Below are 72,089 nucleotides of genomic sequence, written 5' to 3'. Positions count from 1 at the left end.
TGAGATCTGAGCTGTACATACCTAGGGTATGGAGTCATGTAACTAACTGTAAAAATAGTTACTGTATAGCTGGATATAGAATCTGGACAGACATATACATGTACTCTGGGATAACTCTATTTGGTCTACAGCAGGGGCAGATTGCTAAGCCTCCAGCTTTCAAAGGCAGTGACATTATTAAGATGACATTTGATAAGGCTTGAATGATATAACTAGACAAGATGTGACAAACCTTTGGCAGTCCAGATACTTTTGACTATAACTCCCATAACTACTTAATCATTGGCAGTATAGGCTGGGGACTCTGGGATTTGTAGTCCCAAGCATCTGGAGCGTCAAAGGTTCACCTGTATACTTACGACACATAAGGATGGATTCAAAAGGCACAAACACAATTGTGGTTGTAACTTCTCCCACAACTTCCATTAGAGATTGCTCATTCATAGGGTCACCATACATTGGAGGCAACTTCGTGGAGCAGAACAACAACAATAATAATTTCCATTACATTTTTTAAAAATAAAACAAGCCATTCATGGATCTTCTCATACTATATGCTTTTTCTCTCTGTGTACACTCATAGAATCATAGAACAATGGGGAGGGGTTTATAAGGGCATAAAGTCCAACGTCCTGCTCAATTCAAGAATCCAAATCAAAATATATCTAACAGATGATTGTCTAATTATTCTCCTGAACACCTCCAGAATTGGAGCACTCATCACCTCCCACCTGCATCATGGAAATACTAATTAAGACTTTGGTGTATGGGAGGCCACCTTTGTAAGAGACAAAACAAATGGAGTGGGAATTGTGAAGAAAAAAATTGAGTAGCTTCAAGCTCACATTTTGAAAGTGGTAAGACTAGAATACTGCAAATAATGCCTTGCATAAATATTGGACTCTTTAGTAAGACTTTGCAACACACCGCTTGTTCCGAAAGGTTTTCAGTTTTCCAAGGGACGAAGGATGAAGGACTGGCTGTTCTTAAAAAGAAAAAAAAAAGACTTGTCTGGCTCCTTCATCTCTTCATTATCATTCAAGCCTCTTGTCCTTTTATTACATTTCAATGTTCTACAATGCTTTTACAAGCACAGTGTGAGGAAAGAAGATTAGATAAAAGCACACACAGATCACAGCTCCTCTTGTTACCAAGTTTAGTGCTAAAAATGCTTATTTTTCCTCCACTGGGAAAGGGGCTTGAGTGCTTTTCACACACAGCTTTCTGACCTCTCTCAGACCACTTTGCTTCTACAGCATGAAGTTGCAAAAATGGTAACAGCAGGCTCTAACTATGGTCTAAGGCTATCAGGTAGACTTCCTTCTCTGCTTGCTTGTTGGCGCTAAGACAATACTTGGCATTTAAAATGTCGACACAATGGAGGGCATGTGATTGTTACCACACATCCTTCATTGTACATGCTGAATATTTAGCCTGTGAAATTGTGCATGGCTCCTCTCACTGGATCATCACATGGAAAGCCTCGCTTTTCACAGGCAAAAGGTCAAAGCAAAGCAAAGCAAAGGAAAACACATAGAATTCAAACCAGATTTTTTGCCCAGCTGGGCACTGGGTGGTACCTCTTAAATCCATATTTTCCAGGAACAACCCATTGATGATACATTGATACTAGTCTTGAGGGTGGAGAGACCAATGGATATTATTTTGGGATCCCTCAAGAAAAAAGCAAGATGAATAACTGAGAGCCTGAAGAATGTATTTTTCATGAACTCCTTCTACATTGAGGAAATAAAAGATCTGAAGAGAGACGATGACATCTAGAGAAGCCAGGTGGAGCGAGATCTACTTTTTAAAATGTATAATTTTGTAAATTAAAAGAGGGAGAGAAGATCTCACTTCCTCTTGCTGCTTGACTAAGAGGAAAGACTGATCCCTGTTACATTGTGAGGTATTTCCCTAAAATCCTTTGCCCCAAACACCTCCTGGTTACTTTTTGTGTTTGTTGGAGTTATATTTGATACTTCCTCCCATGAAATGATGGCTCTTCTCCTCCCAATTTTATCCTCACAAAAAGTATGCATGGAGGAAGGTCATGCTGAAGAGGAGTAACTGTTCCAAGGTCATCCAAGTGGGCTTCAAAACAGCTAATAATAATAAAAAAATAATAGTGTGCCATCAAGCAAATTTTGGCTTATGGTGACCCTTTTCAGGGTTTTCTAAGTAGAGAATACTTCATCATCCCCTTCTTCTGGGCCATCCTGGGACTTATCCAAGGCTACACAGACTGACTCTTCTCCAAGAAGGCACAATGGGAAATAGAACTCCCAGCTTCTGGCTCTGCATCCAGATACTTAACCCACTAAGCTATTGAGCCAGTTCATAGAGGCTAGAACCTGAATTTCCAGAGTCCCAATACAGTCACACTAGGAGCTTCTAGTGTGCTGGAAAAGTTGACCATGTATTCTAGCCAAAAGTCAGTGCTGCTTACAGGCTTCCTCCCTGGTAGTTTTGAACCAAATTCAGCAATAAATGACAGATATTCCAATGATGTATGCGTTATCACCAAAATCCCAGAACAGCTGTTCAGCTGGCTCTCCAGCTTTATCTGAATGGACTGGTAGGAGACAGGCCTTTGTCAGTTTGCATCATGTAGAGAGCAACAGTGCTATGAGCAAAAAAATTAAGAATCAGCCAAAAGTAGCTTGAAAGGAGATACAGCCTCTTAGGCAGAGGAAGGTGTCCATGCCTGAGGCAGGTCATAATACTTCAGCACTTGGTTTTCCAAGTGATTGTAGTAATTAACACTAAGCAAGAAAACATGATAAAGTACGACTATAAGTGGGTGACATCAGACGTTCCATAGACCCAAAACTACAAAGTGTTACACTGGAGCATTTGTGTTGTAGGGAAATGGTCAAAGACAAGCATGTGTTGACAATCTTAAGGAGGATGCTTGAAAAAAAAAGCATGAACTCTCTTAGTACTTCAAACTGTCATCCAGTGTTCAGCTTCAACAAAATGATAATGGAGAGGTCTTGGAAAAGAATGCTAAAAATGAACGATGCATAAACTCAGTGGCTAGTCCTTACTAGAACTGAGTCATTTTGATCAATGTACATCAACAACTATGTAAATCCCGCTGACTCAATGCATCTCCTCTGGTTGGAAGTAATAATTGAACTCAGGCCATTATATTCAGAGAATCATAGAACTGAGTTAGGAGGGGCCTGTAAGGCTATTGCGTCCAACCCTCTGCTCAATGCAGGAATCCAAATCAAAGCAGATCTGACAGACGGTTGTCTAATTTTCTCTTGAATGCCTCTAGCATTGGAGTTTTTATCTTTATTTTGTTAAAAAACAAATTCTTGAGTTATTGAAAAAGTTAAAATGAGTAATACTCTTGATAAAAGATGCTGATACAATATTATAACAATTTAATACAAACCAGAACTTGGTGGTGGTTCATTCAAACTAACTAGTTCCTTGTGATTAATTCCCTTGTTCCATTAATGATGGTATGACTACACTGCATTATATTGGCTGGAATCCTGTTGTACAAGTTATGCACTTCAACACTGAGGATGTCATCAAGCCATGGGCCCATGGGGGAAATTAAAAGCTTCCCTTCTCCTAGCAAGGTTTCAGAGAACCTTAAGGATCCCCTTTATCCTAGGAATCATTCATGAGCCACAGAATGAGGCAGGGAATAATTTAAAGCCAGAAAAATAATTGATGATGATTCATATTCTGCTGTCAGGATGATGGAAATTGGCCCTGGACCTAGTGGTCTGGCCCATCTATGCTTTAGTGACAGAGCAGACATGCATAATCAAAAAGGAGGGCAAAAGAGAGCATTGATTTAGATAAAGTATCTGTTAATTTAGGCATAGAGATCAATAATTACAGATGATTTTGATAGTCTAAGCAGAATCACACTGTACAGCTTCCCTGAATGAGAAGATTCTGACCTGGGGATCTGTTTGCCTGTATAGGCTCCTAGTATTGAAGGGCATCTTCAAGGTCACTGACTTCCCTCTAACATTATTTAACTTTAAATCACATCTGGAGTTGAGAGCTTTTCAAAGGGAGGACTGTCCCACCCTAGCTTGGCATGGACCACACCTCAAACAGACACTTTCAACTAGAGGAGCCCTTAGACGACTCCCTGGAGACATTTCCTGCCAAAATACAAACCAAGCCAGGCTTCTACTTCAGTTAAAAATAGAGATGAGCATGAACTGCTCGCTCAGAGTTTATGTTGGTTCATCCTTCGGACAAACAGGTGTTCAGCAGTTCTCACTTCCTCCAGCAGGTGCCCACTCAAGAGACAGTGCCCAAAAGAGGCAAGGCAGAAAAACTGGGGCACGGCCTCTGAGTGGAGGGGGGGCTGAGAACTGCTGTAATCTATTTGTGCAAAGGACAAACCAGCACAATCCACCATATAGGCAGCTTGTGCTCATCTCTAGTTAAAACTAAACCAGTGTTGCCATCTTAATAATAATAAGGTGCCCTTGAGCCATTTTTGACTTATGATGACCATTTTCAGGGTTTTCTAGGTAGAAAGCACTCAAAGTGGTCCACCAGTTTCTTTTTGCTGAGGTCTCCCTGGGAGTGTGCAGCTTGCCCAAGAACACACAGGTTGGCATTCCTGGGATGCACATTGGGAACGGAACTCCAAACCTCTGGTTCTGAAGCCATGTATGTATGTATGTATGTATGTATGTATGTATGTATGTATGTATGTATGTATGTATGTATGTATGTATCTATCTATCTATCTATCTATCTATCTATCTATCTATCTATCTATCTATCTATCTATCTATCTATCTATCTATCTATCTATCTATCTATCTATCTATCTATCTATCTATCTATCTATCTATTTGATTTATATCCTACCCATCTGGTCTATATGACCACTCTGGGCAGCTAACTCACTGATCTATCCAGCCAGCCATGTTGTCACCTTAGGTGCACTGATTAAGAGAGAAAATCCAGTTCATCGAACATGGATTTACCTGTGAGAAAATAATTCCTTAAGTGTTTGCATCTCAGTTTCATGGCATTCAGCTAGTTCAGGGAATGTAACCATTGTTTTAATGCTGTCAAAGCTGAGGGGAAGTTACGGATGTAATTAGGTTTTCCTGGTCACGAGGCTGGTTTCCTTAGCCATTGTTTATAGTTAAACAGGAAACCTCATGACATTCGTTGGCAAAAAGGCCATCAGGTAATTGTCTTAGCTTTATCACTTCCTGAGCGAATGCTAGTAGAATGTGGGTGGACAAACAATAACATTTTCAGTTAAGCCCTCTTTCAAAACAGAAGACTAATGAGAGTTTAACATTTTGACTGCTGCCTCAATGTAATTAGCGAGCTGGAAATCATCCAGAAGAAGAGCTAATGGACAACAAAATGGATTGACTGAACATACTGTTTGTTTAGTACATTTCTCATTTGTATGTGTGTCTGTGAGTATCACTCAGTATTGCCAAATATCTAATTTTCAGCTACTAAACAGTTGGACACAGATAACAAGGACTGATTTACGCTTTAAAAAGACACACAACTAAATCTGTGTCCAAACATCATGGAGATCTTGATTCCCTCAAATGAGCAAACAGAAGCTATATCTAATGCCCTTTTAGACTGTGAATCACTGAAGTTTGTATGAATATCAACATATGACATTACAGGAAAAAAAATATAGTCATGGGCATCTGTAAAGTAAAGCATTGTCTTAGTGAGCAAGGTCAGTTTAATCCGTATTGTACATCCAACAGTGGGGAACAAAGCTCAGCATTATGAATGATATGTCAACATATTATTTGTCCCAGAATTCAGTATGCAGAAATAACCTGCTTCCCTACCAATGCCTGGAAAAATTACTTACGAGATTACTGTTTCTTGAATCCTCTGCTAGCAGTGACTATGCTGGTAAGGTGATTCTAGGTATTCTTGTTAAAGATTTACACTGACAGCCATCTTGTTGATTTCCTCCTCCAGCAAAATATTTGAGATAGCTCACAGGCCTGGTGGAAAGTGGCCTATCCTGTTCTTGTCAATAACTAACTAACTAACTAACTAACTAACTAACTAACTAACTAACTAACTAACTAACTAACCAAATAAATAAATAAATAAATAAATAAATAAATAAGACAACTGCTCCAATTGTCCCAGTGTGATCTAGTGGATAAAGTGAGAGACTAAGACTTCGGAGACCAGTGTTTGAATCTTCACTTGGCCATGGATACTCACGGGGGAATGGAACTGGTAAAACTGCTCTTTAAATAACTTAAAATGCTGGGTAAGGTAAAGGTAAAGGTTCCCCTTGACATTTTCAGTCCAGTCGTGTCCGACTTTAGGGGCAGTGTTCATCCCGTTTTCAAGCCGTGGAGCCAACGCTTGTCCAAAGACAGTTTCCGCTGCCACGTGGCCAGCATGACTAGGGAACGCCGTTTTACCTTCCCACTGAGGTGGTACCTATTTATCTACTCACATTTGCATGCTTTTGAACTGCTAGGTTGGCGAGGAGCTGGGACAAAGTGACGGGAGCTCACTCCGTTGTGTGGATTCAATCTTACGACTGCCTGGTCTTCTGATCCTGCAGCACAGGCTTCTGCAGTTTAGCCCACAGGTAGCTCAGTGATTTATGTATCTGGCTGTAGAGCCAGAGGTTGGGAGTTTGACTCCACACTGGGCCTCCTTGGCAGGGGTTAGACTTGATCATCCACAGGGTCCCCTCCACCTCTTCAGTTGTAAGATGATGGTGGTGGTGGTGGTGGTGGTGGTGGTAGTTATATTAGGTAGCCTTAAGTCAATTTTGACTTAATGGAACATAATAAGTACTGCTCCAATATATTCATCGGGGTCCTAATCTAAATGAGTTACCCCATCCAGCATCTAGCTTTGTTTCTTATTTTTTTCCTTTACACAGAATGCATGTTGTCTAGTTTGGCCTGAATATGGTTGTAAACATATTCTAAGTGTGTTTACAAAGGGACAGTTTTCCAGTGGATCAACTCCTTAATGTAGTTAATTTTTCAAAATCACATTCAGTGCTGGGGACCTGCCCAAGTCCATCACCTGGTCCCCTTATTCCCCCTAGAGAAAGAGAGGGAATGCTGACACTGAATGGGATCCATTACTTTATGTTTGCTCATGGAACCTCAGGCACACATAATTTTATCCTCCTCCAAATGTTATCAAAATAAACCTGTCAAAATGTTCCTTCTTGTCTCCCACCCTACTTGACTGCCATTCCTTCCCATCACTCCAATAGAAATAGGAGACTGGCTCTTATAGGAAAGGGAGGGTGACAGGAAGAGGGGGAAACCCTCAATTAAGGAGAACAAGATTGAGATGGAATTTTATATTTAGATGGTATTTTAAGTTGGATGTTGTTATTAAGTCCTGCATTCAATTACACTTCAGCTGTGCTGTTAATGATCTCCTATATAAATATACTATATCATACCATGGACCAAGTGTAAGGTAGTTGTCAAGAGGTCATACTGTTTATAAAAACAGATAAGACATAGCTTTGGCTCTAGCTTTCTGCCCTGTTTGATTTAAGAAAAGTAGTTTGATTTTAACCTTTTTAAAATTCACTATACAGTCTGCCATACATTTCAGTAAAAAGGAATGCTTTTATTGTTGGCTAAAGCGTCTATAGCTATATACGGTAGTTGTATAAGTTCTAAGTTCTCATGCTGTGTCTCCTGCATTGTTTTCTTTGCTTTGCCCCAATGCTGGCTGACTGTCCAAATGAAAAAGAATAATTATAATAACTATACTTTCCTGCACAATATAACTGCAGGTGGTATTATAATGATATCGGAAAGTATGGATATCCTCTTCTTTCTTTTACTGAGAAATTTTGCTAGACTAATGAAAATTCCACTGTGTTCCTTCAAAACTTCTCAGATTGCCAGAGAAGGAATCTCCAGATTCATTTTAAGGTTATTAATTTTTTTGGGGGGGGAGGGGGAAACTATCGATGTGAGGAGATAGCACATCCAGAGATATCTCCCTAGTTGTAGAGAAAGGGAGATGCCTCAGCCAAATTTACTTTTTTATTTGTTTGTTTCTTTGTTTCATCTGAAAGTGATCTCCAATATTCACTTCACATTTTATTTTGAAAAATGTTTTCGTAAAGATCTCAAAGAAGGGCACAACTAAGTAAAGTAATTCGTTTCAACAAAAGTCCCAAGATCCTAGAAGTAGTGGTTTACAGTTATTGTTCCATTTTAAAATATAATTCCTTGGCTTTCCATTTCTCCAAAATAATTACGGCCATTCCCAGTCATTTTTAAAATCACCACAACAATGTGCGACCCTATGTTGCAAAACACAGACCTAAGTAGAGAGGTGATGTTGTTGTATAGTCATTAAGTCGTGTCCAAATGCTCGTCATGTATGCCTGCTATAACTGAGTGAGTCAATATCCCATTTCTTTTCGAAGAAAAAAACTTTTAAATCCTATGTATATTGGCTATTACACTCTTGCTTCATTTTGGGCAAGAATAGCGCTTCCAGGACAACTCTGCTGTTGGATGAATTTTAACAATTTAGATTAGTGCCAGTTTAGTTCTGGATATTTTTTTTTTTGGACTGCAGGTGTTTTGGTTATCTGTTCCTGGCTGACATTTTCCACTGATGCAGAAGCAAAGACCTTGTGAGTCTGTTGATTCTGTTGACATTTATGTTCAACGTGAACAGGTTTTCAGCCTAAGTTTCCTTTGGTTTTTATTTTCCTTGCTTTTGTTATTTGAAACGGAATGGGCCATTTGCTTTTCAAGGAAGCAGACATCTACTCACGATAAAAGAGGCATTCACTGTCATATTGCTGACCAGGCTAATCAGCCTCACAAAAATGAGCGATCATAACCCAAGAAAGAATCAGTGGGCAGACTGAGTGGAATCCATTGTGTTCCGGATGAATCAAGCAGTGAACAGAAGAATGGGGAGGAATGATCCAATAGCACTGGCATGAGGACTCCTTAAAGTTATGCTCAGCCATTAAGTTCCATGACTCATATGAAGTTGATTCGTTTCGTTTATTCGTTTAGTCGTGTCCAACTCTTCGTGACCCCATGGACCAGAGCACGCCAGGCCCTCCTGTCTTCCACTGCCTCCCAGAGTTGTGTCAATTTCATGTTGGTTGCTTCGCAGACACTGTCCAGCCATCTCATCCTCGGTCGTCCCCTTCTCCTCTTGCCATCACACCTTCCTAACATCAAGGTTTTTTCCAATGACTCTTTTCTTCTCATGAGATGGCCAAAGTACTGGAGCCTCAGCTTCAGGATCTGTCCTTCCAGTGAGCACTCAGGGTTGATTTCCTTTAGAACTGACAGGTTTGTTCTCCTTGCAGTCCAGGGGATTCTCAAGAGCCTCCTCCAGCACCACAATTCAAAGGCATCAATTCTTCGGCGGTCTGCTTTCTTTATGGTCCAGCTCTCACTTCCATACATCACGACAGGAAAAACCATAGCTTTGACTATTCGGACTTTTGTTGGCAAGGTGATGTCTCTGCTTTTCAAGATGCTGTCAAGATTTGTCATCGCTTTCCTCCCAAGAAGAAGGCGTCTTTTAATTTCAGGGCTGCTGTCTCCATCTGCAGTGATCATGGAGCCCAGGAAGATAAAATTTGACACTGCCTCCATATCTTCCCCTTCTATTTCCCAGGAGGTGATGGGACCAGTGGCCATGATCTTAGTTTTTTTGATGTTGAGTTTCAGACCGGTTTTTTCACTCTCCTCTTTCACTCTCATTACAAGGTTCTTTAATTCCTTCTCACTTTCTGCCATCAGGGTGGTATCATCTGCATATCGGAGGTTGTTGATATTTCTTCCTGCAATCTTAATTCCAGTTTGGGATTCCTCCAGTCCAGCCTTCCGACACCCTGAAGTTGATAGCCTCAAGTAAAATAGGCTGATTAAATCAAAAGGACTTGCCTAGATGTTGAGTTACTATTCAGCAAATGACTGATTGTCCCAAACCTTATTGCCTAGTTATGTTGGTGTGGCTCATTAAGTGGCATAGTGTTGGAGATTAATTGGCCCAAATTTAAAAAAAAATCACTGTAGACCTCATCTGTAGCCGCTCAGAGTGGTCGGAAGACCAGATGAGTGGGGTATAAATCAAATAAATAATAATAATAATAATATCAATTGTCTGTATTTGTGTAAATTGTATTTTTTATATTTGTTTCCTTTTTTGATTTTCATTTTCTTTTGTATGAATGTTAGACCTGTATCTATGAACCACCATATAGAATGCATCGTTATATGGGATCTTGTGGGGTTTTCATTTTAATCTGTAAACCACTCAGAGTAGCACTAGCACTCAAGGGGTGGTATATAAATCAAATAAAGCAAAGAAACAAATAAATGTCTATGACGATTTCTTAACTTTGGGCAACTTTCTTTCAAATGTTACACTGCTTGCATAGCTAGGCAACAGGATGTTGGTAATTTGCTCTGTTCTAGTTGAAACTAGCAACAGGATTTTGGCCCATTTTTAATCATACTGAAGAATTTTTTAAAAGGAAGGGCTAATTTGAAAGCATGAGCAAGGAGAGAGTTCTAGCCCCACCTCACCTGACTTTTTCTCCTCATTAATAATAATAATAATAATAATAATAATAATAATAATAATAATAATAATAATAATAATAATAATAATAATAAAAAATCTGAAGGATACGGATGAAGCCTCTCCATGTGATTAGAAGTATTGATTTTTGAGGATTACAAATCCTACAGTGAGACTCGCTATGTAGCATAAGGTTTCTTCTTCAGACTGTCCTTTTTCCTATAAAGACAGTGCCAGGCAGGGTACAAGGCTAGGACACCCTGTCTGGTCATCATATTAAATTAATCTTCTTGTCTTCCAGGCTTCACAGCTTCGGCTTTCAGAGATTGACTTTTGGTTTCTTATTTGGAAAGTAGAGAAGCAGCTGGGTTTTCGAGTGTGTGTTGACTTTATGGTGTTTTAAAAATGTTAAGAGTTTAGCTTGACATTTTTGTGGCTTTGCAAGGCAGGATAAATAGAATTCATATTCCACAATAGAAAGGTCACACATTCATCTGTTTGCTTACAACAGCAGTGTAATTGAGAGTGGGTGGGGTATCATATAATCCACTGATCCTCATAAAGGAAGTGCTTTTAGAGACTGATGTTTGACTGAATGTCCAAATTCTGCTCATTTTGTTCTCAGAATCAGCCAGAGATTTTGACATCTACCATATTTTCAAGAACAGAGACCATGACTTAAACACCACAATCTAGGCTAAAGCATTCCTGGAGCAAAAATGTATTTTCATTCATGGATTTATCCTCAAACTTCAACCCAGAAAATTGCATTGGAGCAGAACTAGCCCAATATGTTTTGCAGCTTAAGGTGTAGGATGAAGTGACATCTCTTTCTATCTCCATGTAAGGAAGAAACCTGGATTTAAAGTTGAATCTTGTTTCATTATGAACAAAGAGGCAACATGTGATGGCCATAGGCAGGCCACATGACGCACTGGTAAAAGCAAATATACGGAGATTTACATTCCTACTTATAGCTCTAGAAGCACCTTCAAAAATTATTGTTACACTGCAAATAATCTATTTATTTAAAATATTTGCATCCCACCTTTCTCCTCAAAAAGGACTCAAGGCAATTTACAACAATTAAAAGAGAGTATTTAAGCTAACCATAGTAAGTATACAATACTAAAAGGATCAAATAAATACAATACTTAAGAAAACATAAGCAACACCAAAAATGCATTGAAAGCAGTAAGGCACAACCATCCATTTAAAACTCACACTTAGGTAGCCGATCGTTAAGGGAAAGCTTCCCTGAAGAGAAAGGTCTTTGCCTGGTTGCGGAAGGACAGTAAAGTCTAGCCTCCTGTGGGAGGGAGTTCCAGAGTCCAGGAGCAGCAATGGAAAAGGCCGTTTCTTGTATTCCCACGAAACACACCTGTGAAGCTGGTGAGACCAAGAGGAAGACCTCTCCTAATGTGAACAATGCGACCTCAACCCTTGTTAAATTACAGTTGCAATGTAACTTGTTTATAACATTTTTTTGGGGGGAAAGGGACAAACTGTAAGTGGTTCATTACGTACCCAGTTACTTACAGCCTCTGTTTCTTCTGTTCCCAAATCAGCAACAAATCCAGGTTCTTCACAAGAACTGGAAAGAACTTCAAGAACTTTGTGCTACACAGAAAACCACTAATCTTCAGAGCAGATTATCCTTGTACACCTCCTTTCTTTCAGTCTATATTTTTAAAAGCAATGTAGCTATTTGCTCAGTAGAAACAGACTGACCTTTCTCCTGCACAAAGGAACAGTAGAATAAATGTCAAACTGAGTGACAGAAATGTGGAGAAAGAAGCTTGTGACACACAAAATTATATCTTTGTCATTGATTTGAACAGACCAGTTAGATTCAGAAATAAAATAATTTAAAAATACTTTCCCTGAAATTGGTTCCATCACAATGATTAGATGAGTGTAGGGACAGATTGTGATACTGTAATTAAATCATCACCGTCATCATCATCTTAGAATTGCAGAGCTAGAAGGGACCCTATAGATCATCAAGTCCAGCCAAGGATGCAGAGTGGGGAATTAAACTCCCAACATCTGGTTCCACAGCCAGATGGCTAAACCACTGAACTATCCAGCTTGTATGTAGGTTCCTCAGAAATGGTTCCTAGCTTCTTCTTTTTTTAAAAAAATGGCTTTCCATAAAATTGTTCAGAATGTAGCTGTTACTCTTTAGCCTGACCAAAATAAATAAATCAATAAGAATATTTAACCCATTGGTTTCAATCCAAAAATATGTTTGTGTGCCCCCCCTGCTTCCCATTTCATTTTTTACCAGAGAAGACAGGATCCAGATCAGACTTCTGGATACGGCAGGTGTGAAAAAATGATATCCTACTGCATTTATATAATCTTCCAAGCTTCCCCCCCCGCCCGCCAATAATTTCTCATTAACAAGATTGGCTGAAATCTTGTTGTTTTGCGTAGTAAGTCACAACTACGGTTGGCCCATTTGATTAAATAGAATCTACAGGATAATTTGTTAGAGTTTATGCAATTTGGCATGCTGCCTGCAGTTTGTGTGGATGGGAAAGACCTTTATAGGCTGTTCAGCTCTAGCCAATTGTTCCTTCTCACCTCTTAATTCAAAGAGATTCCCACTTCTCTCTAGAGTGTTCCCTTCTCTCTCTTTAGTCTAATGGAGCAGTCTGTCTGTTATTGTGCTGTTGATCTATTCACAACTGTAAATAATGAAACTTTTTATTCTTTCTCCTACAAATGTCTCAGAGTGAGTCATGAAGTGCCAGTTAATGAGAAAGGAGTGGACTGTCTGGGGAACATGAAGCTATTCTCCTCCTTGAATCTCTGTACTTCTGCTGTGGAGCAAAACAGATTTTAAAAAGAAATTCAAAAGTCTGCACCAGAGTTGACTCATCAAATCCTCATGGATTCAAAGGGCCTACTCTAGTGTGACTCATTACACTAAGCAACAGGATTTCAGACATTGACTCAAGGAAGAACATGGTGACTTGCAAAAGATTCCAGTGACAGAAAGAGGGAGAGGGAAAGGAGCCCAGTGGGCTTGATGGTAGGGCAGATGTAAGTGGTCTATAGTGGATTGAGGTAAGGTGTTATATTGGTTTGAGTGCTGGTTTGGGATTTTGGAGATTGAAGTCTCCATTTAACATCAGACTCAGTGGGCAACCTTGGGCCAATCACTGATATTCTCTTAACCTAAGCTACTTTACATTGTTGTTTCAAGAATAAAATCCGGCGGAGTAGAGCCATATAAGTCAGTTCTGTTGAAAACACAAGAAAAACAGGAATGATGTAATAGTAATCAATCTGTAGTTCCTCAGTCTGGCCCTAGGACAATTTCTGTGTTGCTTGCTATCCAAGAATGAACTGGGCATGGGGTGTGGAGTAAAACAACTAAAACCACTCCTTAAACATCACACTTACCTTGAAAGGCCTATTAGTGACCAGAAGTCACTTCCAACTGGATGACACATAGCACAAACAAAAACACAGTGCTTTCTAGACCCATGTGTGGTGCAATATACTATGTTACTCAGCTTCTGTTTTTCAGACAGAGTCCAGCAGTAATAGTTTGTAGCAATGGAGTTTGTCCTGAATCTTGAATCCAGGACCACACAGATGCACACATATTTTCATGTTAATAAATGTAAGGTTAAGCTTTACTCATGTGTGCGTTTGTGTGCGTATGCATGCATGCACAGACCACACAGACAGAGAGACTGACAGCTACTGCTGCTGCTTCCTATGCATAGATTTCCTGTATCCATGCTACAGTGTATCAGTATTAAACACTGGCCTGTTTATCAAACACAAGAATTTTTCCACCTCACTCGTTGTGGCCGGCTGCCACATAGCTCGTGATCGGCGCCTATGACTCGGCAAGTGTGAGAAAGAAACCAACGGGAGCATAAGAAACAAGGCTTGCATTGATCCAAGCAGACAAAAGCAGAACTGTATGAAATCACATGCACACACACAAAAATCAATAGCCTCTCCTACCCAGCTGCCCAGCTCACAGACACCAGCAAGTCAGACCAGACATACTCTGTTTATTTTTCTGATAGATTCCTGCCATAATCTGTTTCAGATTATATTGGCTCATAAAAATATTTGGACAAAGAATAAGGACCACCACTGATACCCACGCGAGCACACTGGTGCACATGCATACAGAAAATGTTTATACATGTATCTTTTTCACTCAATGGGTGTCACTTTATAAACGTTCACTGCTGTGAGGGTTTCCCTTTTCACTTGCCAGCCTCCAAAGTAAACCATTCTTGGAATTTCTCTGGCCTGTGCAAATGTAATTTTAACAAATTAAGACATCATCACAACTACCTTAAGAGAGGTTTGTGCTGTGCTCAATGCTTTTTCTCCACTTCCTTTTGCAGTTCTAGATCTCATTACACATTACCCAGGTTCTCTTAAACTGAGTAAGAAACACCTGAACTTTGTCTTCTAGTGGTTTATTCACAGTTTGGGCACAGTCAGATAATTTTGCCCATAACAAAACCTACTGAAACCAACCAACCTAACCATAGTTAATTTTCCATCCTTGTTTTGTTTCTTTATTTTGGTTTATAGCTCCTATTTTTCAAGTCCACAGAATAAAAACTGCCTTCTGCCGATCCAGACCATTCACCCATTTAACACTCTTCTGGTTGTTTAAATTTGGTCCTTTTGAACTGAAGATCTCAGAGACTGAATCTGGATATATATGCACACAAAGTGTATGATGAACCACTGAATGGTGTTCCTTCTCTCCTGTGCACTGTGAGTTCATGTGACATCACTAGCAGTAGTCTACAAGCAGACGTGCAGACTTGAATGAAGCTTAACTGCAGCTCCTTCTGTTGCAAGTACACTTAAACCCTGATTGGTTGCTGAAAGCACATTCGGTGGACGCCTATAGTGTGGAGACAGCATTTCAGAACAGACTCCTTTGGAGATGTGTGCTTCAACAAAAAGACTCGAATAAAATGTAACAAATAGAGGTAAAGAACATCACTTGCAATGACAAACAGATGTCTTTCAACACTTGAGGGAGCAGCTCTTCCAAATATTCTAAACACATTAACCTTGAATAAGCTTTGAATACCAACATCTATCTTCACTTTCAAAACACCAAGTTGGTTGATGTGCAAAACATTTATTGTGAGGCACAACTCTCAGAAAGTGGAATCAGGGTCCGCTTTGTGTGGGAAAATGTCTATATGTAACAACTGGTTGGACTTTTGTGAATGTTATAATTTTCTTCTTGGAATGTTGCTGTTCTGATTTCTGCTTGAAGATGTTTTATCTTTTCTGAACTAACAAAATACATCCATAATTTCTCTCTGTCTTTATCTTATACTTTAATATATGTTCCCATTAATTGTATCTCTAGGCATCCTTCAGTCTCGAGAGACTATGGTAACGTGTTCTCAATAGAGGACGTGGAACAGTGTCTAGTGTGGCTGAGGAGGCCAATTCAAGAGTGACAATCCCTTCCACACTGAAGACAAGTTCAAGCTGTCTCCTGTCCAGCTCCCTGATGAGTGTAGGGGCAGATTGTGATACTGTAATTAAATCATCACCGTCATCATCATCTCCCTGATGTTGGTGGCTTCAGGACTGCCTCTTTGCCTCGGCCTGCTGTACAAGTGTCTCTTCAAATTAGGAGAGGCCATGATGCACCACCTATCTCCAGGCTGAACGCTCAGATGTCAAGGTTTCCCATTTGTTGGGGTCCATTCCTAAGGCCTTCAGGTCCCGCTTGCAGATATCTTTGTATCGCAGCTGTGGTCTCCCTCTGGAGAGATTTCCCTGCACTAATTCTCCATACAGGAGATCTTTTGGAATCTGACCATCAGCCATTCTCATGACATGCCCTAAACAACATAGACATCGCTGTTTCAGTAATTTATGTATGATAAAAGTTCCAGCTCATTCTAGGACTACTCTATTTGGAACTTTGTCCTGCCAGGTGATACCAAAAATCCGTCGGAGGCAACGCATATGGAAGGTGTTCAGCTTCCTCTCCTGCCATGCACTCAAGACACACTCTATAGACCTGAATCTTGGTATATGCTATCAGCTTCTTATTAAGCCATACTCTCTTTGTGAGTCTAGAGAACATGGTAGCTGCTTTGCCAATGCATTTATCCAGCTTGACATCTAGGGAGAGAGTGTCAGAGATCCTTGAGCCAAGGTACACAACATCATGAACAACCGCCAATTCTTGTGTGGAGATGGTAATCGAGGGAGGTGAATCCACGCCCTGGCCCATGACTTGTGTTTTCTTCAGGCTGGTTGTTAATCCAAAGTTTTGGCAGGACTTGCTAAAACGATTCATGAGTTGTTGGCAGTCTTCTGCAGAATGGGCAACAGCAGCTGCATCATCGACAAAGAGGAAGTCCTGCATGCATTTCAGTTGGACTTTGGTTTTTGCTCTCAATCTAGAGAGATTAAAGAGTTTTCCATCTGATCTAATCCGAAGATAGACACCTTCTGTTGCAGTTTCAAAGGTGTGCTTCAGCATGACAGCAAAAAAGATCCCAAACAGGGTCTGTGTGACGACACAGCCCTGTTTTACTCCGCTTTGGATGTCAAAGGGATCTGACGTTGAGCCATCAAAAACTACAGTGCCCTTCATTTCCTCATGAAAGGACCTGATGACATTAAGGAGCCGAGGTAGACATCCAAGTATTTTAAAAAGGTTGTCCCTTTATAAAATAGATTACACTAAAAATGAGAATGCTTTAAGCACTAACCAGACTTCTCCAACTTTTCCCATATAGACATGCCCTCCTCTGAGCAGCTAAGCCTTGTACATATGAATTGGAACAGGGTGTAGATGGTTACATATACAGAATTTTTCTTTGGGCGAAAAGTATACTTTTTGGAAAATGAAGGGGCCTGACTCAGATCCACCCGAAGTCAGCCAGAATACAAGGCAGTTGCTTCTTGCTACAGAGAACAACATCAACAAGGAAACGGTCAGTTCTTTTGTTCATTTTCTTGAAAGTGCCCTGACCCTACCCTCCAGCATAAAAGCAGAGGAGGGAGAACAACCTGACTCTGTATTTTATGATTTCCCATGGTGAAATGTTCTGCTTCCCCACTGTAAAGGATGCATTACTATAGTTCTGAGTTTAAAAAAGGAAAGAAAAGGAATGGTTTGAGAGATTTCTGAAGCATGGGAAATTGTTAGTGCCACAAAGGCAAAATTTCTTTTGCTTTTATTTCATTTTCTTAAAATTTACTCTGGCACACTCTGTTCAGAAAGAAAACTTGAAATGGATTTTATAAGCACTTTGTACTGAGCTATAATTACAAGCTGAGATTAATCCTACCCTACCCACACTGCAGGGCTGATTCAAGCTCTTTGCCATAGAAGAGGGCAATATGTACATATATTTTTTAGAAAAATCTATAAAGATTTGAACTTGACAACTTTTTAAAGTAAAAGGAAAGGAAAACAGAAGATCAAAAAGAAGGGAAGATACACGGATGAGACCTTTTATTTTTCTGATAAGCAGCAAATGCTGATTCCCTCCCCACCCCCACCAGATGAAATTAGAAGTTTAAGTTCCATCTGTTACATACAGCACTGATGTTACCTGTCTGTCATGGGTTTGGAGGGAAAGTTCCATCCTATGGGGAGTGGAAGGCGGGACATCAGGAGGAGGGGCTGTACTGTATATATATGTGAAGCCTGTGTGGTGAAGGGAGACACTGGGATGTGACGAAGCAGCAGCTGGGAAGAAGAAGCTGGTGTGGGAGTCTGTGTGTCAGACAGGGTACTACTGTGTGTCAGAGTACCAACCTGATAGGTTCAGGTGTCTGTTGGTTAGCCAGAACTGATAGGTTCAGGGTCTGTGCTTCAAGTTAAGGGTTCTGTGTGAACCAAACTGTATGCATGTATGAATGAGAATAAGCCACGTTACTTTATCTTATTCACCTGATCAGTTTATTTTCCCAGTGTGTGTATTTAAATAAACCTTATTCTTTTATTTGTTAAAAATCCATCCCTGGTCTGTGTGACTTCTTATAGGGAATGGTTGGTGGCAGCTTAGTTAACGTGTGGCAGATCCCAGTAGGTCTGGGTATGTCACATTGATTGGTGTCCAGCGTGTGGGATACGACTGGTCCAGTTGTCCAGCGGTCCAGCAAAGCCTTGGCAAGTGTGCCCAGAGCAAGGGGGGTCTAGTCAGGGACAATCTGAGGCGCGTAGGTAATCTTCTAGGTGTACCTCACGGGGAGGTGCGCTAGTAGAAGAACGTGCCAACTGGGGAGACTAGATTAGGAGCTCTGAGGCAGCCTGTTTTGGCGGGAAAAAAGCTGAGGCAAAACTGTATAGTAACAGTGATCTAGCCTGCCTGCTGAGAGGCCCAGCAGAGGGGGGTAGGCTCTGGCTCGCAACTGTTGCAAGTTAAGTGCTGAAGAACAGCAGCAATCTATAGAAAGCTGGTTCTGAGGCAAAAGAAAAAAAAAAGTGTGGTCGTTTTATTTTGAGGCTTGACTTTTTAAAGCAGCCTGTTCTGAGGGGGGATTATGCCCTTGACTCGAAGCCAAATGGCAGAAATGGGTGAAGTGAAAGACCCCCAGGTTGACCAAGGTTCTGAGGATGAATTTGGCTCAGTGCAGGGTGACAGCACGGGAGAACAAAACCCAGAACTCAGAAAAATACTCCTGGCCCAACAGCATGAACTGAGGGTGAGGGAAATGGAGGAAAGGGAAAGAGAGAAACAACGGCAATTTGAACTAGAGAGAGAGAGAGAGAGAGAATGGAAAAAGAAGAAAGATTAGAGAGACAGAGAATTGAATTGGAATTGCAGAGAGAGAAAATGGCGTTTGAATTAAAAAAATTGGAACTGATGAATCAGAACAATAATAACAATAGGGATTCTGAGGGAGGCCAACTGTCTAAAGCTGACCTGAAGAAATTCCCTGTGTACCACAAGGGAGATTGTCCTGAGGTGTTCTTTTCCTTAGTGGAAAGAGCGTTTGTGGACTTCTCAGTGAGGGAAACTGAGAAGATGACCATCATGCGATCTTTAATCAGTGGTAGCCTGGCTGAGGTCTATGCCGAGATGCCTGAGGAACTGATGAAAGATTTTGCAGAGTTTAAAAAACTGGTGTTTGCAAGACATGGGATAAATGCGGAACAGCTGAGGCAAAGATTTAGGTCAATCACCAAAAAGCCAGAGCAGACTTTTACCCAAGTGGGGGCCCAATTGGTGAGGCTGCTTGAGAAATGGCTATCGCAGGAGGGGACAGAGACCTTTCAACAGCTTAAAGATTTGATAGCGCTGGAACAGTTCTATTCAGTCCTGCAGGGGGAATTGAAATTCCAGGTGAGGGAAAGGAAACCAAAATCTGTGGCAGAAGCAGCCGAGATCGCAGATTTTATTTCCCAAATAAGAAAGCCCTTGGGTGAGGGGAAATCTGTAGGTAAACCCAAAGAAACCTACAGCAAGTACTCTCAGGGACCAGGGAAAAACCAGCAAGGGGGAGGGGCCCATGGTGAAGGGAAGCCCTCAGACATGAAACCAAGACCTCAGGTTTTGGAGGGAAAACCAAAACAAGATGAGAGAGAATCAAAATACACCAGAAAATGTTATTTCTGTCAGGGAAAGGGCCATCTAATCTCAGAGTGTGAGAAATTAAGGCAGCTAAAAGGAATGGTGCCTCAGGATTCTAGTGGAACCAAGCCAAAAGCTGTGTTCTGTGTCCAGAGAGAGCAAGGCTCATTGTCACTGAGGGAGCCTGTTGCCATGGCTGCTCAGTCTGGAACGGCTGCATCTGCTGATCAGGCTGAGGAAGGTGGTCCTCTTGTGGAGGTCAAGCGATGCTTGCTCGTGAGAACAGATTCTCAGTTGTTTGAGACAGCAGGGGTGGACGTAGGAATACTTGGCCGTCAGTATCGGGGGCTGCGGGACACTTGTTCTCAGGTGACCCTGTGCCATCCAGATATTATTCCTAGGGAATATATAATCCCGAATGAGAGCATAAAGGTAGCAGGGATTGAGGGGCAGATAATCTCACTCCCAGTCGCGGAGGTACCTGTCAACTTTCAAGGCTGGAGGGGAGTTTGGCGGCTAGCGATTTCATCGACTCTGCCAGCAGCCGTGCTCGTGGGAAATGACCTGGCTGAACATGTGAAAAGGGTGCTAGTGATTACACGCTCACAAGCCACCACGGGGACAGTTCAAGGGGGTAATGATGAGCCAGAGACGGAAGCAGAGGGGAGTTCAGAAGCTGTGGTGGAAACCTTAACCACAGACAGCAGATTTGGACAGGAGCAAAAGGCAGACGCCACTCTCCAAAAGTGTTTTGAACAGGTGACTGACGCCCAGCTAACACCTGAAACCCCAGTGAGATTTCTGGAGAAAAAGGGGATTTTATATAGAGAGACCCTGAGGAATATCTCAAAAGGGGGAGATGGGATCAGAAGTCAGCTGGTGGTACCTGAAAAGTATCGCCCCATGATCTTACAAAGGGGGCACTCTGACATGTTTGCTGCACACTTAGGGGTGAACAAAACACAGCAGAGAATCACACAGAATTTTTACTGGCCTGACATAGGGAAGCAGATCAGGGAGTTCTGTAAACAATGTGATGTGTGTCAAAGGCAGGGGAATAGCCGCGACAGGACCAAAGCAAAGTTGTGCCCTTTGCCTGTGATTGACACTCCGTTCAAATGCATAGGGGTGGATATTGTGGGACCTTTGCCCAAGGCCACAAAGAGGGGGAACAGGTTCATTCTCACAATTGTGGACCATGCCACAAGGTACCCTGAAGCCATACCCTTGACTAACATTGAAACTAACACAGTGGCAGATGCCTTGGTGGGGTATATGTCCAGGATGGGATTTGCCTCAGAAATAATCACAGATTTGGGCGCATCGTTCACATCAAAGCTCATGAAACGCTTATGGCAAATCTGTGGAATTAAGCACAAGGAAACCACTGCCTATCATCCTGAAAGTAATGGGTTAACTGAGAAGTTCAATGGGACTCTAATGCGCATGATTAGGGCTTACTTGGCAGAGAATCCAAACAATTGGGACCAGAAGCTGCAATCCCTTTTGTTTGCTTATCGATCAGTGCCACAAGCCAGTACCGGGTTCAGTCCATTTGAACTTTTATTTGGGAGAAGGGTGAAAGGGCCCCTTGATTTGATCAAACAAAATTGGGAGCAGATCACCCAGGATGACCCACAAGACGTTGTGACATACATAGACACCTTGATGAATGACCTAAAGAGAAATCTAGAGCTGGCAGCAGAAAACCTGCAAGCTCAGAAGGTCAGACAGAAAACATGGTATGACCACAAAGCTAGAGAGAGGCACTTTGACCCAGGGGAGGAAGTGCTTTGGCTTAGGCCCTGCAGAGAGAATAAACTGCAGCTCAAATGGGCAGGACCATATAGGGTCATTTCCAAGATGTCAGACCTGAACTACCTTATAGAGCAGGAGGAGAACCAAGCAAGGAGGGTGGTTCATGTGAATGCCCTAAAACCCTACTACAGAGGGGAACAGAGGGTTTTATTTGCGATAAAAGCAGCTGAGAGTGAGGAAGCTGAATTACCCTTCTGGGAGGGCAGAGGGGAAGTAAAATACAACCCAGAGGAGGTAAAGATCAGTCCTGCACTCACCCAAGACCAGCAGCAAGAACTAAAAATGCTGCTTAGTAAATATCAACAGGTGTTTTCCAACAAGCCAGGGATAGTGAAGGGAGTGATGCATCGGATCCACACAGGGGATGCACCCCCGCAAGCAGTATCCCCATACCGAGTAACGGGACCCTATAGGGACAAGGTGCGGAAGGAGCTGGACGAGATGCTTAGGGAGAACATAATCGTCCCCTCTTCTAGTCCTTGGTCCTCTCCGATAGTCCTTGTGGACAAGCCTGATGGGAGCATTAGGTTTTGTGTCGATTACAGGAAATTAAACCGTGTAACCACTCCTGATGCCTACCCAATGCCCAGGCTAGACAACCTGATTGAAACCATAGGGGGTTGTCGGTTCATCTCATCATTGGACCTGGTAAAGGGATATTGGCAATTAAGAATTGATCCCAGGGATCAAGAAAAGACTGCCTTTTGCAGCCCTTTTGGTCTCTATGAGTTTCGAGTCCTGAGCTTTGGTCTCAGAAATGCACCAGCCACATTCCAAAGGCTGATGGACCAGACCTTGGCAGGGCTCAGTGACTTTACAGTGGCCTACATTGACGACATAGGGATCTTCAGTAATACCTGGGAAGATCACCTGATACACCTGGAATTAGTGCTGCAGAGGTTAAGTGCAGCAGGGCTAACAGTAAAGGCCAGCAAGTGTCAGCTGGGTAGCCCAGAAATAAAATACTTGGGTCACATGGTAGGGGGAGGAGTGATAAAACCCCTAGAGGCCAAAATAGAAGCAGTTCGTGATTGGCCCAGACCCAACACCAAGAAAAAAGTCAAATCATTTCTTGGGTTGGTGGGCTACTACAGAAAGTTCATCCCGAGGTTTAGCGAGATTGCGGCTCCGCTGACCGATCTGACGAGGAAGAAGGCTGATGACCGCATCCCGTGGACCAGCGACTGTGAGGCGGTGTTCCAGAGGTTGAAGGAGGCGTTAATCAACTATCCTGTGCTGCGTGCTCCAGACTTCGACCGGGAATTCATCATCTACACCGATGCGTCTAACAGCGGGGTAGGAGCAGTTCTGTGCCAGGAGGATGAGAATGGTGACCAGCATCCAGTGTCCTACCTGAGTAGGAAACTTCAAAAAGGTGAGAGACATTTGGCAACCGTGGAGAAGGAGTGTTTGGCCATAGTCTACGCGATCCAGAAGGCCAAGCCTTACATCTGGGGAAGACATTTTATTCTGTGCACTGACCATTCACCACTGCAATGGTTAAAGACAATGAAAACCCACAATAGCAAACTTATGAGGTGGGCTTTAAACCTACAGGACTATGACTTTGAATTGAAGGTGGTCAGAGGGTCAGTGAACTGTGTTGCTGACGCCTTGTCAAGAAGACCTGAAGAATGAAGACGGCGAAAGAAACATGGACTATGTATATATATTGATGACAAAAAGTTAAATGTACCTGTTTTTTGAACTTGGTTTGTATGAATAAAGGTAAATTGATGTAATGTATATGGTAAATGTTTAAATGCCTAATTGCTATGGTTAACTTAGAATGTAAGTTTAAGTAAGTATGATATGGTATGTATAACTGTTGTTATGTGTTTTATCCAGGTTGTTTTTTGGTGAAAAGCACCTTAGCTTTCCCCCTACAAAACAACTTATAAAGAGGGGAGGTGTTACATACAGCACTGATGTTACCTGTCTGTCATGGGTTTGGAGGGAAAGTTCCATCCTATGGGGAGTGGAAGGCGGGACATCAGGAGGAGGGGCTGTACTGTATATATATGTGAAGCCTGTGTGGTGAAGGGAGACACTGGGATGTGACGAAGCAGCAGCTGGGAAGAAGAAGCTGGTGTGGGAGTCTGTGTGTCAGACAGGGTACTACTGTGTGTCAGAGTACCAACCTGATAGGTTCAGGTGTCTGTTGGTTAGCCAGAACTGATAGGTTCAGGGTCTGTGCTTCAAGTTAAGGGTTCTGTGTGAACCAAACTGTATGCATGTATGAATGAGAATAAGCCACGTTACTTTATCTTATTCACCTGATCAGTTTATTTTCCCAGTGTGTGTATTTAAATAAACCTTATTCTTTTATTTGTTAAAAATCCATCCCTGGTCTGTGTGACTTCTTATAGGGAATGGTTGGTGGCAGCTTAGTTAACGTGTGGCAGATCCCAGTAGGTCTGGGTATGTCACACCATCATTTCCCTGAGATGAGATTCTAAGTAGAAATGAGCACCCCTGGTTTCAGATTTGCTATGTTTTTCCTGCTAGGATCATAAACCATGAATAAAATGTAAATCCAAGTACTACAACTGTTTTTTGCTTGATCAGTAACACTTCTATTCTACAAATCCTTGCGTTAATATAACTTGAAGAGGGGGCATCATATGCTCCTCTAAATGTTATTGGACTACAATTCATCCAACCCGGAATAAAATGAATACAAGAATAAAGCCTGTTGTAGAATCCTTATTGGAACAGGGTGTAGATGGGCCTTCTCGGCAGTGGCCCCTCGACTATGGAACACCCTGCCACCAGAAATTACCCTGGCACCCTCACTAGGTGCTTTTAAGAGTCATTTAAAGACTTGGCTCTTTAGACAGGCCTTTCCTCCAGTCAAGACCTGATTCTCTTTTCTCTTTAGTTTTCTTTTTCCTCCATCTTGAACTTTTAAATTTATTGATTTCATCATGTGATTGTTTTACGATATATTTTGATAGCTATAATGATGATTTTATATGATTATATTCATGATGTTTTATAACTGTTTGTAAGGCGCCCGAGTAGAAGTCAAATAATAAATAAATAAATAAATAAATAAATAAATAAATAAATAAATAAATAAATAAATAAATAAATAAATAAATAAATAAATAAATAAATAAATAAATAAATAAATAAATAAAATTGCTGACTGGATAGCTCTGTGAGTTTGGCTTTGGGAGGTTGGGAGTTCTATTTTTCACTGTGGTTCCAGGGAAAAAAGCCAGCCTATGTGGTCTTCAGCGAGCTATCAAATATCAGGATGTCCCCAGAAGAAGAACAGTAAATCACTTCTGAGTGGTCTTCACTATACCTAGAAAACCCTTAAAAGAGTCACCATAAGTCAGAATTAACTTGATGGCACATGATTATTATTAGCTAGCCGAATAGTTCACTGTATTAAGTATCTGACTGCAGGTTGGGAGTTCAGTTTCCCACAGTGCATCTCAGAAGAGCCAGTCTGTGTGGCCTTGGGCAAGCTACAGAGTCCCAGGGGCTCCCTGGGGAAACAGAATATTTCACCATGGGAATGGTACACAATTTTTGAGTACTCTCTACCTAAGAAACCCTGAAAAGGGTCACCTTCAGCCAGATTTAATGGCACACAATTATTATTATTAGAGGACACAGAACTCAAGAAACCAGAGGTGTATGTTATTGTTTCTCTTAACAACAGAACAGGAACAGAGAATTCCTGATTCTGCCCAGATACGTCTAGTGTCACCTAGTGCCTAAATTATCAAGAGGCACTATCCACAGAAGATCTTTGGTGGTGTCTGAGGCTTTGCTGATATCTCCACATGCATGTCCTGTCTACTCAAAATGCCCTCTGAGCTTGTTATCTAAGTTGTTTGGTTGAGGTTGTAATCCAGATGAAATCTTTCTTCCACTGTTCACTTTTGGCATTGTACACCTTGGCTATTCCTCTTCTCAGCTTTGATGAATCATCCTCTGGATTATAAATAGAAGTTCACTTTGGTCAAAGGAACTGCGAGATGATAAACAGATGTATGGTTCTCTCTAAGCCTTGCCTATCTCCAGATATATCTGTGTATGAAACATCCTGACTGTGTCATAGCTAACATGATAATGTTTTGCCTTTACATTATGACTGAGCATCAATGCTGAAGGAAGCTGAGTCCCCTGCATTAGTCTGCCCTACTAACCTGTTTAATTCCCCTACCCAATGATATTCAGAGGGTCACGGACACTGTTGAGTGACTAGAGTGCAATGGCAAGCAAGAAATTCTTTGAAATAGTAGACAAAGGTAACACATGAAATGCTGCTGCCTAATTTTCACACATTTCTCATGTTCCTGCACAGCTTACAATAATATTGGACCATGTACAGTGGGGTCTTGACTTGAGAACTTAATCCGTATTGGAAGGCAGTTCTCAAGTCAAAAAGTCTGTAAGTCAAGTCTCCACTGACCTACAGTGCATTGAAAACTGATTAATCCCGTAACAGGCCGTTTTTGTTCCATTTTGGTTTTTTTCTGGTCTGTAAGTCAATTCTCAGGCTGCAAGTCAAACCTAAATTTTGCGGCCAGAGAAGTCTGTAACTCAAAAAGTCTCTAAGTCAAACCGTCTGTAAGTCAAGGGTCCACTGTACTTTAGCCAAGGTTTCTTATCATTTTCAGAGACGTATTTGAGGGAGAGATTCCTGAAGAGGGCCGGTCAAAAGTAGAAGCATGTTAGCAAGCATATCAAGCCTTTTTAGACTTAATGCTCTTGCTGATTGTAACTTATGCTTTAGGAGATGCTTTTGAACTAGAAATGGACATGACCTGCCAGTGTGGCATGTTTTGTTTACCAGCCCAAGAGGTGTTCCATGGTTTGGTCCCCTACCCCCTCCAGTGAGCACCCACTCAGAGGCAGTGTCCTGGCTTTTCTACCCCACTTCCTCCAAGTGCTGCCTCTGAATGGGTGCCAAAGAGCAGAAGACCTGTTGGCCTGGCAAATGAACCATGCCAAACCACCAAACTGGCAGTTTGTGCCCATCATTACTCTCAATCATTTTAGAATAGGGGGAAAATATAAAAGCTAAATAACAAACAAACAAACAAAAAGAAACCACTCTAAAATGGTATCATTAGAAAGTGGCCATGATTCTGTCCTGGCTATATGGTCTGTACTGTTCAGTTCTAGCTTACGACCCATCATATAACATGGGAACAGACAGTTCTGAAAGGAAGGGAAAAACAGGAAGTCTGCTTCTATTCAGCATTATTGTGCATGCCTAGATCCACCCCAGTGTACCTACATTTGGCTTTTGGATGATAAAGAATAACCTGTCTTCTAGGGGGCAGCTAGCTTGAGTCCCTTTTGTCCCAGAAATAACAAAAGTAGGGGGGAATTCATACATCTTCTCTAGCCTCTAACTCATTTGGTGAGAATTTGCCACATCCAAAATGTTTACAACACAAAATGGTTAGAGAAATGTGAGGGTTAATTAGCCCACATTGCCAGGATTTCCAGTTTGTAGCTCCAGAAAGCCATCACCAATTTATTGGTTTGCACTGCTGTTCCCTTTCAAAGATAGATATCACATCTCACAGTCCTCCAGTGCAGGAAGGAGGTGGAAGGCTTCCAAAATATTGAGATGAATAGCTAGAGAATCAGTGCAAGGAGGCTATTTCAGGTTTTATTTACTGACCTACGCAAGTAATGGCAAAAAAATCATACACCCGCTTTGTTGCATTTTACATTAATTATATAACCCGGATATTCTTAGACTAGCTTGTGATGAGGTGGGCATATCTAAGGTAGACATGACTTTGTTCTGGCTTTGTGAAAGGCTTCATATGATAACAGGTTGAAAAGATGCTTATGTAGTCTTGGAGGCAAGAGGCAATTTATTAAAAGAAATCTGTGGGTGGGTGGAGAAGGGTGGGCAGGAGTTATCAAGAATAGAGGCATTGTTCACTGTATTTATCACTATCCAAGACAATAGCTTGCACTAGGGATCAACTAGAACATTATCAAACATATCTTTCTGACAAGCCAGTCCACACTTGTTGCATTAGAATGCATCTTACAGCTTCATATCTTCCTGACATTTATTTATTATCCCCTTATTCCTCCAGGGAGCTTAGGAACATACAGCTGCCTTAACACTTAGTATCATTTATTCATCGAGTTCACTGTAGTATATACTATAGGTGGGCAACTGTTTAGAGTCTGCGGACTATTCCTTGCTCTTGATGAATGCATCTCACTATGAGGAAGATAACAGCAGCACAGGCAACCCTGGTGGCAGGCCAACTCAACTCCACCGAGGACCCATGGAACCTCAGACAGTGAGCTACCTGGTAGAACTGGAGGACAGCCACTTAGAATAATCACTGGGGGAACTTGTACAGAAAAGGACTCAGGACTCAGGAACAGAGAACCCAGACAGAGGCCCTAGAATAGGAGACCTAGGCAAAAAGCCAAGAAGAACAGGAGTGGTCCCTAAAGGAAATAGAGGTATAAAGGAGGCACTGGAGGCAGAAGGGAAGATCTCATCAGATGAGGAGAAGGAGAAAGTGGAGCAGGGAGATCAGACAGGGAACCTGGAATCTGAGAACCTGATAGAAGAAGAACAGCCTGATGAGATGCCTTAAAGGAACTGAACAAGGGCGCCCAGGCAGAGGATGAACCCCCTGATGAATCAGAGCCTCCTGGGGAGTGAGTGTACATCTTCAAAGAAGATGGTTGTACTGTGGTATTGGTGCAAATGATCAAGCTGCTGCTGAGCTGGTAGCTTCAGCAGCACAGCTCGCCTTTGCCTCCCTCCCTGGATGATGTGAGACTCCTAGTCTCGCAGTAATCGTTGTTGGCGAGAGGGGGAAACGTTAGGTTATTTAAGGACATTCCCCCCTCTCCTCGCCCTCTTCCTTTCCTGGCACCCACCCGCCTGCCCTATATTCTACTGTGAGTTTATCTGGTTGCCTCTGGGGCCAGATAGGAATTTTTTACCTGTATCCTGATTGGCCTTTGGATGCAGAGATTTTTTTTGCCTGTCCCACACTGGAACAGGGCACTGGCAGGTTATACGGTGGAAATTCAGTCACACTGGCGGGTACTGCAGATATAACAGGTTTTCTGGTGAGTCCCTGTCTAAATTCAGGTAAGCTATAGCCCATCTGATCCCCCAGCATTGTGGATTTAGTGATTACAGTGCTTGGGGAAAAGATGCACTGGACCAATAGCTGGCTTGAGTGGGTGGTCATACCCGACCGGTTTTTGCTGTCATTTAAGACTGTAAAATCTTAGGGCCAGGGATTCACCCATTTGTTGCTTAGGGGGTTCTTTGGGACCTCTATGATTTAACCTACAGCAGGCCCCCCTTTGCCAAAGGATGGCAACATTGATTATGATTAATAAAGTGTGGCCCATGTTTTAACCTTCTTCATGGATTGCTGCCTTGTCGTGGCGAAGGGGCTTGAGTAACTCAGAGAAACTATGGGCTATGCCGTGCAGGGACACCCAAGACGGACAGGACATAGTGGAGAGTTCCGACTAAACGCAATCCACCTGGAGTAGGAAATGGCAAGCCACTCCAGTATCTTTGCCAAGAACGCCCCATGATCAGAAACAAAAGGCTAAAAGATATGACGCTGGAAGATGGGCCCCTCAGGTCGGAAGGTGTCCAACATGCTACTGAGGAAGAGCGGAGGACAAGTACAAGTAGCTCCAGAGCTAATGAAGTGGTTGGGCCAAAGCTGAAAGGACGCTCAGCTGTGGACGTGCCTGGAAGTGAAAGGAAAATCCAATGCTGCAAAGAAAAATACTGCATAGGAACCTGGAATGTAAGATCTATGAACATTGGGAAGCTGGAGGTGGTCAAACAGGAGATGGCAAGAATAAACATCGACATCCTGGGCATCAGTGAACTAAAATGGACAGGAATGGGCGAATTCAGCTCAGATGATTATCATATCTACTATTGTGGACAAGAATCCCGTAGAAGGAATGGAGTAGCCCTCATAGTCAACAAAAGAGTGGGAAAAGCTGTAATGGGATACAATCTCAAAAATGATAGAATGATGTCAATACGAATCCAAGGCAGACCATTCAACATCACAATAATCCAAGTTTATGCACCAACCAGCATTGCTGAGGAGACTGAAATTGAACAATTCTATGAAGATTTACAACACCTTCTAGAAATGACACCAAAGAAAGATGTTCTTCTCATTCTAGGGGACTGGAATGCTAAAGTAGGGAGCCAAGAGATAAAAGGAACAACAGGGAAGTTTGGCCTTGGAGTTCAGAACGAAGCAGGACAAAGGCTAATAGAGTTTTGTCAAGAGAATAAGCTGGTCATCACAAACACTCTTTTCCAACAACACAAGAGGCGACTCTATACATGGAAATCACCAGATGGGCAATATCGAAATCAGATTGATTATATTCTCTGCAGCCAAAGATGGAGAAGCTCTATACAGTCAGCAAAAACAAGACCTGGAGCTGACTGCGGTTCTGATCATCAGCTTCTCATAGCAAAATTCAAGCTTAGACTGAAGAGATTAGGAAAAACCACTGGGCCACTCAGGTATAATCTAAACCAAATCCCTTATGAATACACAGTGGAAGTAAAGAACAGATTTAAGGAACTAGATTTGGTGGACAGAGTGCCGGAAGAACTCTGGATAGAGGCTCGTAACATTGTCCAGGAGGCAGCAACGAAAACCATCCCAAAGAAAAGGAAATGCAAGAAAGCAAAGTGGCTGTCCAACGAGGCCTTAGAAATAGCAGAGAGGAGAAGGGAAGCAAAATGCAAGGGAGATAGGGAAAGTTACAGAAACTTGAATTCAGACTTCCAAAGAATAGCAAGGAGAGACAAGAGGGCCTTCTTAAATGAACAATGCAAAGAAATAGAGGAAGATAACAGAAAAGGAAAGACCAGAGATCTGTTCAGGAAAATTGGCCATACTAGAGGAACATTTTGCGCAAAGATGAACATGATAAAAGACAAAAATGGGAGGGACCTAACAGAAGCAGAAGACGTCAAGAAGAGGTGGCAAGAATACACAGAGGAATTATATCAGAAAGATTTGGATATCCCAGACAACCCAGACAATGTAGTTGCTGACCTTGAGCCAGACATCCTGGAGAGCGAAGTCAAGTGGGCCTTAGAAAGCCTGGCTAACAACAAGGCCAGTGGAGGTGATGGCATTCCAGTTGAACTATTTAAAATCTTGAAAGATGATGCTGTTAAGGTGCTACATTCAATATGCCAGCAAGTTTGGAAAACTCAACAGTGGCCAGAGGATTGGAAAAGATCAGTCTACATCCCAATCCCAAAGAAAGGCAGTGCCAAAGAATGCTCCAACTACCGTACAATTGCACTCATTTCACACGCTAGCAAGGTTATGCTCAAAATCCTGCAAGGTAGGCTTCAGCAGTATGTGGACCGAGAACTCCCAGAAGTACAAGCTGGATTCCGAAGAGGCAGAGGAACTCGAGACCAAATTGCTAACTTGCGCTGGATTATGGAGAAAGCCAGAGAGTTCCAGAAAAATATCTACTTCTGCTTCATTGACTATGCGAAAGCCTTTGACTGTGTGGACCACAGCAAACTATGGCAAGTTCTTAAAGAAATGGGAGTGCCTGACCACTTTATCTGTCTCTTGAGAAACCTATATGTGGGACAGGAAGCAACAGTTAGAACTGGTCATGGAACAACTGAGTGGTTCAAAATTGGGAAAGGAGTACGGCAAGGCTGTATATTGTCCCCCAGCTTATTTAACTTATATGCAGAATACATCATGCGGAAGGCTGGACTGGAAGAAACCCAAGCCGGAATTAAGATTGCCGGAAGAAATATCAACAACCTCCGATATGCAGATGATACCACTCTGATGGCAGAAAGTGAGGAGGAATTAAAGAACCTTGTAATGAGAGTGAAAGAGGAGAGTGCAAAAAACGGTCTGAAACTCAACATCAAAAAAACTAAGATCATGGCCACTGGTCCCATCACCTCCTGGGAAATAGAAGGGGAAGATATGGAGGCAGTGTCAAATTTTATCTTCCTGGGCTCCATGATCACTGCAGATGGAGACAGCAGCCCTGAAATTAAAAGGCGCCTTCTTCTTGGGAGGAAAGCGATGACAAATCTGGACAGCATCTTGAAAAGCAGAGACATCACCTTGCCAACAAAAGTCCGAATAGTCAAAGCTATGGTTTTTCCTGTCGTGATGTATGGAAGTGAGAGCTGGACCATAAAGAAAGCAGACCGCCGAAGAATTGATGCCTTTGAATTGTGGTGCTGGAGGAGGCTCTTGAGAATCCCCTGGACTGCAAGGAGAACAAACCTATCAGTTCTAAAGGAAATCAACCCTGAGTGCTCACTGGAAGGACAGATCCTGAAGCTGAGGCTCCAGTACTTTGGCCATCTAATGAGAAGAAAAGACTCCCTGGAAAAGACCCTGATGTTGGGAAAGTGTGATGGCAAGAGGAGAAGGGGACGACCGAGGATGAGATGGCTGGACAGTGTCTGCGAAGCAACCAACATGAACCTGACACAACTCCGGGAGGCAGTAGAAGACAGGAGGGCCTGGCGTGCTCTGGTCCATGGGGTCACGAAGAGTCGGACACGACTAAACGACTAAACACATGTTTTAACCCATAATCTTTGTCTTGCATCCTTATTCTGGGGTTGGGGAGGGGGGGAATGAGAGTGCCCAAAGGGGAGCAGAAAAAACACTATAATCTCTGCCATGTTCTTTGACCTCATTATTGGGGAGAATGGAAGTTCAAAGGAGAGAGAGAGATACCACCACATCAAGCCTGGACCAGGAGAATGTACTGTGACACAGCTTTAATGCTGGTGAAGACAATGCCAGTGGGAATGTCAATGTCAGCTTTCAGAATGACAGAAGGAGGGGAAGGAAAGGGAGTACCATTGTTGTCCTCAGTGTAGAGCCAAGGGTGGGGCTCGACCAGGGCTGGATTCGATTATCCATAGTAGAGATGGGCACAAACTGCTGGCTTGTCAGTTTGGCATGGTTTGTTTCCTAGTCAAACAGCTGATACACCCTGCCCCCTCTAGCGAGCACCCATTCAGTGGCAGTGACCCACCCAGCCTCTTCTGTGTGCTGCCTCTAAATGGGCATCCGTTGAAGGGCGCCAGTTGTTTGGCTGGGAAACGAAACATACCAAACCAGGATGGAACTTGGGTTTTCCAGACCTGAGTGCAGACTTAGCTTGTCAAAATCCCCTGTTTGGAGGTCTTTAGAATTTCTGTTTCTTAAGCTTAGAATCACCTCCCAGAACACCAGGGTGATGCTATGCTTCTTGTGCATTTCAAGTTCCTCCTGAGAAATCTCTTGCTCTGCTGAGCCTTGACTCAGCTCACTAGTTCTTGCAAATATAGCCTTGTTTGGGTATTGTAAATGTTAGTATTATGAAGATGCTTAGAAGGGAGGACCTAGTGCTCCTCTGTTGTCACATTCTTCATACTTTCAGCACCAAGTCTGAAGAGAAGGGTTTTCTGCTTCCTTGCAGGCAAGAAACCTGGGAAATCTGGCTTCATGTTCACATGTACATCCTACACAGAACCCTTTGGCTCTTCAGGCTAATCACTGAAACCATGAACAATGTGAATAACAGAGGGGTAGGTATCTGTAAGTATGTTCACAGCACTGTCATTCATAGCACCTAAACAGGTCTTTTGTGTACCTGAAACACCAGCATATTGTTTCCTTGTTTCATCCTTGTCCCAATTTCCCTCTCTTTATTTCTGCTTCATTCGGCCAAAAGCCTTCTGCCAGCGTAACCTAAATGATGTAGCTTTGGCTGGTGAACTGATGGAAGTCAGTGTATTTGTTGCATCTTGAGTTGCACAATGAATAATGTCTAAACTGTCTTGATAACTTCTAATAATTTATCACCAAAAGTTAACCACCATTTTCATTACAGTGGCAGTACTATTTGGCCTGTGTCTGTTTTAGACTATAAAGTCATCTGAGCAGAGACTTACCCTCTTTTGTATCCACTATTGTACCTACAACCATAAAGTCCCTGATTTGATTGATTGCATCATGAACCCAGTATGGTTTGATTGCAAATAACCACCACTCATATAGCAGGAATGCTGCTCTCTTCTTTAAAGGTTTCAAACATTCTTTGAGCTGCTTCTTTTTCTTTTCTTTTTTTCTGGTCGAGCAACATTTTTAAGAGAGCAAATTGCTGAGTTCTATTTTACTACATGATACGCAAGTAGCAGTTAAAACGTACCTGTCAACGATCGCCTCTGGAGTTCTGTCGGTGAACTTCAAGAGAATCGTTGGTTAAAGGGCTTTTAGGATGTCTTATGTGATGATGTCCCGTCTCTCTAGATGACACTGAAAAATGAAAGTGCCATTTCAATAATACGACATCAAATAAAACGGAAATGGCAGCAAGGAGCACCGGGCAATAACTTTAAGCCTATCAAAAGTTTAGCTGCTAAGATTTGTGGTGCTCTAGTGTGTGTGGAGTAATGAGAAGATTGCAATGGGCCAACCTTGAAATTGTCCAAGAGCAGACTAAGACATAACCTTCAGATCACAGTGGCAGGTTGACGAGAGTAGCTTTTCTGTCACTAATTTTAGCAGAGAAAGACACAGTCTGGAAGGAAGGAGACTCACTCTGAGAATAGGTGAGCAATTCTGGGTTTTCTTTTTGTCTTTGTTTGACCATTCTTTATTTTGAATCACTGGTTCTGAACAGGGGAAAGTATAGCAAGATTTCAAGGGAGGTGAGTCATCAGGTAATTAATTGGCTACAAATCAGTGCATAAACTTTAATATAAACAATGTCTGATGGCTGAGTTTTTTCACTTTTAAAAATGCTTTGATTTGATTTTGATCACAATTTTTCACATTTCACATCAAATTATTGAGGGAGACCAGTCTTGAAGAGGGCACAAAACTTCTTGTTTCAGGGAGCAATGAGCTAAAATAGACCAAGATCTACTGTTCTAAGCTACAGGGGCACATTTCACATTGCAATTATGCAATGAAAAGAATAAGTTGCTCATATTGTTTTCTTTCTTCTGATAATATACAGTGGACCCTCGACTTACAGACGGCTCGACTTACAGACTTTTCGAGTTACAGACTTCTCTGGCCACAAAATTTAGGTTCGACTTGCAGCCAGAGAATTGACCTGCCGACCAGAAAAAAAACAAAATGGAACCAAAATGGAACAAAAACAGCCGGTTATGGGATTAATTGGTTTTCAATTCATTGTAGGTCAATGGAGACTCGACCTACAGAACTTTCGACCTGCAGCCACCGTTCCAATACGGATTAATTCCGTAAGTAGAGGGTCCACTGTAAGCTGAAGCATAAAAAACCATGTACCTTGCTAAAGATTATTATTTTCTGCAGAGCCAGAGGTTGGGCGTTTGATTTCCCACTGCATCTCCAGTGAGAAGAGCCAGCCTGTGTGGCTTTAGGAAAGCTGCACAGTCCCAGGGGAAAAAAGGAATAGTATATCAGTTCTGAATACCCTCTACACAGAAAACTGTGAAAAAGGTCACCATAAGACAGAATTGACTTGATGGTACATGATTATTATTAATACTTGCGGCAGTGGTGGTCTTTTGATATTTTTAAAACTTTACTGAACCTATGATAACAGCAGCAGCAAGCATAGGTTGTTGAAGCAGCTGTTAGCCAGTGGCTTTTTTCCCCTTAACTACAGAATGCTTTCCCAGGCAATGTCATGCTACTCAGGTTATCAGGAACAAAGGACAGAGACCAGAGACAACTACTTATACAAGGAAGTGTTGGGTGCCTCCTTGCTCAGGATTTAGAAATGTAGACTCGCAGGCCACACTTGGAGTTTTGTCTGTATGCTGCCTTCTTAGGATCTGGCTGTTGCAGTTTAATTTGCCATTTTTCTTACAAGCTTTATTTCTGCTTTAAACATTCTCATCTTTCAACATTTTAGTATGACAATTGGTTTTCTTATTGTTTGCCTGGCAGCTGTTGTAAAATACATCATTGCTGTAAGTGCAGATAAAACTAAAAGAGTAAATAGACTTTTTTTTAAAAAAAGAAAAAGAACACTACACTAAAAATTGTTGCAAACATCAGGAGTTTAAAGCTCCTGAAAAGTCTATGAGAGTTTTCCTGCCCTCGAGTCGTTCCCCACTTTCCCCCACTTTCCATTTCATGTCAAATACTAGTACGTTGTCAGCTGATGTCTACATAAGGAATGTAGATTTTCATGTTTCTTGTCTAATGGCTCAAGTTTTAAATTCGTTTAATTCATTTAAATGCAGGTTTCATCAATTTAGCTAGAGGCTGGTTTTTACTGTATTTATTGCATTTTGTGTGTTCATTTGTATGATTGTAATTACATATTGATACATTGTGAACTACACAGGGAGTGTTCACACTGATGGGGTGGTACAGAAGGCAGAATGTTGTATGTATGTATGTATGTATGTATGTATGTATGTATGTATGTATGTATGTATGTATGTATGTATGTATGTATGTATGTATGTATGTTTCTTCTTTTTCCCTTCCCATTGCAAGGATTTCCAAGCCAGCCAAATTGTGTCCATTTCTTCCCAGGCAAATCCTGCCTGTCACTTGGAGGAATTATGCACTGGATTTTCTGACAGGGCAACATTGGGTTTCCCTACTTTTAGACAGGTAGGTTCTGCTTCTGGAGTCAATCACTTCAGACTAGATGGGAGAGTCATATACCGTCAAGCAGCAAACAAGTCAGGGGAGGAGTATCCACTGCTGGCTCTGAGAAACAAGGTGAAGATGAGTTATTTACCCGATAAATGAAGGAAGTTATAGTCCTATCTGAATCAAAGACTGAAAGCTGGAAGAAAAAAGATAGCAAAAATTCAGGGATTCCAGGAATGTAGGAAGTCAAAGATCATGGGAAACAGATGTGTTGTCTTCAGCAGTTTCTGGAGCCTGTGCCACATGCTATTATGCAAGATCAGATAGTCCTTCCCAAGACCAAGCTTCACAGAAGTTATTTTCTGCAGCAAAATGTTTCTTTTCAGCAGCACAGATCTGTCTTGTATCTTTAGCCACCACTACTCTCGGGGACTTTGGGATGGCTCGGCTTCAGACTCTCCTGTAATGTTCTCTTCATGTGATGGAGAGAGACCCTCAGTCAATAGGGCCTTAGTTTCTATTAGTTTCAGAAGTCTGTTTGCTGGGAGTTCTGGGTAATTACCTGAGTCTTCCTATTGAGCATGACGTATGTGAGCAGGGGAGCACAAAGCCCTCTCCCCTCTCCAACATCTACATGGAGGTATCATTGGTACACAGAAGTACCTGGCCACAAGTGCACACCATCTCTGAGAGTTTAGCTAGATGGCTCAATTGGAGTGGGCTGCATCAGGATATGCATGTAAGGTTGCATATAGGTCTGGGATACCATTTGCTATGATCCTTGCATCCTCATGGCATATGTATCTCAAATGACCCTATTTGGCCTGCCTCCCTTAAGAACAGAAAGAAAACTAAACAAAAACACTCCTTGCCCCCTCATGTTTCCTTCACCTTCTGAGAGGAAGCTTTCAATTTTATTTCCCCCCCCAAAAAAAAAGTATGGTGTGTCAGTGCTACCTTAATAGGCTTAAAAACCTGACACTTTGCTCTCTCTCTCTCTCTCTCTCTGCCCCTCCATGGAGGAACAGAGGGAGAAATATAGTGATTTTAAGCCTATAGGAAACACTTTGTTTTCTCCTTCTGCTCCTTATTTAAAAAAAAAAAAAGAAGAAGAAGCCTCCCGATTAGCCCCTAAGAAGGAGCAGAGGAAGGTTTTGATTTCACACTATCATTAAGTGGCTAAGCTTAACAATATTGGGAAATCGAAACTGAATGGGAAAATTGAAGCAGCAAGCTCTGCTCTGGTTTGATCCAGTAACTGAATATGCTGGAAATGAAGCAAAATGGAGCTAACATCCCACACCTAAAAAAGAGTAGGCCCTGACAGGGAGCCGGAAAGGTCTGGGTAGGAACAATCAGGATGGGCTGGTTTGCAGTCCATAACCTTGTTTTGAAGTCATTGTGACTTTTCTGACGTATACATCACCAGAATTCAGTAAAGAATTTGACTTGATGGGACATGATTATAACAGGATGGATGTGTGTTAGGTGTCTAACTATGGAGCTAGACATTGGGAGTTTGATTCCCCACTGTGAGTCCCATGAGAAGAGCTAGCCTGTGCAGCCTTGGACAAGCTGCACAGTCCCAGGGTGTCCCCCAGAAAAAGGGAATGGTAAACCATGTCTGGGAACTTGTCACCATTAAGCCAGAATTAATTTGCTAGCATTTAATTGTTATTATTATAGTAAATGCTGTAGCACTTCTGGAAACAGGGTGAAATAATGAAAAAGGAATATATAGAAGTGAGCACAGTGACCACAGGAACTCCATACATTTGGTGGATATTTCACTAATGTTGTTATATTGATTAATTTATTATATTTTAATGCACTAGTAATTTAAAAACAACTACAATTTCAGCGTATTTCGTGTGACACATTAAGACAGCAGGCAGACCAATTTTACAATGTGTAAGCTATTACCTTGAAAACATGCTAAAAGTGGATGTATGTTTATTTCTATCATAATATAATTGTATACATCATTTCACACAGCCAACATTTAGTTTTACAATTTAGCTCATTGCAACATCTGCTGTTACTTTTCGCTTTAAAATGTTTTCATCTGTTTGCTCATTACTTTTATTTACTAGTTCAGTTTAAATACACTTTGTAAACCCTCAGTTAGCAAAGCAATTATAGGAATTCCTCCGTCTTCCACTTTCATTGCAAATACTGAGAACTTGCTGTTGCAGATGAATGGAAACACATTCTTCCCCACACACCTACAGTCTAGAAAATAATGCCGAATTCATCCAAACCTTGTAATAATATGCATGCAGTGCATTTTTATATGCAATATCTAATTCAGTGTTTTCCAACTTTTTTCAAGTCACAACCCTATTTTACTCACAGCTAAATGACTGTGACCCACCATCAACACATTTGCATAAAAAGGCTTCCTCCCCCATGGGGTAAAATCATATCTTCTCAGAAAGTAAAGGCATATTTCTCTCCCAAAGGGCTTATATGTAAACATACATGCTAACTTTAATAGCTTGCTTTGAAAGGTGAAGAAAGAAATTATTTAACAAGGGCTACAACACATATAAGATGACCTACAACCCCCCTCCAGAAAACACTTTGCAACTCCCTTGTGGGTCTTGATGCTCAGGTTGAGAAACACTGATCTAGTTAAAGAAATGTTGGTTGTTTTTTTTTTAAATCAAATGTTATTAGAGATATACTCTTAGATAATGGGTCAATTCATTCAAAAGAATTGAAGTTGAGAATAAAAGGACCTGAATGTGAGGTGGTGGAGGAGAGACACAGAGAGAGAAAGTGGGAAAGAGTGTACGTAGAATGTGGAACTGTCTATAATTAGTCATGAGAATGAATCCAGAAGGTTTGTATTGACTGGGTCAGATCAAACAGAAGCATTATAACGGATGGAACATTTCATAATCATGGAATCTAAACAGCCCAACAGAGTTGCTTTTTAGTAGATGCATGTTTGTTTTTTGTTTTGTTTTGTTTGTTTATTTGCTGTTTTTGCATTCCCACACATGTTCAGTTGTTACTTTGAAACTTTCCACTCAGAGCCATAAGAGTACCGTAACCTGTTTTATTATTTAGGGAGACTTAACATAGACATATACTGTGTGTGTTAGTGACCCTCCTGCTTTCAAAAGCAATGACGTTTATTGCTATATAACTAAGATCCATTCTGTGTTCTGTTTTGCCACTCCCCAGTGAGAGAACTGAAGTGAATGGAAACCCTAGAAAGGATGAATATTTATGGTGTTAATGCATGCCCTTCCATAAATATGTGTATGACAGAGAAGGAATGCACAATGAACTGTGTCTATCTCTTTGTTTTATCATTCCCCATCTTGAACACACCATATTATTGATTCACTTGTTTAATGATTATGATGTTTTATTATATTTTATGATTTATTTATTTTTTTGATATTTGCAAGCCACCCTGAGTAGACGCTGTCTAGGGGGGGCAGGGTAAAAATCTAATGAATAAATGAATAAATGAATAAATGAATAAATGAATGAATGAATAAATGAATGAATGAATGAATGAATGAATGAATGAATGAATGAATGAATAAATAAATAAATAAATAAATAAATAAATAAATAAATAAATAAATAAATAAATAAATAAATAAATAAATAAATAAATATTACAACTTATACTTACTTACTTACTTACTTACTTACTTACTTCGGAAGAAAACAATTTTCATCAGATTTATCATTTAGGAAAAAAGAGAGCAGAGGTTAAGGCTGAGTAGTGGCAAACCGATGGACTCACAGGTGACTAGCTAGCCCAATATGAGCCCAGAAGATAAAGAAACAGCAAGGGCAGGTTAGTTGGTCCTGGGCTCATTGGACTGTAGGAGCTACATTCTTGCTTTCTCATCTCTTTTTTCCTTTGTGAACATTTGATTCTATTTTATTTCAAATTTTTTAGTCTGATGTTTGAGAGATTTTGGCCAGACACTTTGGTCTTGAGTGTGAGCTTGCCAACTGACATAGTCAATATTAATTTCCTTTACATTTGTCTTCAGTGAGTTCGTGGATCATTTCTTTTGTCCACCACATCACAAAGCACCTGCAGCAAGCTCTCCTTTTGGAAGACTGTCATTCGACATGACATGGCCAGCCCACTGAACCTGTTGTTTTAAAACTGTAAGAATGCTTGTCATCTGTGTTTGCTTCAGGACTTCAGTGTCAGAGACTTTATCCTGCCATTTGATGCTGAGTATTCTCCAAAGACAGGTAAGATTAAAGTGATAGAGCTTTCTTGCATAGTGTTGATAGACAGACCCAGTCTCTGCTCCATAAAGCAGAGAGGACAGAACAACAGCTTTGTACCTCTTCAGTTTAACAGAAAGATTGATTCCACATCAATTCCACACAGAGAACTGATGTCTTCTGAAGGCCATGCTGGCTTTAGACTCTCGGGAGGTCACTTCATCATTGTTGATGAGCTTGCAGCCGGAGACAGTGTATCCAAGATATGTGAACTTATCCATTGCAGAAGGAGAGTTTTAGTACACTTTCATGACTGACTCTATTACAATAGTTAACAAATGAATGAATATCATAATTTTTTTTAAAAAGTGTTCAAGCCATTCTTTTTATTTGTATTGTGTTCCTAAAACATTAATTTTTCATCCAGGCTAGGGACAAAACCTTGTTTTCCCATCCTGATTGATTCCCTCATCTTTCCATTTTTAACAATTTCCCTTCAAAATGGTGAAAACTTAGAGCAATATGAATTGAGCACTTGTTATATTTTTTTGAAGAGAAATACATGGATCATAAGGCACTGCTGGATTGCTCAGTGGTTTAGGTTTCTGGCTGCAGAGACAGTGGCTGAGAGTTCATTTCCCCACTGTGCATCCTTGACAGAGGCTGGACTTGATGATCTGTAGGATCCCTTCCAGCTTTACAGTTCCAAGATGAAATTTATCAGATTTACATCACAAAAACTGTATATATATATATTCTTCACAGAAGACTGTCCCAGATATATAATTTCATGAGGAATGTCTAGAAATATCTAGAAATACTTGGTGGGATTTGGTGGGAGAAGTTTATCCTATTCTTGAACAATAGAGAATACCAGATACTGAACTAATGGGTTTTTTTTCTTCTTACATAATTTGCTAATGGAAACAATTGTTAATGGAATGGTCCAAAAGGAATATCTTACATTCCTCTTCTCTGTGAAAAAAATATATATTGAAAAAAATAATTATTGAAATAAAGCTACTTGAAAGGACTATGAGCAGAGGCTTTCTCCTTTGATGCCAATGCGGTCTCTCTTTTGGATGCAAATAGCAGCTTTAGGGGTCATAATGTTTGAAAGGAACAAAGATGGGAAATGTTTGGGTTTTGACCTACAACACCCAGAAATTCACAGACATCTTGGCTGCTCAGAGGGCAAATGTTTCTCCATTTCTTCAAAGGTAACAGAATTGCCTTGTACTAAGTCAGACATTTCATCCAACTAGCTCAGTACTGTATACGTCCAAATTAGCAACAATAAACAAATAATAAAATCATGAAAACAACCCACCCATTAAAAATACATAATAAAATGGTTAAATGATTAAAATAATGAAAATACATTCTTACAATACATTCTAAAATAACAACTAAGACATTTAAATTGGTATTAATCTGATAACATTACCAGTTGTGTAACTACAGATTAGGTGGGCTCCACTGGTGTGTGTGTGTGTGTGTGAGAGAGAGAGAGAGTGAGTGAGTGAGAGAGAGAGAGAGAGAGAGAGAGAGAGAGAGAGAGAGAGAGAGTGAGTGAGAGCCATAGTTTGTAAGGAATTTTTTGGGCTGTATGGGTTGTGACTCCCAAGATCCAAGGATTGATGACTGCAGCATCTGGATCTGTGGCAGTTACCCGGGTGGTCCACAATGACAAACAGTGGTGCTACAGGGTTCCTGACAGTATATTTTCCCCAGTTCTCTCTGGAGATGCCAAGGCTGGAATCCAATTGAAGAATTACACTGGAGTAACACTACTGGCATACATTTCAGCAGTAAATTGCTGCTAGTTAAGATGCCTCCATTTGTGTCTATTGTTGCATATGATGCCACCCCACTAATGAGTGACAACGTAGGCAAACACTAATGTCCTAAAAAGGTAAAGGTAAAGGTTCCCTCTAGGGGGTGGTGCTCATCCCCGTTTCCAAGCCATAGAGCCAGACAATCTTCCGTGGTCACATGGCCAGTGCGACTTAGACACGGAATGCTGTTACCTTCCCACCGAGGTGGTCCCTATTTATCTACTTGCATTTGCATGCTTTCGAACCGCTAGGTTGGCGGGAGCTGGGACAAGCGACGGGAGCTCACTCCATCACGTGGATTCGATCTTATGACTGCTTGGTCTTCTGACCCTGCAGCACAGGCTTCTGCAGTTTAACCCTCAGCGCCACCACGTCCCTCGAGCCACCACATCCCTCACTAATGTCCTAACTAGCCGCAATTTGTTGGTAAGAGTGATACCAATGGGATTCTGGCCACTGATTACATAATCATTTCTCATGTAAAGTGAGTGATCTCCAATTGAGCTGTAGTTCTTTCCCAAATGATCTCTTCTTACTCTGAGTAAGGATCCAGCCCCATGGTCCAGATGCTTTCCCCCTCCTTCTGCAGTAGCCATTTGGAATTTTTGAAAAGCCCAAAGAGTTCATGAACATTTATTGTATTCCCATAATTATTATGATGAAGTTTGGCTTTGAAAAAAAATCCCAGCTCTGGTTCTCAAAGGGTAGTTAAAGAGTGTTAAAGAAGTAAACAATCTCTTCTTGCTGACCTAGAGTGCACATCATTATCTTGTCCGCAAGCTTGTTTGTTCAGACAGCTCTTTAAAAAAATACTACAGCTTTTTCGGCTCATCTTATTTTTGCTACTGCTAATGCCAAGCCCTAGAAGCATTTTCATAGAAAGCTATTTTAACATAGACAAATTAGGAGCTGTGGGAGGCAGAAGAATAAGATGAAATTTGACCAAAACATTCCCACAGAAATTAGTTTAACGACAACAGCAGCAACATCTTTAGCTTCCTCCTGGCCTTCCTTCTACATCTTTGTTCTCCAGTGGTACAATAATAGCAATCATAATAAAGGACAAGCAAATAAAAGAGAATTGCTGATGCAGAAAGAACAAACAAAAAGCAAAGCACTAGCCAATACAAGAGTTGAATACATTTGTTTCTTATTCTTCTCTCTTTTTTCCCTCCTTTCTCATTTTTAAGCAGTTGCCTGGGGCCATATCTAAGGAGTAAAACATATCATTCCAGAACATGTAATTACTTTGTTTGCCAATTATGTGGAGGCAGGCCAGTAAGGTCCCATTTGCCTGCATGAAATAGATTCTAGATTGTTCCCTCTCAAGTGATTCCTGACAGAAATTATAATTTATTGATTGTATCCAATGACCAAAAACTCAACAATAACAACAAGAAAGTGCGTAGTTTTAGGAGGAGAAGGGTGGTATGTCTTGTATTTGGCTTTGTCTCCTTGAAAATGAATTTAACACTATTTGTCAAATCGGAAAGCCTCTTGGTTGCAATTACAGTGGTGCCTCACTTAACGAGCGCACCGTATAACGACGAAATCGCATAGCGATTAGGTTTTTGTGATCGCAAATGCAATCGCATACCGATGGCCTCTATGGCCGAAATTCGCATAGCGAAGATCGGTAAGCATTTTGCTTAACGACCTTCGCTTTGCGACCCACAGATCAGCTGTTTGGCGAGTCCAAAATGGCCGCCGGAACAGCCGAAAACGTGCGCAGCATTTTCGCGCCCTCGTTAAGTGAGGGGAGGGCACGAAAATGGCTGCCGGCTATGGGAAGGCTTCGTTAAACGGTGAGTTTTCAGCCGATTTGGCTTTTTTTGTTCCGTTTAACGAAGTATTCACATAGCAGATTAACCTCGCTATTCGAGGCACCACTGGTACAAAAAGAAAGTCACCAGACACTATGACACAATAACAGAGACTCTTAACACAGCTGAGCCTGGTGCATGTTTATTCTCAAACACGTTCAGCTAGGTGGAACACTGGAAAGCCCCAGATGGATCTCTTGCATTTCTTTTAAAAGGACAAATTAAACATTGGTGGAATGGATCCTGATGGAGATCACCAGCTGATGTTTTCTAATTGGAAACAACATTAGTTCTTTATTTGGTTGGTTAAGGTATTTTAGTATGCATTTTCTGGTCTAAATTTTCCCAGAATGGCTCACAAATATTATTAGTTGTTCTGTTTTTAGCAGTTCTGTGATTTGGGCTACATTTGATCACATCAGTAGGAATCCTATGATGCATACATGAGTCAGTTCACTTTAGCAAAGGAGCTGTCCAAGACAGAAGGAAGGATGTTGTTCCAAAAATGGTTAGATGTCAGCTAAGTGTGTTCTAGGTCCTGTCACTACCACATCCCTCCTCATCTATCATTAAGACACTCCTCATGAGTAGCGCTCAGTAATATTTTATATAATCATAGACTTTTAGAGTTGGCATAGATGCCAAAGATCAAGTCCAACCTTTAGCTAAGCAGGAATTTCGCAGTTACAGCATCCCTGACAGATGGCTGTTGGTGAAGGAGAATTCATCATTTTCCAAGATCATCATTCTACAACAGACAGTCACTCATACTGTTGGGAAGTATTTCCTAAAGTTTAGTTGAAATATCCTGTGTTGTACTTATCACTTACATACATCTGACATGTTGTTATGTCTCCAACCCTGTCCTTTGCCTGAATGTGTTGCCAGAAATCTTTGCTTCTGTTATCCTGGGGTGATCCTAGTAGATCTGGAGGGCTAGCCCAGTTGGTGCCCTTTGGTTCTTTCAATATCATGATGGACTTGAGTAGGGCTTCATTCCAGGTGATGGTCTTAAGAAGGCTTTAAGAATAGGCAGTACTTGACCAAGCAGCAAGCCGGTGCCTCTCACTCCCCATATTGGAGGTGAGACGCCCCTGGTCCATGAACTATCCATTTCAGTATCCCGAGACTCCCTTTGATTCCTAAAAATTTACAATCAGTTAGAAGGTCCTGCTCCTCTTGTCATATGCAGTTTTGAGGTGGTCTTACTAGAAAACTTCTGGTAGTCCAGAATTCCTCTGGTGTTATATGACCATAATAAAACTGTCCCTGCCCTCAGGTTTACAGTCTAAAAACATGATGTACAGGGAAGAGAAAAGGAGCAAGAAAAGTTAAAAGAATAGTTTAGATACTGGTTATTAATATCCTATCCTAGGTTGTTATTTTGCCCAGCAGAATAAAACCATGTGTGTTATAATGATTCCCCTGCCCCCATTAAAATAGAGGGTACACATTTTCTTTTCTAGTATTGAGAATGCTTCTTCATGAATATAGCTAACAAATTCCTCAGAGTTAGGCTTCTGAATCAGGGGTTTTTGAGGGAAGCAAAAAGGATTTTACCAAACCAATAACATTCCTAGGGAAGAAATACAGAAACACTTTTTTAAAAATCACAATTGCGATCTTTTTTATAATTTCATTGAGCGTATACCTCTTTAGAGCATAGGAGTAGAAGGCTTTAAGTAGAAATTTCCTGCCAGTTCACAAAAAGGAGTCTGTTGGCTTCTTCCCCCCCCCCCCCCGTAATAGCCCTCAAATATCCCCTGGAATGCTACTGCATTCTTTTCATAAAACTGTGCTAGTGCAGGACCTCCCACTGGACTTGAATATATTCAGCCATGACCCCCACAGACATGGCGGCAGTGGATGGAGCTGCTGAAACAAAAGAACCTGCTTCCTGAATTCTAGGTTAACCCATAGTTTTATTGGATTAATGGTTTTAACTTGCCTAACCAACAACTTTCTTTCTATGAATGGCTCATATGGCTATGTATTGTATCCGTTTACTGAGTATAGCTGACTTGTTTACAAAGAAGCAACTTCAGAAGCTCTTCTGTGAAGAAAATGAGCAGCACCATATTATGTTGATGACAGTAGAGTTTAGCATTGCTCAAAGCACTCTAGTCCCACATATCTTTCAGAGCCAAGGTACTGTGGGATGAGGTGTGAACATGCAAGAGAGACTATATACGGCACTTTTGAGTTTTGGCCCCGACTGTTGACAATTTCTATATGCAAAAAGACATAATTCCAGACCACGGAGCTGTACGAGAAAAAAAAACAAAGTGACTTAGAGGAATACAGAGTTACCTCACAGAAGAAAACCATAAATGGGGGGGGAAGAAACCACAGCTGAAACCATGCCAGGAAAATTTAAGGAAAGTATCTTAACCATTGCACACTACTTCCTTTCGGTGAAAAAAAACAACTATGAAATCTCGTGGCCTTTTATTAGATAAATATCTTTCGGAAATTAAATCTATATAAAAATCAAAATTGTGATTGCTGCTCCCCAAACTCACCCTTTCAACCCTTTTTAATGAATACATGTCAATTTACTTTGGAATTTTGTTTGCAGAGCTGTTCCACTAGAGATGTTGATAGCCCAGAGGATTTTCAACATTCCTTCCCCACATTATTTAAGAGAATCTCATTTGTTCATGGCCCTTTTCAACCCTGTATAAAATAATTCTAAACTTGTTACACATTTGGTGGAGAACATCTGGATCCCTGGATAAAAGCACAAAACTGTCTTACGTGATTTATGATTCCACTTTTCTCCCTATACCTTGGGCCAATTTTCTTCCTGTTCTACCTCCCTAAACAAAACTCTCCCCTCCTCATTCATGCAATTTTGTCATATGTAAGTATTTTAAGATGCCTTTCACTTTCTACCTGTCCTAATAAATTCATACTGAACGCCTTATGCTTGTTACTGTAGTATCTGTTCAACTCATAGATTTATTGCCTCTCAGATGGAACAATTCCAAACATGGCTATTTTTAAAAAATATAAAAACATTAACAAGGCCCCAAGATAATCATGTGAAGTGGCAATTTAATATTTCCTTTTTAAAAAAAACAAAACAAAAATCCTAAGAATTTCACATTGTGGGTTTATTCAGCACCTTACATGTCCCTGATACTATTGTTTTAGCTGTTTCAAAATCCTACCACTGAAGAGAAAAGGGAGTAGATTCTCCAAGATCAATATATAGCAAAACTTGATAAGAAACAGAAGTAGTTAGCTTTATTCACACAAATTTTGAATTTGATGGTTGTTGTGGGTTTATCGGGCACTTTGGCCATGTCCTGAAGGTTGTTCTACCTAATGTTTTGCCAGTCTCTGTGGACGGCACCTTCAGAGGACAGGAGTCAGAACTCTGTCTGTGCTCTGGGCCCAAACTTATGACTTGGCCCTCACCAGATTGATTGGTCTTAGATGGTGAAATGAAACCAAACTCTGTCTTCAGAGACCAATAAGTTGTCCATCTGCAATGCCGTCCCTGAATTATCTGATTTGGACGCACTTACCAACTCACTTTAGGGGATGTGGTGGTGCTCGAGGTTAAACCACAAAAGCCTCTGTGCTGCAAGGTCAGAAGACCAGCCGTTGTAAGATCGAATCCATGTGACAGAGTGAGCTCCCATCATTTGTCCCAGCTCCTGCCAACCTAGCAGTTCGAAAGCATGTAAAAATGCGAGTAGATAAATAGATACTACTTTGGTGGGAAGGAAACAGCATTTCGTGTCTAGTTGCGCTGGCCACATGACCATGGAAACTGTCTATGGACAAACCCTGGCTCTACGGCTTGGAAACAGGGATGAGCACCATGCTCTAGAGTCAGACACGATTGGACTAAATGTCAAGGGGAACCTTTATCTTTACCTTACTAATTCACTAATTCTAAAAGAACAAAAAATGCACATAGAGTTGCTGCTTTGAATAATTTGACCTCCTCCTGGTCAGTACTCACCTTCCTCGAAATCTGACCCAGCTGAAAAAGAATTTTGGGGAACCTCAGAGTGTGCTTGTCCTCATACCTACCCCTTTCCTTGCTCCAACCCTCGATCATTTTCCTGACCCTGAAATCACTAACCTGATCAGGACAACCATGTGCCTTAGCATAAAAGGCTAGAGCAGAAATCCTCCCCTGAATGGTGCGGGGAACCAAACCTTTGCAATGGAGGTAAACTCCATACTGCTGTAGATGGTCAACCATTATAGGGCATGGTCTACCCAATGCTTTTACTACTGTAAAATGAAAAATATTCTTCACAAGTAGCTGCATAGCTATACCTGGTACTGGGAGCAATCGCTAAACTGACTGCCCTGTTGGCTTCATTCGTCCAATGCCCTATACTTCTTGTGGCAATTTCTCTGGATGAGCTTCCGGGGTCAATGCCTGAACCGGTAAGTCTGCTGATGGGACAGGGTGTCAGCCAGCTCAGTTCTTTACACCAGGCACATGACAAGCCTGGAACACAATATTATATCTCAAACAGTGCAATGTAAAGGCTCTCACCAGTAACCTTCCACAATTTTGATGTGAGGATATTCGCCACATTCTTCCCAAAGCCCATGGGATATACCAAGATCCAGGACTATAGAGCCTGTGTCCTGAGTACACTCCTGTACTGCAGTGAGTCCTGTACCCTTTGTGCATGGCAGGAGAGGAAGCCGAACACGTTCCATATGCATTGTCTCTGACACATTTTTAGTATCACCTGGCAGGACAAAGTTCCAAATAGAGTTGTCCTAGAGCAAACTGGATTTTTTAGCATGTATACATTACTGAGACAGCTATGTCTATGTTGGCTAGGGCATGTTGTGAAAATGGCTGATGGTCAGATTCCAAAAGATCTCCTGTATGGAGAATTAGTGCAGGGAAAGTGCCCCAGAGGGAGAACACAGCTGTGATACAAGGATATTTGCAAGCAGGATCTGAAGGCCTAAGGAATGGACCTCAACAAATGGGGAACCTTGACATCTGAGCATCCAGCCTGGAGGCAGGTGGTGCATCTTGGCCTCTTCCAATTTGAAGGGACACTTGTCCAGCAGGCCGAGGCAAAGAGACAGTGTCAAAACTAGCAAAAGCAGGAGCTGGACAGGCGACAGATTTATCTTCAGTGTCAAAGGGATTGTCACTCTCAAATTGGCCTTCTCAGCCACGCTAGATGCTGTTCCAAATCCTCTATACAGAGCACATTACCATAGTCTCTCGAGACTGAAGGATGCCTAATCAATTCACCACATTTATTACTGCCATATTGTCACACAAAAATGTGACTACAGAATTGGTCCAGACATCAGTCCACAGACATAAGGCTCCCAAAATTGGAAAGAATTCCAAAATTGCAAGGTGTCACTTCATTCCATCAGCCACAGGCCAGCACACCCCAGAGGGGGGTGTAGCACACCCCAAAAATTACTGCTACCCTTCTTACTATATTGTTGTTTTAACTTTACATCTATCTATTAATTGTTTTCTTTATATACCTCTCTTCTGTCATCCTTTTTAAAATATAAAACCAGTATTAATTTGCAAACCTAAAACAGTCACAACAACTATCTCCCACAAAACATTCCAATGCACACAAAAAAACTTCTCTAATCATCCCTCCCCTCCCAAAAGACTAACAAAAAAGAGGGGAAGGATTCAATCCATGTCCCTTCCCCCCCAACAATCAAACAAGTAATTAAAGAAAAAAACTTAAAGGGGGAGGTGAAAAGTGGCAAACCCAAAGCCGGGGGGGAGGGGGTCTCACTAATACACAATCCAAAATCCGAAGCTCCTTCACAAGCCGTGTGCGAAGAAAGTGAAACCACTTCTTGCCTGGCTAAATGACTCCATGCTTTGCTCAGCAGAAGAACGAAGAGGCTGAGCTGGAGGGACCCTGCCTTCTTAAAGCCTCTGTCCCTCCACCTCTCAGGAAGCAGCATCATCAAGCTGTGACACTGCTCTCCGGGTGGGAGAGCAAAGCGTCCCCGCCATGTTGACTCAGCACCATGGTGGAGCGAACATTCTGAGTACTCTACCTGGACAACCCTGAAAATGGTTGCCACATGTCAGAATTAACTTGATGGCGCACGATTATTTATTATTATATGACTTTGCATGTGCAGTTCTATGCGAATCAGTTTCTTTTTTCCTCCTTTTTTTAGTGATGTATAACTGGCCACCCTGCATAGACTCATATACTGTATGTCTGCTATCAGAACAAGGAACAATTGGCCTCCAACCCAACCATGTAAAGTGAGAATAATACTGCAGTTGTCTGAGATGCAATTAACCGAGTACAAATCCCTGTTGAAGTGCTATGTAAATGCTTATCATTGATCTATTCTGCTTCACCTATATTGCTTTCAATTATCCATGGAATTCAAGGTACTATATACAAGGTTCTTAGGATGACTGCCATCAAGTACAAATTAGAGCCAGGCCTGCTCAGCTTCAGCAGAGTTGATGGATCCTGTTACTTTTTTTTAATCTTCAGGGCAAACAAGATGGCTGCCTTGTAATTAGAGTTAGAACCCTCTTAAATAGTCCAGGTCATTTGCTTGTTCTCCAGTGAGGTTTTGCAACTCCACAAATTACGGGTTAGCTTTTGCTTGGGCATTTCTCACTGGAGTGTAAACAACGGGCTTCACTTTTGTGTTGATCTGTTCAAAGATTGCCACTTCGAAGAATGCACCTCTAAAGTAGTAACTGTCAGCTTCTAATTGTGAAGCTGCCATTATGATCCGTTTTCAGCGCTCAGAACAATGGACGTCTTTTCCTTTTCATCCAAAGCAAATATTGTGCAAACTATAAAACCCATAAAGCCACAGAAAAGAGTGTAGTATTGAAGTCTTAATGGCTGTTGCCTTGAACGGAAAATAGTATTCATATCTCAAGATGGAAATATCTGCTCAATGTGCAGCTATTGTTATTATTGTTGTTGTTTGTTTGATTGCTTGTTTGATAGGCTGCCTTTCTCCCAATAAGAGGACTCAAGTTGGCTCACTATATTAAAAGGAATAGAATTAAAAACATAATTTTAAGATTAAAAGACAATTAAACTATATGTATTCGCGAAGGCTTTCACGGCCGGAATCTAATGGTTGTTGTGGGTTTTTCGGGCTCTTTGGCCGTGTTCTGAAGGTTGTTCTTCCTAATGTTTCCTCAGCCTCCGTGGCCAGCATCTTCAGACTGGCGAAATGTCAGGAAGAACAACCTTCAGAACATGGCCAAAGAGCCCGAAAAACCCACAACAACCAATTAAACTATATGTTAATTAAAATACAATTGAATAATGAAAAGTAAGCATTGGAAACTATCATAACTCTAAGGTGGCATTTAGGGATTTATTCATGATTGTGAAAACCCTGCCTGAAGAGATGAGTCTTCTGCTGTTGGCAGAAGGATAAAAGGGCTGGAGCCAGCCTGATTTCCCGAGGGAGAGCACTCCATAACCTGAGAGCTGTCACGGAGAAGGCCCTCTCCTATGTCCCCATCAGCTGTGCCTGTCCTGACAATGGGACCAACAAGAGGGCCTCCTCTGATAAATGCCAAGGAGGCTCATGTGAGGAGATCCTTTTGGTGAGTCTGAACAGGTCTCAACCACTGTGAAATAATATGTATTTTGGTTATACCTAAACAGATCTGGGTGGACAAAATGTCTAGAAATCACATTATTTTAACTTGATTCTGGCATACAGACATTTTGACCTTCAAATCTGATGAAAGACCCATTTGCCTCAAGGCCATTTGAGTCGGCACAAATAATATTTTACCTTCCAGCCTGAGTGCATGTAATGTGAAGCCTCATTCCCATACAGTGCAAATCAACACAACCCATGTAAAGTTAATGGAACCATGCCAATCTAAACTGATAGAGGCCCCAAGCCTCTGTTTTCCTTTGTGCTATCTAATCTCAGTCTTCCACTCTGCAAAGTGCAACAGCAAGGACTAGAAATCTCAATGTCACAATGTCTTTGCATGTAACTTTTGCTTAAAAGCTGATAAACAGATCCTGTTCACCCACCCGCCCCACAAAAAAAAAGTAAGCGAGGGGGAAGAAAAGATCACTGATGGTGTTTGACATGATGCTTAAACATGATATTTGCTTGGATTGACCTTCCATCTAAAATGCCAGGATAAGCACTTTAAGGCATTGAGCAAAGCTCAGAACATTCCCCACAGGAAATGTTACAAATGTTCCGTAAGTAGTCGTTGGAAATGTATTTTTAAAAAAGAAAACATTTTACTCAAAGCATGTAAAAACATTTGCACTGTAATGTTACAAGAAAGCATCTTAAGGAAAACACATAAACAGGTTAGTCATTCCTTCTTTTACCTGAGGAAATCAAAGGTAGGCTCGATTTGCATTCAACGCAGCCTACTCTGTGTTTTGTAATCTCGACACTGCCATGCAGAGGATTGAAAATACTTGAAATCAGGATCCACAGACAACAGATAGTGATGCACCACTCCGTGTCTTAGACAAGAGAACATGGTGGTCAAATCTCATCTTCAATCTGTTGGTACTGCAGAAGTGGATCAAAAGAGATCTACACCTGGATTCTGAATGAAAATTTATTTGTATATTTCCGTAAGTAATCATACATGCAAGACTCATTGTTAAAGGGGTGTGTCATCTTGCAGGATTTCCAGACTCTCTGTCACCATGGTGATGGAGCTGGGAACTTCCTTGCTATTAAGCAGTGGCTGGTTATAGAGCTTCCCTTAATAGAAGGGTAGGGGCTTTGCAGTAGGTGGCCCAAAGCAGGCTGATCAGATTCCTTTTTCCAGGCCCTAGAATATCCAGTGGCTGGGGGGGGGGAATGTCCAAAAATGGAGAATCATACCTCCAGGAGCACCCAGAAAGCATCTTGATTGTTTTGTTTTGTTTCATTTTGGTTTTTTTTAAGCCTCACCCTGGTACACTGTTTTCCCTGAAAAGTCACTGAAAACTGGAAAATGGAAGTGGCCACCCAGTCGCTTCCACTTTCAACTGAAGGGAGAGATGCATCCCTAGAAGTCCACGAGGGTAGGAAGAGTCCAGGAATCTCAGCAACTGCCCACCATTGGTTTTAAAACTGGTTGCCATCCCCTGTGCTTAAAGGGCTGTTGTGACTGTGATTACACATTCCTGTAGGCTTCGCATCTCTGACCATGGATGAGCTAAACACAGACAATTCAGCAAGATTACTGTCACAACAGACATTAGATGAATAGCTCCCAACCTTTATAGGTGGTCTGTAGACTCAAGTCTGTCTGTGGCTGTTGCAGTACCTGGGACCAAACATCCCCATTATGGTGAAGACACAGCAGTGAAGACTCTGCTCATGACTTGGGTTTGATCCTGGTCTCAAGTAGATGGTTCAAGGTTGACTCAACCTTCCATTCTTCTGTCCATCTGATATGCCAATTGAAGAGATGCCTGGTGATATTCCTATTAATATCTTTGTGAACTATTTTCAGTTAGTTGCCTTCATTGGTCTAGGAGTACATAACAATATTTTGTATGTCATGGTTGTTGTGGGTTTTTTGGGCTTTTTGGCCGTGTTCTGAAAGTTGTTCTTCCTAACGTTTTGCCAGTCTCTGTGGCCGGCATCTTCAGAGGACTGGAGTAGGAACTCTGTCCATGCTCTGAAAGCCCAAAAAACCCACAACAACCATCAGATCCCGACCGTGAAAGCCTTTGAGAATACATTTTGTATGTCAGTTGTTAATGAGCACTAGCTAAGTTGCTATTTCTGAAATGGATGCTTGAAGAATACCACAAGAAATGGGTCTATATTAGAAAGTACAGATGGCATCATAAGGATGGGACCAAGGTAGACACAAAGATGAAAAGGATGGATGAACAGAATGAGATTTAGTATGGAAAATTCACATAAGGGCTCTGTTGCTCACTCAAAAAGCATCACCTGCATATTTTTTTTTTAAAAAAATGAGTATGCTTTAATAGCATCCGTCTTAAACTATGGGCACCCAAACTGGACACAGTCATCTAGTTGAAGCCTCACCAAAGCAAAAAAGAGTGGAACTATTATTTCCCCTGATCTGAATACTATATTTCTTTTGGGTTGTCCCAATCTAGTGCTTTCTCTAAGCGTGGTGGTTTCAGTGCATATATGTACACTTATATAGTAGGTATGTTTGCTTTTGTTTGGTTTTAGAGGCCATGGGAGGCTTATACTTCTTTTCAGTTTTAGTAACTCAGTTTTAAACAACAGCTGCTAGTGGTTTTGTTGTTGTTGTTTTTAGATCTTGCATTTCTGGTTTACTTGATTTTAACTTTCATTTTATTCTTTTGCTGTTATAAACTTTTGAGTTTTTTTAAAATATATATATATATATATGGTTTCTAGCTTTCTGTTCTGAACCACCCAGAAAGCTTCAGCTGTTGGGCAATGTAGAAATGCAATAAATGGAATGGAATGTGCACAGCCTCCCTCAATTTGCTTGTACGTTCCCACTCACCTCAAGGGAAGGGACAGCTGTACATTCTCTGTGAAACCTACCTCAAGCACAAGGCTATTTGATATTGTTATTATTTTTTCCCATTTACTGCAAGTAAATCATATGACTAAGTATAGTGCTGTCACATTGAGAAGGTTCACCTGAAAAAGAAATGACAAGAATTGAGAGAATAATAGGTTGTTTTATTTCTCAGTCTTGATGCTATCTTTTTATTTATTCCTTTTCTTTTTATAAGAAAAATTGTTGTCTTTTCCACTGGATTTTACCTCTTTGTTTGCTTTATTTAGGCTTATCAACCTCAAGGGACTTGTGGAAATGGGTTTGATCCCTCTGCCACCTCTTCCTCTTTCTCCCGCACCTGCTTGGATGTGGGTCATTATCATCATCGTCATTGTTGTTGTTATATGCTGTCAAGTTGCTTCGAACATATGGTGACACTATGAATGAGTGATTTCCAGCATGTCCTATCCTCAACTGCCCTGTGGTTCCCTTTAGGAAGTTACTCTATCTCATATTTGGTCTTCCTCTTTTCCTGCTGCCTTCTACCTTTCCCAGCATTATTGTTTTTTCCAGAAAATCATGTCTTCTCATGATGTGCCCAGAGTAGGACACCCTTCGCTTCAATAATTCTGTCTTCTGAGATTCAGGCTTGATTTGATCTAGGCTCCACTGTTTGTCTTTCTGGCCATTCAGAGTGTCCTCAAAGCTGTCCTCTAGCACCACATTTCAAACAAATAATTCCCCCCCCCCCCCGCCAACTTTCCTAACTGTCCAGCTTTCACACCCATACATGCTGATCAGAAGTGTGTGAATGATCTTGGTCTTGGTCTCCAATTTCACATCTTTACTCTCAATGATCTTTGCTAGTTCCTTCATTGCTGCCCTTCTGGATCCCAATCCTCTTCTGATTTCTTGGCTCCAGACTTTGTTAGGATTCACGATTGAACCAAGGTAAACAACATCTATAAGTATTTCAGTGTTTTCATTGTCAATGCTAAAGCTGTTTAGTTCTTCTGTAGGCATGATGTTTTGTCATCATCATAACTATTCTAATTTTGGATGGGACAGTGGATGTTCTGTTGCATCCGGTCCTTCAGGTTCCTTGGCTAGTATTGTCTCCTCCTCTTTCTTGCACTTGTCTTTGCATTCCCTTTAAATTGCACAATCAGCTGTGAAAATCTGTACTTTACATTTCTCATTACATGGCCAGAGTATTCTATTTTTCTGCATTTTATGTGCTTCATTATTTCTTTCCTGTATTCATTCATTTAAGTACTTTTTCATACACAGGGTCAGCCTTTATCCCTATAAAGCAGGATGAGGCAGGCACCTTAGTCATCTCATTTATGGTGTCAGGAATTGGCAATAAATGGTTTGTTATTTTAATTTGTCTTTCTTCTATTTTTAATCCACTGTGAGTGGGAGAGTACTTGTGAGATTTTCTGCCTGATGATCCCAAATAATTTGGCTGGATTGGCTGCCAGGCGGCAGCATTTGTTTTTCTGCCTTAGGCAGCAAAAGAACTTGGTCAGTAGAACCAAGAATACATACATAGTACCATACAAAGGAAGCTTGGGTTCCATATTATATTTTTCATCTTAAAGTATATGAGATATATAAAAAATGGCTCATGGACTAAAAAAATACACTATACATTCCAATCCAAACCCCCACTGCAAGGGGAGACACCATACATTTCAGTAACTATAAGACTATTTATTTCCTATGAAAGCAAACTGATGTTCAAGATTCTGCAACAAAGAGTCAAATGGAATGGAAAATGTGAGATGTTCAAGCAGGATTTAGAAAGGAAGAGGCACTAGAAACTATCACAATGTACACTGGCTAGCAGAGTACAGCCAAGAATTTCAGAAGGAATTTACTTTGTGCTTTATAGATTACAGCATAGCCTTTGTGTGGGTCATGAAAAACTATGACTTGTTTTAAAAGATACTATAGGTGCAAAATTATGCCAGTTGTGAATATTTTCTCAGGCTTCAGGTGATGTTCAATTCCATGCAAGAGCATGCTGCCCTTCTGTCTCTGATCACTGATGGGAGATAACGTCCGAATATGCTTTTGGGCCAGTTCCTCCACCCACTCTTGCTTTACAGTATTCTCATGGCTTCATCAGCTCCTTAGCCTAAGCCAGCGGCAGTGAACCTTTTTGGGCCCAAGTGCCCAAACTGGGAGGGAAAAACAACAGCGGGCGGCAGGTGACAGGCGGCGGTGGTAGCAGAACCGGAAGTGATGGTGGCAGAACTGGAAGTGGCAGTGGAAGGGGGAATCCCGGGCACAGAGGTGCCTCGAGACCCCAGTCCAGATCCGCCACCAGCACCAGCTGCTCCGGATCCTGGCCTGCCACCTGTTGAAGCACCAGCACTGCGGCTGCAGCCGCTTCCTCAGGTTTGGCTGCGGGGGGGGGGGGGGAGTAGCAATCCAGTGACTTATGGCTTGTATGCCATTGGGCTCTGCATGCTAGCTGTGGTATGCATGCCACAGGTTCACCATTGCTGGCCTAAGCTCATAGCCATAACTGGCAAGTGATAACTCTGGCTCTTGAGGCTTCAGTGCCATTTTGGCTACAGAACATGTGAGTTCTAGTGACAGTCATTTCTTCTGCCTAGGAAGGAGTGACTGGAGGCACGATACACTCTTGTGTTCAGATCCTTTTAGCAACAAATACTAGTGGATCAATTGGTATTAAGCCCTTCCAGCAGCAGTTATTTTTTTTTACTCCTGATATTTAGATTCTGGTGCCCTGGTTCAAACCTCTAGTTGTGATGCCATAATTAGAGTGATGCCTGAGTGGCATGGCTTCCCTTGTTGTATTTTCCCTATGCCTCTCATTCTGTGTAGTACTTTTGCCCTCTGAAGTTCCAGGAGAAATTGCCCACTGCTAACACAACAAATAATTTCAGGCAAATCATAATAATATGTCATGAAGTCAATTCCGACTTATGGTGACCCTCTTTGAAGTTTTCCAGGTAGAGAATACTCAGAAGGGGTTCACCATTCCCTGCTTCTGGGGATGCCCTGGGATACTGCAGCTTGTCCAGGGACACACCGGCTGGGTCTTCTTACAGGAGGCACAGTGGGGAATTGAACTTGCAGCCTCTGCCTCTGCAGCCAGATAACCACTGAGCTTATCTAGTCATCTCCACTATATAAGTCTCAGGCAGTGTCTTGGATAAAGCCTGTGTGGCATATCCTTTGAACATGTAGGAATGAAAGGGGCTCTTGCCAAATTACTATAAGAATTATAAACTACTAATGCTTCAAGACAAAGCCTTTTAATCATCAGTGGGGTTATGGAATACCTGTACCTACTCACAAGAATACAATAATTTACAGTTACTTGCGTTAGTGAGATCAGTACATTTGGATGAACTCTCTGGCAGTGAATCAGTAAGACGCAGTAAGGTGAGTCTTGGACTAGATGGGCATTTTGGCTACAAACAGACCTGGGGGTTTTGACATTCCTTATGAATTACTTTTATAGGAGGCTTGAAAGTGGATGGCAACCTATGCTCATTACTGAATGTAATTTGGCACCAAACCCCAGAAAGAAATTTGCTTGATGCAACTGGCATAAACACTGATTGCTTTGGAGGGGAGTAACTGCTGTTAAGGACCCCCCCATACTTGCAAAATCTATGTCTTTTTAAAAAATCACATTTAAGCTTTTGGCCAGACCTTTAATTCAAATGCGGTGAAGGGGAGCCTGTTTGTTTTTGGGGCTCCTTAGAATGGGTTTCAGAGCATTACTCCAGAGTCACATTCTAGCCTGTTTTAATATTATTACGTATTTCTCTCTGATAAAATTGCAAGTAATGGGTATGGGATATACTCTATGATTAATTTGAAACACAGGTGAATGATTTCATACATTACATAAAACATGGTTTGTAATTTGTGGGCCTAGGGCTGAGCATGCCTTGGCCGCCTGAATAATAAAACATACTGACATATCACTGGAAGGGAAGGACACAACTTTATTGGTTACAGCAGCAGATTTGCTGGCCCAGCACTGTGGGTAGATAGATAGATAGATAAAACTTTATTACGGTCAAAGACCAGCCATATGTTGGTAGATTCAGTGCATCAAGAGACCTGAGTGCCTCTAGATACTTTCAACACCCACCAGCAGTGCGCTCAGGGTCAGCCTGAGGGATGACATTCCATGGAGACCACACAGGTATATGCTGCTTCGTGGTGAGTCCTTGGCCTCCAAGCTAAGCCAGTCTACACCCTGTCCCCAGATTCCCTTAGAGGGGGATTCCTTAATATCCCAAGGCAACAGGTCTTACCTGCAACCCCTAATACCACCTCAATCCGTCCCAATGCCTCAAACCACAAAAAGAAGTTGTGCCACAATGAATTTATAAAACACAGCACCCCATTACAAGCCATCTGTACCCTATTCCCAACAAAACCAATACTTCAACAATAACAAACCTTATTCAATAAAAATGGGAAGGATTGAGAGGGGGGGAAAGCCATCAAGCCACAGACTGGATGGATGAGCCAGGCGCTCAAGCTTTATGCTGGAGGAGTAGACCAGAGTGAAAACCTCTTCACTCAGGTTGTGCACTGAGAGAAGAATTCAAAATTGCATGGCTGGCCAATGGGAGGCTACCACACCCAAGGTTCTCCCGGCTGGTGCCATTTTCCAACAGAGGCATGACTGGGCAGCCACCCTGGCCAGAAATGGGTGTCCCAGTAAGTTGAGTCCCCTGTTCATGAATCCACTCTGTTACATCAATAAATAAGTTGTCTCTGTTTTAAGAGCTTTTTTTCTCTTTGAGTACCACTACTGCTCATTTTATTTGATATTGTTTTAATATGTTTCTAATACGTTTGTTTCAGCTTTTGGGGGGGGGAAGGGTTATACAGGACTCTTTTTACTTCCTGAACAACCGTTTTAATAGGCAGCATGATTCATCCTCATCCTTCTTTACCGAATGGACAATTCTTATACTCAACTTGTGCTTCTTCCACTCCAAACAGTAATTTGTAATTCGGGTTTGGAAAGTGAAGGTATAATTGTTTGATGCAAAGGGAAGAGAGGAAATGAAGAGGAGTGCACAGACAACCTGAAGCTTTTCCAGCAAAGGAACAGGAGAAGATGTCAGTTGTATTGTTGAAAGGGCAAGAAATTGCAAAGGTTATTCTACATTAAAACTTCCTCATCACGCTCTGTAAATATTAGGTTGTTGTTAAGAACCTATGAGCCCAATCAAAGTGATTGACAGAAGTAATCATATCAGTGGAACTAAACCAATGCCCTTTGCCAAGATTGCTTACACACATTGGCCAAAAGACAGTAGTAAGCCATAAGCAGAAGGGGCCTACTAAATCAATGGAACCCACAGGGGAGCTGAAGGCAGCATTGCAGGGGGTTAGAAGAGGTTTTCTTCCCCCAGCATTGATCTCTCCAAGCCATCATAAATCCTGGCTGGAATCACAATCTTAGCATTTACCAACACCATCCCTAAAACTGCAGTTCCTTACCTCTGCTCAGCTGATCAGCTATGCTGCAGGGAAAGGAAGCATAAGGCGACACCTGAAGGAGCAAACGACTGCATGTGAGGGTCATTTGGTGCAATTCTCATATATGATACTTAGGAACAGATATTCTCAGGCCCTTTTAAAAAAGATTCTTGGAAATAGATTAATTCATGAGAAAGGTGAAACACTTTCCGGTGTCTGGCTGTGGAAAACGATAGCAGCTTAAGGAGAATATTAGCATATACATTGATGACCAGCATCAAAAACACCCTTGTAGTTAAACTTTCCATCCTTTTTTTTCATACCAAATCTCACATAGGGGCAAGATACTCAGGCTGATACACAGCCAGAGCTGTGAAGGCTTTCGCTGTACCGGTCTTGAAAGCCTGCCAAAAAATGCCACCAAATGCTTTCAGCGAAAACTGTATTTCCTATTAAATCTTTTATGGCAGAGTGTGTGGGTGGGAGCTTCCCTCCTCTGTTGGTCTCCTATTGGGAAAAATATTACACAATGCTAAACAACCTATAATCAAAGGTGCCAGGTGCCAAGAACAGCCATTAGATCACAGACTCAGAGACGTAATACATTATCGCATAGTTACCTGCTTAGAGATCAAGAGTGCATGACTCCGTCTTACTCCAAAAGTTATCCTAACACAATACATTTCTCAGTCAGGATGATGACAAGCTGCGAATGCTTGACAAGAGAAATTCATGAAAATGTTACGAATTCTTAGGCCAGGGGAAAAACAAAAACAAAATTCTTCTTTTTCCTGTCCTGCTAGAAGCTGTAATATTATTTAGGTCATGTTGACTTTTGCTGTGCAAAGCTCTAATGCAGCAATTCTCAACAGGAGACCATATGGCCCCCTGGGGGTTTTGGCACATTTGAAGGGGGCCACAGACTGGAAGCAATCCTTCATATACCACCCTATAATGTTTGTTATGTAATTTGTACAGTCCTGATTCAGCCTATATTTCTTTCATACTGTGTTTATGGCTGTGGCAAAAAAAACAACAACAACTGGGAATGGATGCTCTCAAGAATGATATGTTTCTTCTCACCCATTCTGCACAGTTCGTTAGCCAAGATCTACTTCTCTTCCCTCATTTGAGCCATGAAAGTGCAAAATGTAATATAAAATATTAAAAAATAGGAGTTAGTCTTTAAAAATAGGAGTTGTTTGTTTGTTGTTTGCTTTGTTTTTGTTGTTGTTGTTGTACACTTTTATTACTTGTATATATTACTTGTATTCTAGTGCTGCTTCAAAGCTTCTTCTGTCATCCAATTCTTTTTTTAAAAAAAATAATGTTTCATGTTTTTTCTGTTTTTGAGATTGCTGTTGGTCACATCTATTTATGCCTCTGTTTGTTTTTAGAGACTGGCATTTACATGTCAGCTGAGTATTTATGTTGCGAATCCTTTCCTTAACAGCAGTACATGTAGTTTTATCATGTAGTTATTTAGTTGCTCTGTTGCTGTTGCTTTTACCCTTTTGTACTGTATTTTCTTAATTTGAATCAAACTACGGCAGCCACAGGATTACAATAGGAATTTACACCTAGTTTGGGATAAGTTTTTAACCACTTAACACTACTCTGGTGAGTCTGATTAAGCAGAATATACTGTAACATGGTGGCACTGCGGGCTAAACCGCAGAAGCCTGTGCTGCAGGGTCAGAAGACCAAGCAGTCGTAAGATCGAATCCACGCGACGGAGTGAGCTCCCATTGCTTTCTCCCAGCTCCCGCCAACCTAGCGGTTCGAAAGCATGTAAATGCAAGTAGATAAATAGGGACCACCTTGGTGGGAAGGTAACAGCATTCTGTGTCTAAGTCGCACTGGCCATGTGACAATGGACAAAACGCTGTCTTCGGACAAAACGCTGGCTCTATGGCTTGGAAACGGGGATGAGCACCGCCCCCTAGAGTCGAACACGACTGGACAAAAATTGTCAAGGGGAACCTTTACCTTTACCCTCACTGTAATCTATCTGGTTGCTAACAATATTGCCAGTGGTGCTGCTTTGCAGACATCTCCATGTATATACAGTGGGGTCTTGACTTAAGAACGGCTTGAATTAAGAACATTTTGACTTAAGAACCACTCTCATAGGAAAATATTGACTTGACTTACATACTTAGATTTGAGTTAAGAACTAAAAAAAACCACGTGGGAGGCAGGGAAAGTGCAAAATTTGAACTTTCAGTTAACTGTTGGCCAGTGAAAAGGGTGCCTGTCTGCTTCCTCACTCCTCCCAGCGTTTAGAGAGTGGATTGGGAGACAGTCTTCGGACTGCCTGGTACTGTACTGCCTGGACGGTATTTTCCCTGCCTTCCCTGAACCTTTCTTGACCTAAGAAAAAAAGAAACAAAATATCCCCTCTAGTGGTCGAAGGCAGAATAGCAGCTTCCCATTAGTTTCTATGGACAGAAAAGAGCAGATACGGATCAAATGGTTTTCAATGCATTCCTATGGGAAATGCAGATTTGACTTGAGAACTTTTTGACTTGAGAACCGCCTTCCAATACGGATTAAGTTTTCAAGTCAAGACCCCACTGTAGTCTCCTTGGTGGTGATTTGATTGTAGTGTTGGTGACTACAAGTTACTCTTAAAGTTGTAACATTTGTTCTTTTATGTTCAATTTGAGTTCTCGGATCATGTTTTCAAACAAAATCTCCACAGGTTATTTTTCCTATTTTTACATTAAAATCCTGTATTTTAAATATGTTGTACTGTGGTGTAGTTGATAGTGTAGTGCCTTGGTTCCCAATCTTTTTTTCACTTGTGTAGCCCATTTCCATACATTTTACCCCCACACACACCGTTCACCAAAACAATAAAGCAGCAGATATCTATCCATTTCTTATGTCAGCCCACCCCACTCCCACCCCTAGATTTCCATTAAGCCCTGAAGATCTCCCAACCTGGCTCCTTGCCCACCCTTCCTCCACCTTCTTTCCTTTCTCAAAGTTACTGGCACAACACAACCCACTGAAGCCACAACCTTGTTCCACCAACCCCTCTTCTTTTCCATAAAAATCCCACCCATTCTGCGAGGGGAGCTCTAGTCTCCTAGAATAATAGAATCATTGCAGGGATCCAAATCAAAGTAGAGCTAATTTTCTCTTGAATGCTTCCAATGCTGGAGTGCTCACCGGCACAAAGGAATTCTTATCAAATTTGCAGATTACATAAAGCTGGGAGGAATAGTTCATTCCCTGGAAGACAGAAACAAAATTCGAAAAGATCTGGATAGGCTGAAGCACTGGGCTGAAAAACAACAGAAGGAAATTCTACAGGGATACTGTAAGTGTGAAGTTCTACACCTAGGACAAATAAAACAAATGAAGTTACAGGATGGGGGATACTTGGCTTAGTAATACTACCAGTGAGAAGGATCTTGGAATTGTGGTAGATCAAAAACTAAGTATGGACCAACAGTGCAATATGGCTGCAAAAAAGGTCCCTTCCGACTACATTATTTCACAATTCTTTAATATCTGGAGGGTGGCAGGTTTTCTCTCCTGTTTGATGCACTGTATTTTCTAGACCTGTCTTGCATAGTGTTAAGTAAATTATGCCAGTTTCCCCCAGCTTTTTTGCAAAGCTAATATAATCCATTGTACTTTAATATTCTCCTGCTGACTTTTATCTTCATGCATCATTATTATCAGCCTGCTGATGCAAACTACTGCTGTAGGGGTTAAAGAGGAGTTATTCATAAAATCTAGATTCAAACAAATGTATTAGAGCTCGAAAAGCTTAACTTTAAAAGGCTAATTGTCATCATAATTTAAATTAATCAGAAATAATGGGTTGTCATTAGGAAGAATGTAATAAACATAAAATGTTAATCTCACAAACTCTAATTATACCATATACAGAGGTTGTAAGTCTCATTGATTTAATGCAGTATTTATCTAGCAGGAGGAAATTTATGAAGATCAGAACTATTGCCAGGAGATACCAACTTTATTGGGACGAAATAAAATTTTGTTTATTTAGATAGGGTTTTTTTAATTTTAAAGAAATTGTTCTTTAGGGTTCATATTTATAATCAAAATTAAATACATGTTAAACAACTCAGAAAGAATCTGTCATAGGGAAAATAATTAGGACAGGAGACACTCCTTATTTTCACTCATCCTTTAATCTAAAAGCAGTGTTTTTCCATTGGTTTCAATTAAGGAACACAAAATAACTATGCTAGCTCCAGAACTAGCATGGCTTTGACAGAATTTTGTCTCTGTAAGAGCCACTGAAGGGTGGCGGTGGCTCTAATAATAATAATGATAATGATAATAATCTTTAAACTGCAGAGTTGGAAGGGAGCACCTGCACAGTGAGGTATTGAACTCCTAATCTCTGGCTCCATAGCCAGATGCCAAAACCACTTAGCTATGTCAATGGGGGATGTGTGAACCTATTCCAGGTTTTAGTCTGAATGTTAAAAGAGCTTTTGGGGGTGTGTTTTTCATCACTTTGGAGAGTTCCTGTAAAGTTCCAACTAAACTCTGGATTCAGTTCATTGCCCCACTGACATGGGGGCCAGTTGCTTCTACTGGATCTGGTGACCCAAATCCTCTCCTATAACCCTCCATTCCAAAGGCCCTAGTCTTGCCCAGCCTTCGCGAATACCTTGCCCATTTCACTTTTACACCAGCCATGGCACTATCTTCGGTGTCTTGTAAAGGGGAAACCTTTGCAGTGATTCTCCCTCTTTGTACGACGGTCTTCTGCTCTGCCCAGTAGCATCTATGCCTTCCTATGACCCCAAAAGATGCTTCTGGGAAGCATAGAATTGTTCCCTAAATTAAATTATGCCCTGTGCAAAAGATTATAAGGGAGTGCAAGCTAAGGAAGGCCATGTACATGCTTCTGTTGATCTCCAAATTTAAAATTTAACCACGATTATTTATACAGATATTTTGGCCATCTCATGAGAAGAGAAGACTCACTGGAAAAGACCTTGATGTTGGGAAAGTGTGAGGGCAAGAGAAGAAGGGGACGACAGAGGATGAGACGGATGAACAGTGTCATCAAAGCTACCAACATGAATTTGACCCAACTCCGGGAGTGGAAGACAGGAGGGCCTGGCGTGCTCTGGTCCATGGGGTCATGAAAAGTCAGACATGACTTAATGACTAAACAACAAAATTTATACGGATATGGGTACGGTGTGCCCCAAATTAAAGCAGATGCTCTGGAAAGCTGGCTTTGAGAGGTCATTTTTGATTTCTTTTTAAAGGTGAACCCAACTATTTTGAATTTGGTTTGACTATTTCAGTGGGTTAGTTTAATCAACTGTAAATCACCATGGGAACCTTGGTAGGCAAAAGGGCAGGGAATGAATTTGTTAAATTAATCAGTACATTGAAGTAAATTAGAAAATTAAAAATGCAGTTACAAAACCAGGTTTTGTATAATGTAAAATCAATTGCAATGAATGTCCCTCAGGTGAGGGAGCTGTGGCCAGGTAATCTATGTGCTTGTTCATTTTGCTGTCCAAATACTCACTAGAGACTGTTAACTTAAGGGTTCTTGCTTATAGTTCTTCGTTGTTATTGTTGTTATTGTTGTTGTTGTTGTTATTGTCGTCATTGTTGTTGTTGTTGTTGTTTTTGTTGTTGCTGTTGTTGCTGCTGCTGCTGCTTTGATTTATATACCACCCCACAGCACTGTTTACATTACAACATCATTATGCAAACAGTACAATGCAAACACACACCCCACCAAGCTGGGTATTCATTTCACTGACCTCAAATAGATGGATGACTGAGTCAACATTGAACTGGCTACCTGAATTCATCAGCATTAAACTTGAGTCATGAATGGAGAGTTGGCTGCAGTGCTGCAGTTTAACCACTGTGCCTCAGGGCTCTCTTTCTCTTTAAATCAGACTTGGATCGGATAACCCTTCAAATGAATGACACCACTGAACAGAGGATTGTCCCCTAGCAGCCTTTCAAACTTAATTATAGTCTAATGTTATATACCATTCTACCAAATAGGTTGTCTTTTAAAATGATCAACCTGGGATTACCTCAGGAGATCTGCATGTGGATAAAGGATTTTCTGACAGATAGGCCACAGTCAGTAAGGATGGGATCTCACCATTCTTCTACCCTGGTACTAAGTACAGGAGCTCCCCAGGGCTGCGTGCTGAGTCCCTTCCTCTATTCCCTGTACACACATGATTGCACCCCACTATATAACACCAATGCAATTATTAAATTTGCGGATGATACGACAGTGGTGGGACTCATAAATAAGAAAAATGAGTCTGCTTATAGAAAGGAAGTACAAAGATTGATACTTTGGTGTAAAGAAAATCATCTCATACTTAACATCAAAAAAACTAAAGAACTCAGGAGGAAGACAAATGTACATTTACCACTGTACATAAACGGTGAGGAAGTGGAGAGAGTTGGTAGTTTTAAATTTCTGGGTGCTTACATCTCAGAGGACCTCTCATGGACTATAAATGCCAACATGCTAATGAAGAAGGCACAGAAGAGGCTGTATTTCCTGAGAATGCTTGGCAAGTTAAATTTATCTCAGCATTTACTTCTGTCATACTATCGTAGCACCATTGAGAGTGTCCTAACTTATGGCATTCTGGCATGGTTTGGGAGTAGCTCTGTAGTGGACAAAAAAGCTCTACAGAGAACCATTAAAATTGCCCAGAATATCTTCGGGCTCCAGCTACCAACCGTGGATGACATCTTCACATCCCGCTGTCTAAGGAAGTCACACAGCATCCTGAGAGACTCTTCCCATTCTGCTTATAACTTTTTTGAACTGTTACCATCTGGCAGAAGATATAGAACAATTAAGACTCGGACCACACGTTTTCTCAATAGTTTTTATCCCAGAGCTATCATTGCAATTAATAATGAGCTTAAAGACCACCAGTAGTGAATAATTAGTTGGACTGTGTTACTTGGCCTGCGGTGTAGATGTTTGTATTTTTAGTGGGGGATTTTTTAGTGGGTGGGGAGTGTTTGGGGAATTTTATGTGTGTGCATGTGTCTGGTCTCTGGGTGTCTGTGAATTTCGTTGTATGGGTATACTGTGTATATACTTACAATGACAATAAATTATTATTATTATTATTATTATTATTATTATTATTATTATTATTATTATTATTATTATTATTATTATTATTATTATTATTATTATTATTATGTTTATAGATACTGCCCTTTTCCTTCAGTGCAAAACACTATCCTTTCTACCAGCTTTAAATTGGATAAATATTTAACTTCAAACACTTGGATTTTTTTTTCAACATCATTAAAATATGCCAGGAAAACACAACATTTATGTTTAGTTGCTGGTGGTGAGGTATGCCATTGGGGAGAGTAAACAGTCAGTATGAGATTTTGGAGAACATAAATGAAAACAAGCAATGTGATGTGGTATTGAGTAAAATAAGAAGAAGAAACATGCTTCTTAAAAGGAAAACTCCTTCAGAGAGCTAAAGAGCTAATATTAAGGAAACAATAGAGAAAACACAAATTAATAACTAAATGAATAGGGTGTGGATTGCTGTGGAATTTTATATTTGAAACTGTTAGATATCTAAATGCTTCTACTAGGACCTGGAAATCAGAGACTATTCCTGGTGTCTCAAGTAAAATCAAGTTAAATCTCTAAAAATATATCTTTAGAAAGGATAAAGCATTGTCATATGTGGAATACTTCTGTCTGGAAATGATTCATGGCTGGTGGCCAGATATGCTTTGAACTCTAGAAGGAATTCCCAATAGTCACTATGAAGTTCCTTAATTTCAAAAGCTGTTGATTTAAAGGATCTGAGAGATATTTCACACAACTCTAGTTCAACCTATGAAAATTCATGCTATGAAAAATTTGACTAGTCTGCTTCCATTTAGTGGAGAACAGATTCCTTTCAAAAAGAATTTCAAAGGAGAATGTCAAATGTTGGCGAAATTCTTGTGAGGAGGTTCAGGAGATGTTGAGCTAAACAAGAATAGCAGTCTTTTGCAGACTGAGTTGGAGGGACAGTAACATAGGAAGCTTTTTGTCTACTTGGAAGCAGAATTGAATTATCAGCATCCTATTGGAGCATAAGCACAAACACATAGGCATTTTCTCACTTCAGAAGATGCTTACGTGATTATGTTTATGCTCCAGTCGGATTTACCCATCCTGGAAGCAGCGGTATCTATTGAACTTGACCAGTACATATGGGTAAACCTTTTGTTTTAGTTTTGAAGAATTTAATTGCAGTCAGGTATTTCAGATATTTTAAAAACTGCAGGGGAAAGTGAAAAAGACAGCTCTTCTAGTCTCTATATTATGGCCTCTCGTCCAGGTATCCAGTTGTACAATGCCAGGAGACACATGCACGTAGTCTAGAATGTAGAGTGTAATGATTCAGGAGTGGATGCTCTATGCACTGGCGGTTTCTAGCTTGCAGTTTCACAAGCCAGAGACTACGCTGTTGAAGGAGATATGGATTTCTGCTTGCACAAGGGGTTACTAGATTTCTTTAAATGAAGAACCAGAAACAAAATGAAAAGTTCTGGCTTAAGTAACAAGATATCAGTCTCAGAACCATGCTTGCTTCAGCTTGTGCATGAACTGGAACCTCACACTGCTGAGATTCCAACTCATACAGAATACAATGAATGTTCTGCTATATGCGCACAGGTTTCCCTCCTATAGATGTTTGCATTGCAAACAAATTAATTGCAAACACAGTCCGAGGGCAGGGTTATCCAGCAGAATTCCCCTTCTCCTTCATGTTAAGATAAACAGAGATTGTTGTTGTTTAGTCGTTAAGTCGTGTCTGACTCTTTATGACCCCATGGACCAGAACATGCCAGGCCCTCCTGTCTTCCACTGCCTCCCAGAGTTTGGTCAGATTCATGATGACACTGTCCAACCATCCTCTGTCGTCCACTTCTCCTCTTGCCTTCACACTTTCCCAACATCAGGGTCCTTTCCAGGGAGTCTTCTCTTCTCATGAGATGGCCAAAATATTGGAGCCTCAGCTTCAGGATCTGTCCTTCCAGTGAGCACTCAGGGTTGACTTCCTTCAAAATGGATAGGTTTGTTCTCCTTGCAGTCCAGGGGACTCTCAAGAATCTCCTCCAGCACCACAATTCAAAAGCATCAATTCTTTGGCGGTCAGCTTTCTTTATGGTCCAGCTCTCGCTTCTATACATCACTGCTGGAAAAACCATAGCTTTGACTATGTGGACCTTTGTCGGCAAGGTGATGTCTCTGCTTTTTAAGATGCTGTCTAAGTTTGTCATCGCTTTCCTCCCAAGAAGCAGGTGTCTTTTAATTTTGTGGCTGCTGTCACCCTACACATCCAAATAGTGCTTCTGCAGTTCACACATCTACACTTAGAGATGTGTTCATTTTCTTCGGAAATTCCTTCAGATACATTTCTTACAGTCCAGAGAATAGCACACGTATGGGAATTCTTTTTTCATTAAGTATCATGAAGATCCACAGCCATGACTTCTATAAAACTCACAGTATAATTCACAAAACAGTCTTATTCACCTTGGCGAGTAATCAGCCGCACTGTATAAAACTCTCCCGTTCCTTTTCCGTAGTTCTAATAAATTTTCTTCCTCAGCTGAGGAACACCATGTAGAAGTATCACTTCTAAAACTGTTAAATCTACTTGAATGCTGAAAACACTTCCCAGACTTAAAACAAGTCCACATGATCAGTTAAGACAGTGGCTCCTGATGGTTTCAGAGGCTGCTGCACTGAAAGGAAAGAATGGTAAACCCCATCATAAAATTTAAAGATGGGCAAAATAGAAAAGGAAGAAGTCCACTGAGGAATGGTGGGAAGAAAAACAGTGTAAATGTGGATAAGCATTATTTAATTTGATGGTGCAGCTGTAGTTCAGCTGGGAAGACCATGTCATTTCAAAAGCAGTGGGTCTCTTTTTCCTAAAGAAAATGTACCTGTTTAATAGGATTTCATTAATTCATGAAATCTAACTCACCTTGTGTGGTTCAGCCTGGGCCTCAGGACTGACTCATTTTCATCTTTTGTTTCTTGTTTCCAGAGTGACATTTGTTTCTTGTTACCAGTTCTGAAATCAGATTCATTTTCATTTTCAGTTAGCTGAATAATTATTTTTGTTTTCATTTTTTTTCCAGAGGAGACCCATCCTGCTACTGGAATTGTAGGTCTTTTCCATCTCAATGATATTAACATGTCAGCTGTTATTTTAAAATAAAAGCATCCGCACTGATATTTTTTAGACAAATTAAATCACAAATCCTCTTTTCAGGTGGTTATAAAGTGCAGGAAGGGAACATCCTATACGCTTCACGTTGGTTTTAACATAAGACCTATCCTATCCTTTCATGCTTGTAACTGTAGTGTTTGCCATCCAAAATAGGCCATGCAAGCTGAAGTTAATCTGGGGATCTAAACATTAAGTTTTCCAAGCTCTTATTTTATTACAGGTAAATATTTGTTAATTAATGTTGCTGAAGCCTTTGACTCATTGAAAGTGATCTACAGTGGGATTGCCTCTTGCTAGGTGACTCCTTTGGGTTATACCAAACTCATGGCACATGACTGTATGATGGATGGATTCAGAGTCTTTATTATAGTTTAAGTAAGTACTACTGCTGTCTACTTGATCTGATGTTCTAAGACTACCTTCTTTCTGGATTCTTGTCTCTACTTACAAGGGACTCTTGTCCTTATTGGCTTCTGCTAGGATGTGGCCCCAATGCTGGGCCACCAATTCGCTGGCCGTTCTGACTCTCTTTTGCTATATATATGTATCTTCCACCCCCACCCACACTGGACACCCTCATCAGCCTACAGCTCAGATAGTGGCTGTGAAGGTGAGAAGACTCCAGTGGCATCATACATGGTGAAGCATGTCCCACCTCAGAACCCTAGGCCAGGGGTTTCTTCAGCTGCTACTCATCCACCTTCAGAGCATCGTCTTCACAGCGACGTCTACGTTGGCTTGGGCACATCGTGAGAATGGCTGATGGTCGGATTCTAAAGGATCTCCTGTATGGAGAATTAGTGCAGGGAAACCGCCCCAGAGGGAGACCACAGCTGCGATACAAGGACATCTGCAAGCGGGATCTGAAGGCCTTAGGAATGGATCTCAACAGATGGGAAACCCTGACATCTGAGCGTTCAGCCTGGAGGCAGGCATTGCATCACGGCCTCTCCCAATTTGAAGAGACCCTTGCCCAGCAGGCTGAGGCAAAGAGGAAGTCACAAAAGCAGCAAAACCAGGGAGCTGGATAGGGGGCAGATTGGATTTGTCTTCAGTGTGGAAGAGACTGTCACTCTCGAATCGGCCTCCTCAGCCACACTAGACGCTGTTCCAAGTCCTCCATACAGAGCACGGTACCATAGTCTTTCGAGACTGAAGGATGCCTAAACTCATCCACCTCCAGAGCATATGGAGAGTGTATTGTTCTTTGTCACAGCCTGAAGAAGCTACTTGGATGAGTAAGAAAGAAGTCACAACCAACCGACCGACCGACCGACCGACCGACCAACCAACCAACCAACCAACCAACCAACCAACCAACCAACCAACCAACCAACCAACCAATCAATCAATGACCAGGAAATATATACCAGCAATTGTAAATGAAATGATCTATCTTATTTCACTGACCTTTCAAAA

Source organism: Pogona vitticeps, chromosome 1, assembly GCF_051106095.1.
Source record: "Pogona vitticeps strain Pit_001003342236 chromosome 1, PviZW2.1, whole genome shotgun sequence".
NCBI classification, from domain to species: Eukaryota; Metazoa; Chordata; class Lepidosauria; order Squamata; family Agamidae; genus Pogona; species Pogona vitticeps.
The sequence above is the reverse complement of the archived record's forward strand: the minus strand, read 5'-3'. Positions refer to the sequence as shown.